Here is a 72,089-nt window from a genome sequence, read left to right as displayed (position 1 = left end):
GGAGAAGATGACATTTGATTTATCACTAAACTTGTTTAGTTTTTGTCTTGTGGTTTTATAACAGAGTAGCTAACTCATCCATGTGCCTTTAAAAAAAAAAATCTCATGAATGAATCTACAGTGGAGTTTTCCTTCTTTAAATATTTTCATATGTACAAATATATGATTTGCATAGAGGGGAATATGGAAGGGTTAACATGAAACAAGTAAGAAAAAAAGAAGACAGGTCTGTTTTACGTTACTTCATTTTAAGAAAATAATGCTAAGTGAGCTGCTGCGAAGGAACTGTGTCTTAATAGCATCAATTGTATTAAGGAGGTTGTGATGTTCTCAGTGTGTAACTCTACCAGGAATAGCTGTGTTAAATTTTTTTGAGCTATTCCATATGAGGTCTACCTGATTTGGATTTTGTCATTTGTAGAAAGTGTATTACAAATTGCTTTCCTTTCTGCTAGAAGCATAGATTTTAAGAGGGTACTTACAACTAGTCTAGGATTTGATATGACAGATATTTATATTTAATGCAGAGCAAAACACAAAATACACTTAACCTTTATTCAGTTGCATTGTAAATGTATTCCACTTTCTTTCAACTGAAGTGAATTATATTAATAACTTGTTATTGTTAAAATGTCAAGAGTATTTTCTTTCTCTTTGAATTATCATTTCTCTGCTCAGGGTATTGGGTTTTGCTTATCGCTCCTGACATGGAAAGGAAGAAATGTAATCTTAAGTGAAATGTTCAGACTTCTCCTGAATAGGTAGGTTATTTCTTTTAGATTAGCTCAAGTAATAGTCAGAGCTGACACACAGAATGTGGAAGGAGACAGGAACCTGACAATGCACTGAAACACACTTTTGTTTAAAGATAAAGTCTTCCTGCGACTAATAGAGTGATGTGCACGACATGTCAGGCATGGCTGGATGTGGCACTTCCTTTAATTTTCACGAAGCTGATTTCACGCGTGTAACTTTTATTTCATTATAACCTTATCACAATAATTTACATTCACTTTGCAAAAGTGAAATACGCTTGTTTGGGGATGAAGTTTGAGATGTTCATGAAGAAAAAGAGCATGATAAGGAATTTTGGATTTCATCCATCTTGTTAGCTGACGAAATATATTCCCTGTAAAGCATCTGGTTAATCAGATATACCTTAAATGGTTCTCCCCTCTTACCACTGCAGAAACAGATCATGCTGACTCTTTATGGACAGTGGTGCTGTGGGAAATACATTAATTCCCTGTCAGTCTGCGAAGTAAAGAATGAGGACTATGTCAGTTTTATAGTCGAGAAGTTTCCACCTTAGCTTACAAAGCAAACAGAAATGTGAACTCAGACATGTTTGTACCGTGTTTATTGTTCATAACCAGAAATTCAAAAGAACTTCCTTCTAATAATTTTATTGCAGCAGCAAAATAAAATGCAATTTTGTACTTTCATCAGAAAGTTGGTTTATTTAAAAAATGGATGAAATGTTTCACTTTAAATTAGGATCCTTTCTTGCAGCTTCATAAATAATAACACTGCTTTGTATTCCATTGGCAAGGTAAATCTGGTTTCAAGGCTAACGAGGTTTTTCTCCCTGTTCTGAAGTGAAAAAGCCTAATTGGTTGGAGCCAAGATGTATTTGTAAATCCTTATTTTCAAATTAACTACTTCTTTTCACCAGCACCTATCAATGAATTTATAACACCGTTGGTGAAATAGCAAGGTCCAGGGTAACACAATGATCCCTATGCTTAAATATCAGCATTGAGGCTTACTAGTATTTGTAACGATATTGTTTTCCAGATGGAGTGTTTTGTTTAACAAATGAAGAGGATGTAAAACTGGGCCTTACAATTGTGTCAGAGATTTTTATAAGATGTCCTGTTTTAAAGAAGCCTGCATATAGTTTAATGCTGTTGGTGTGATTACTTTCATGACTTTAATGTCATTGTCCTGTCCAATGTCAATCTTAACTTAAATTTGTCCATTTTTAGACCTCATAGATTCAGCAATTCAAACTATAACTATGAATGACATCAAGGACTGGGGAAAAGAAGGCTCAAACCTCATTCCCACTTACCCAAAGAAGCAGACAAACAAGTAAACAAAAAAAAAGATGTCTTTTATTTTAAAAATCACTGTCATGTTTTGTTGCATTGCAGACAAGGAGGTGAGAATAAAGCTTGGAGTCTGGGTGAAGTTCTGAGGGTAATCTCATCTGTGAACTTCAAAGCATGTTTCCCATTTCTTTAAGAGAAAAGCTAAAATATGAAATTAATTTATCCTGGGGAAATTTTCTGCTGGGCATCTGACATTTACAAATTATGCTGGATTCCTTTGGGATTCAGCACATGTTACAGAGAGATATTGTTTTAAATTATTATCTGTTTTCAAGGAGAGATTTTTTTTAAAGTGTATTCAAGAATTCTCTCTCTAACCCAGCCCCAGGAAAGGAAAGAACTGAGCAGGTTTTGGAGAGCTTTGTTCTTAGTAAGATACTAAAAAGCATTTAGCCAGTTCTGAAGCTATATGGCAGAGAACAATTAATCAATTACTCTTCATTGCATGCAGCTGGAAGGGAAAGCAGATGGAAGCAGCAACTGGATCCATCATGTTGTCTTGTAATACTAAAGGTAGCTACAGTATCTCACTTGAGCTGTGAGCCTGTGTGAACTGGCAAACTATTCTTCCTTTTCTGTGTTTCCCCAAGAGTCTTCCAAATCAACGGATCAAGAGTTTATTAGGAGTGTACTTATACTGTATTTAAGTATTCTTCATCATGGAATGCTTTGAAGTTAAGCTTTGTTAATGAGTTGTTGTTTTGGGTTTTTTTTAAGAGCAAATCCTGCCATGGCCGTAAAGACGGAAAGACTTGTACTCTTTTTCCCCTCCACAATGAAAAGCAGCTTTATTTTATCCTGAAAAAGAATAAGAAAGGAAAAAAAACCCCAGAGCAATATATTCTTAGTATGGCTTTGCAAATAAACGATGTATCTCATTTATTTCTAAGGTATTTCTAAGATTTTCCCTTTTTTTTTTTAATGAGGTCTACTCTTTTTTTATGTCTTGGAATAAACAGGTTGCTCGTGAGATAAAACTGCTGGAGAAGAATTCTTCCATCTCACAAAAAAAGTCTCAGTGAGTGCTTAGACAGTTAAAGACAAACATAATTTTTCTTTTTTCTTTTAGAAATGTATTTATTTTGTAGAAATCAGTTTGGGAATGAACTGCTGCTTAGGACTTTTCACATACTAAATAATAAAGAATTGAAGTCCTGGATTTATTTAATGAAACTCCTTGAGTGGAAAGTCTTGTGGATTATATATGAGGCCATGAGCCATAAAACCTTGGACTCCGGTCCCCCTTTTGATACTGAGCGACCTTAATAATTTTTTGCACTTACATCGCACTTGGCAAACATTAGTAATTTAAGCTTCGCAGAGTCCCTGTGAGGTACAGAGGTGTAATTATCTCATTTTTTCAAGTGGGAGAATTTAGACTTATAGAGGTTATGCTCTGCAATAAAACAAGTTCAGAAAGAGGGTGGGAATCCAGGTCACTTGGCATTTATTCCCGCTCCTACTTTGCAGGAGTACTGCATCAAGCCCCGTCTCCTTCGCCTGGTGTGTAGGTTTAATGCTGTTTTCCAGTCTGTAGCTGTTAGAGCTGAACCATGTGCCAGAGCATTAAGGGGATACCCACCCATGGGACCTGTCTCCAGTAGAAGGTACGATCAATCCGCTTTGAATGACTTAGGAAACTACGTGGAGAAAAAAAATGGGCAATTACAATCCAGCAGAACACAATGGAATGATATCTCATTTTGTTAGACCCTGAAACTAAGAGACGTTGCCACGAACACAGTGAAGAGGTTGCAGAGTGGGGCACTAGGTTGGCTCTGGCACAAGAAGGACCTGAGGATCTGTTGTTTATTTGCTGCACGAGTCCAGGGTGGATATTTGAACTTTTAGGGACCCAGATTTCTTCTTGCACTTTCTTCATTTACTTTTGAGTCATTCCCAGAGATATTTAAAACGTGTACATGTGGCAGTTAGGGGCACGGTTTAGTGGCGAACTTGGCAGTGATAAGTTTATGGTTGGACTTAATGATCTTAATGGTCTTTTCTAACCAAATGATTCAATGATTCCGTGATTCTGTGCTGCCAACCCATGGCAGTCCAGCCTAAGAACTCCTGTATTTTAGTGTAGAATTTTGTGGTTTTCAGTTTAATCCGAGTTAATTTCTTGTGCAGAAGATTCTTCAAACTAAGGCTTTCAGTTATTTGCTGGTTGTTCCTGCCAAGCTGCTGGAATCAGAAGGCAAGGTGATGTGATATGAATAATCAGTCAATTTTTACTGCCAGCACCTCACCTGGTGGAGGTGGCGTGTGGGTAGCTAGTGTTTAGGAGACACAGCATCTGAGACCTGTTTGAGCATAGAGACTCACACATTGTGAAGTTTTCCATTCCTGTGCTTGGTTCAAAGACACTGTGGAGCATGAAGAAGTAAGCAACTTTAATTTATCTTTCTGACAGGTGCTGAGTGCAGCTATGGAGCAGGTGTAATCTTATCTCTAATCTATACATCTGCGCTGTCCTGAGGAAATGCCCAGAGTGCTGCACGCTAAAGCCGTGTGTCTTTCTCCTCCCGATGTACATGGGGCACTCCTGGATCATGATCTTGACCCTCGATCCTCAAACAGCACTTTGCTTTCTGTGGAGAAATGGTACGTTACCAAAACACATCATCCCTCTCCAAGATTCCATAAAGCACTTGTATCTCTTTTTTTTGTTTTGCACCTAAGAGGATTTCATCTTTAAACACTAGTTTTACTTACAACACATCCCAACACTATTTATATGTCACCTATTCATAACAATTTTTGATACAGTGAATTATCTTTTAAATAAGTTATTTTCCTTTGTACTTTTCAGAACCTGCTGTTCTTTCAGTTTTCTAGTAAATTATTATTTTCTCTGTATTACTTTACATGTTGTAATTTCTTTGTTATCTATAAAAGAAAGGTAGGCTCCGTTTACTCCTTTCATCACTGCCAAAACCTCAGTGAATGAACTGTAGTTCTTCTCATTACCATAGCTTTGTTCTGCTCTGTTTTAATGATAATTGCCCTTGTCATCTTCTTCTAATGTTTTTCTGTGAAACCTTGTGGTTAAAAACAGGGAAAGCAAAAGGTGATGGCGGGGAGAGACTAATTAGGCAGAATATTTTGCAAAATGAGTTGATAAAGAAATGTTTGTATTTCACATCATTAAATAACTGAGTCAGAACTGGTTATATAAAACTCGCAGCACACATGGAGGAAAGGCTAAGCTGCTTTTCTGCAAGAGATACATTAAAAGTATAGCTGAGACAATTTGCATAGTTCAGTCCTCGTGTCATTTTGTTCAAATTAAGACAAATGAAAATTTCTGGGTGTCTATCTTCCTTTAAGCATTTCTTTGATGTTTTCATGGTTACCAGCTGATCCTTTTAAGGTGGATGTACCTTTTTTAAAACCATATTTTCATAAACCTTTCCCAAAGCTATGAAAAAGGCATGTTAGGCATGTTTTGCTAAGAGTGACGAAGTGAGTAAACATGATTGAAATGAAGGGTTGTGTTGTGATGCTGCGCACTCACTAATGCTGACAAAAATAGGTTCTAAGATCTTGAGGCCACCTAATTTTAGCCAGGCCAGTTAACTTTTGAAATATACTCCTCGCTGCTGCAAGCAAAAAGTGTGACGTGACCAAGTGAAAATGGAATTAATAAAAAGTTACCAGGAGAAAATTAAAGATATTGTTACTAAATAACAGAACCAGTGATGGAGGAATTCCAATGCAGTGAAGTCAGCCTGGAAAATGCCTGAGACAGTAGAGAACTAGCTCCACGGGCGGCAGATGTGTGTTGCTCTGGTCCTACGTCTCCAGTTAGCATTGTGATGGAGCTGCTCTGCGTTTGAGACTTAACATTGACCTTTAATGCGTGAATGTATCTTCTTGGCAATTTTTAGCACTACACAGCTTAGTAGGTTTTTTTTAGGGTATTTGATTGCTGAAGTTTAGTTCTCATTTTAACAGCTATGGATGTACTGGAACTGAAGCAGGTGTTTGGTGTGAGCTCTAGTGCAAAGGAAATGTAAAATTGATGTGTTCTTGGAGGGTCAGGGCACGGCAACAGATTTTTGAAAGTCTTGTAATAGGCCTCTGGCGGAGCATGGGAATGTGCTTCTGAAGATTTAAAAAGTCTAGTGACCACAGACGTAGTCCTGTTTCCTAAGAATTTTTCCAAGCCTATATCCGCAAAAGCAGAGCAGCAGCGGCTGCCACCACAGGGTGCGTGCTCCGTTCATTTGGAGAGGCATGGGGACCCACGGCACATTCTTTCAACTTGCTCCTTCCGATGGAAGGTGTGCTTAAATGGAGAGAAGTGTTTGGTGGTTGTATTCATGTGTTGAATCTTGGTGATTACGTATTCATTGTGTATCATCCAGCTTTGCAAAACTCAAGCTGAAAACTCAACTCATTGGTTTTACAGGCAGTTTACACGCCCGGTATAAAACGTAGGGGAGGAAGGAAAGTGCTCGTTGCTGACACACAGCTGGTGATTTGCAGTCGTGGTCACTGGCCTGTGACCTCTTTGCCATGAATAAGATGAATACATCCCATTGTATTCATGATTTTAAAAGGCGTATTGTTAAGATGACAAAGTTCCGCAAAAGCACAGAAACAGGAATGGACACCTGCCATTAAAAATTTGCTGAATGGGTAACTTAAATTTAACTCACTGTGTCGAAGTGACACATTTAACACCAAATGTGTATTTAAAATATTCCAAATTAAATTAGAGCGCTTGTTAAAATATGCACAAAACCTGTTAGTAGTATAGGGGAAAATATCAAAGAAGTCAAATGGTTTCTCTGTATATACCTGTGCTTTAAGGCCAAACTTGGCTACAACTAACTGATGTATCCACTGAAAAGGAAGTGTTTTCTTCAGCCGCTTCTAAAACCAATTCAGTCATTTTTAATATATCATATACCCATGTATTGGCCATGGCAAAGACAAGTGGTTCAACTGAGAAGCATCTGAAACCTGTTCATTAGGCCTGTAGAGGCAGGCGGGATACAGCCTTGAGTTTCTGCTCGTAATCTGTCACAAAGAGGTTAACAGCATTCTCTCTGCAGATGAAGTTCAAGACAAGTTAACAGTGTTTGTCTTCCCAGACGTTTCTATTTGCCCAGTCTGCTTCTGTTCCTCGGTACTTACCAAAGAGCTGTTTGAATTGTTGACCCAATACTCATATTATAGGGGCTTTTTTTCGCCCTGTGTTTAAGTGTTACATCTTGATTCTGTGTTTGGGTGGGGTTTGTTTTTTTTTTCTTTTCCAGGGAGGTAACTGGTTTTCCTGAAGGAATCACTATATCCAGTAGGAATTCTTCACACCCATCAGGACTTCATGGATCACTTCTGGAAAACCTGTGCAGGAAGCCTACTGGATGTTTGTGAGAGGACAGGTTTTCTGCTGATTTAGCTTGAAGTGTGTTTCCCTCCTTATTCTTTTATTTCCATTATTTTTCTCCATGAAAATTTCTTTTTTTTTAACTAGCACACATTTAATTTTTAAAGACAAAAGAATTCATTTAAAGCAAAGAAAGGTTATTTAATTATATAGGCAGGAAAAATGCTTTGATGCCTCTGATTTTGCTAGTAGTCTATGCGACTTTCCTCATCTACAAGACTTTCCTCATCTCTGATCTACAAGAAATTCCTGCCTATAGGACTATTTCTTAACATAAAATGCAACGTTTTCTATGACATTACTATGAAAGGTAATGGGTATATCTGTCTTACATTTTTGGTCCCTTTTATAAGCACATTTCTTACTTGAGAGGGCCTAATTATTGCAGAATTTCTCTTGAAGTGTTTAAGAATGCAAGCAGAAGAGCACAGCAAGCAGCCTTCTGACCGGCAGGGAATCAGTCCGAGCTCTGCTATAGTAACAACAGGTTTGAGACTCTTCTGAGAAAAAGGAGAGTATAAACTATATAAAAAATTGTTCAGCTTCACAATGCAACAAGTGGGACAGTGCAGTTTGAACAAGGAATCTTTCTGATTTCCAAGCAAGTAACTAGCCTGTCACAATCAAGAAAAAGCATCATAAGATAAGTTATTCCTTCTCTAGGAATGGGAAAAGCTCTGCTCAATTCAAACATTAATTATATTGTTCATAGCTGGAATGTAAGAAGAAGCTGAAATGTTAGAAAGAAACTTATGTTAAAAATTCAAGTCTGTGAAAAAAAACCCGTGCAGTTGTTAGCGATGTGAGAATGCAAGTGCAGATAATCTGCTGGGAAGAGCTACTGTAGTTTGTTGACATCAGGCAACAATTTATGTCTGCCAAGGCTCCCTTCTGGTGCTTGTTAAGTTTCCCATATTTATTTTCATGTGTCTATTGTAGATCTTTCATGTTTTTAATTTTTTTTGTGGTCTTGTTGATGGTGGAAGACATTTCTAAATTGACTTTGGAGAAGTAATTGTTTTTGCGTTTTAGGATGCCTTTCCTTATGCATTATTTGTAATATCCTTTTTAAATCTCCTATCTTTCATTTGTGATTTGATCATAAATATAACCTGTTTGTTCCTTCAAGTCATCAAAGATATTTGAATATGTGATGCAGCATAAATATGTAGCGGAATGATCTCTTTCCATATAATTTAATTTAATGTCAGTAATTTTGCATGAGTCTGCTTCTATACCATTGCTGATATTGTATACTTATGTCATTTTGTAGCTTTCATTTTGAAAATAGCTGGGCCCAGGTCATTAACATTTAAGCTCTTTTTTTTAATAGTGTTAGAAAATATTTTCTTTATACGTCTATTTTTACAGCCTGGGGAAATAAAGTACTTCTGTCTTCAGCTTTATAGAAGAGCATTTTGAGTTACTATCGTTTAAAAGCTCATTTTCACTTCTCTCTCTAGGGCTTAGTATTTTAAGGAAACACTTCAGGTTTTGCACCGAAATAAATCCCTTCATGCTCATCCCTATGCTTCTGTGCAGGAGTTCTTGATGCTTTTGCTTGATACTCTGAAGAGATATCTGATGTATCCTCATGAGTCTTTTTACTGATTATGAAAGCAATACCGCCAGGCAAGAGTGTTTTAGTTTTCAGTTCATGCAAATATCTCAGTACATACGTTAGAAGTTCCTTCCCTGATGGCTCCATACTACCCATGATGTCTTCCAAAGGGCAACGTATGTTGTAGCTGTATTTTTAAAGTCCAGAACTACTAAAGAACAATAGCTTCACTGGTGAGTGGCGGGTGGATGGCTAGTGCTTAGAAATCAGTAAATCAGTTGAGAAAGAAAAGATATAAAACTCTTCAGATGAGCAGGATGGAATTTTATATCTAAGCAAATTCATTGGTTAGAAGAAGGCTTAAGAAAATAAAAGGGGAATAAAGGAAAAAAGGTGGGAAAGAGGAATCACCCTAATACTTAGGAGACTGCTAGTGGGTTTGTTCTGTCTCCTCCATTGTAGTATTCGGGAAATATTTCTGAAAACACTGGGGAAATGATACCACAGATTATAGTTATTTGCTAAAGTCAGCATCAGTATCCAAGAAATTATCTGTTAGGAAGCTATTGTGAGAGGTATTTTCTGAACTAGATCAACAAAAAAACCCACTCACAGTAATTTCTGCACTGTTAATTCAATGTTCATAATAATAAAAAGGGAATCTTTACCTGTAGGTAGTGCTCCATCTGAGTGAGACAGTGAAGTCGATAAAATTCTGGCAGCAGAAATGAATGAAATAACTGAAACCTGTATTAACTATTACTGATAACTTTAAATATCTGGAGACGTCAGTGTCTGGAATTACTGGCAAGTCTCTTCTAAAATCTGCACATAAAATCTGTCTCAGATGGGAAGAACTGGAGAGATTTCTAAAGTGCTTGGAAAGGTTAAACAAAAGGGTATGTAAGTGGTTTTATTCTGTTATGTCTATCTTGACAATTGATTCTCCTGTGAAATTATTTGTTCCCTGAAGTCCTTTGGCCTTGTTGACCTTCAAGTAGTAAAATATTTTCCTCACCGGCTTCTCATGGTTGTGGTCTGAATATTAATAGTATGTGTAAGTCAGGCAGTTTCGCTTGCTCGTGTAAGCAAATGCTACGTTCTTCAGCTGTTCCTCGATTGGGTACGGATGCAGTGCTCCAAAGTCCTGGAGCTTCACAGTTGTAGTAGAAGTGACATAAAATCACTGATGAAGGACTTGGCTGAGAGACTTGGGTGCTTCTGAAGAGGCTAAAGATTCTGTGACTTCCATGACTTAGGCCTGAGAAGATTTGAATAATTTTCTCCGACTGTCAGTGTTGTTTTCTGTTTTTTTTTTTTTGCAGAATGCAATACAGTAACACAGGGTTTTAAGGAAAAAGGCCTTTTTATATAGCACATACTGATGGTGCTAGTAAAACATCATATACAGATATTGCCAACCACTCTGCCTGGAAAAGATTTATGTCAGAAGCGATAGGGGTTGCTAAGAAATTTCGGAAAGATCAGGAAGGGATCACTTTCTTGGAAAACACCTTTGAGATCACTGCATCCAACCACATCTGTCCACTACTAAACCATATCCCCAAGCACTTCATCTACCCATCTTTTAAATACCTCCAGGGATAGGGACTCAACCACCTTCCTGGGCAGCCTGTTCCAATTCTTGATAACTCTTCTGGTGAAGAAATTTTTCCTGTTGTCTAAGCTGAGCCTCCTCTGTTGCAGTTTGAAGCCATTTTTCTCTTATTCTATCACTTGTTACTTGAGTAAAGAGACCAGCACCCACCTAGCTACAACCCCTTTTCAGGGAATCGCAGACAATGATAAGGTTTCCCTTCAGCCTTTTCTCCAGGCTAAACAACCCCAGTTCTCTCAGCTGTTCCTCATAAGAGTTGTTCTCCAGCCCCTTCACCAGTTTAATTGCACTTCTCTAGATGCGCTCCAGCACCTCAACATCCTTCTTGTCACGAGGGGTCCAAAACTGAACATAGTATTCGAGATGTGGTCTCACCAGTGCTGAGTACAGGGTCACAGTCATTCCCCGGTGGAACAAAATACAGTTTGAGTACAGGGCTTCGTTCTGTGGTGCCTGGTTCAATGAAAAGAGGAGATCATAGGATCATAGAATCATAGAATCATAGAATCATAGAATAGTTTGGGTTGGAAGGAACCTTAAAAATCATCCAGTTCCAACGCCCCTGCCATGGGCAGGGACATCCCACTGGATCAGGGGCTGCCCAAGACCCATCCAACCTGGCCTGGAACACCTCCAGGGATGGGGCAGCCACAATCTCCATCTGCAACCTGCTCCAGGGTCTCACCACTCTCATAGTGAAGAAGTTCTTCCTTATGTCCAGTCTAAATCTGCCCCTCTCCACAAGCCTTTATGAACAGTCCCTCTCCAGCTTTCCTGTAGCCCCTTCAGGTACTGGAAGGTCACTATAAGATCTCCTCTGAGCCTTCTCTTCTTCAGCTGAACAATCCCAACTCTCTCAGCCTGTCCTCGTAGGGAAGGTGCTCCAGCCCTCTGATCATCGTAGCCTCCTCTGGATCTGTTCCTACAGCTCCATCTCCTTCTTAGGCTGAGGATTCCAGAACTGGACACAGTACTCCAGATGAGGTCTCCCAAGAGAGGAACAGAGGGACAGGATCCCCTCCCTCGCCCTGCTGGCCACGCTGCTTTGGATGCAGCCCAGGACACGGTTGGCCTTCTGGGCTGTGAGCGCACATTGCCGGCTCATGTTGAGCTTCTCATCCTCAGCACCCCCAAGGCCTTCTCTGCAGGGCTGCTCTCATTCACATCATCCCCCATCCTGTACTGAACCCGGGGACTGTCCCGACACAGGTGCAGGACCTTGCACTTGGCCTTGTTGAACCTCATGATGTTCTCACATCCCCATTTCTCCAGTCTGTCCAGGTCCCTCTGGATGACATCCCGTCCTTCCGGTGTGGCAACTACACCACTCAGCTTGGCGAGATGCAGGAACAAGCTCTGCTCCCCGACTCCTCACCCACAGATGGGCTCCTTGTCCTGGGCAACTGCTACAGACTTCCTGCTTCCCTGACTGTTTGGGAACCCCAGATGTCCCAGAAGGAGCTTCTGCACATGCACAACAAGACACCCCTCAAATGCTAATGGGGCATGAACTTGCCTTATAAATAGAATGTGCCAAGAAGGCATAGTGCGCACACCCACCACCCCAATAGAACCGGCCTTGGAGACCTACAAGAACAAGTGTTCCTGAGGAATTGCTGTGCCAACTGGTGTTATAACTCTTTTTTTTTTACCTTTTCCCCTTGCTACCTTCCTTTTACTTTCTCTCTCTTTCTCACTTATCTTTCTGTGCCTTCTTTTTCTTTCCCGGCATTGTGATGTCTGTCAGATCAAACCTAGTTGTGTTTTATGACCTTGGCTGTGTTCAGGGTATATCAGACTGTCATCTGACCAGATTGAGATTTGGTTTTGCAGCTTTGGGAAGCTGCCACACAGAGTGCACTCCAGTATGTTGTTTGTTATTTTGGCTGTGTCCAAATAAACACTGCATCTTATTTAACCCTGTGAGATTTGTCAGTCTCTGATTTGCCACGCAGATATCAACTGACCCTCCCTCTTTGACAGTGCAGGTCAGGGAGGGCCTGGAGGCTACTGGTTGTCAGGAGGGGGGCCAAGATGCCATTGGCCTTCTTGTCCACCTGGCCCACTGCTGGCTCATGTTCAACCACTGTCGACCAGGTCCTTCTCCTCTGTGCAGCTCTCCAGCCACTCTTCCCCTGGTCTGTAGCTGCACAGGGTTGTTGCACCCCAAGTGCAGGACCCAGCATTTGGCCTCATGGAACCTCATGCAATTGGCCTCAGCCCAGCAGTCCAGCCTGTTCGGATCCCTTTGGAGCCTCCCTACCCTCCAGTGGATCCGGACATTTCCTCCCAGTCAATGTCATCTGCAAACTTACTAAGTGTACATTCAATCTTCTCATCCAGATCATTGAAAAAGATATTGAACAGGACTGGACCCAGTACTGAGCCCTGGGGGACACCACTTGTGACCAATCTTCAGCTGGATTTAATTCCATTTACTGCAACTCTTTGTGACCAGCCACTCAGCCAGTTTTTCACCCAGCAGAGGATGCGCCTGTCCAGGACAGAGGCAGCCAGTTTGTCAAGTAGGATACTGTGAGAAACTGTGTCAAAGTCTTTACTAAACTCCAGGTACATCATGTACCTCATCCAGTGGGCAGGTCACCTTGTCATAGGAGGAGATCAGATTAGTTTGGCAGGACCTGCCTTTCATGAACCATCTTGAATAGTCCTGATCACTCGGTTATCTTGTACATGCTGAGTGATAGCACTCAGGATGACCTGCTCCATGACCTTCCCTGGCATGAGGTCAGACTGACAGGCCTGTAGTTCTCTGGATCCTCCCTCTGACCCTTCTTGTAAATAGATGTCACATTTGCCAACCTTCAGGCTAGCAGAACTTCTCCAGTAAGCCAGGACTGCTGGTAGGTGATGGAAAGAGGTGTGTTCAGTGAGCACCTCTACCAGCTCTGTAATACCCTTCTGTGGATCCCTTCTGGCCCCACAGACTTGTGAATGTCTAACTGGCTGAGCAGATTTCTAACCATTTCCTCTTGGGTCACTGTGGCTTTGTTCTGCTCTCCCTCCCTGTTTTCTGGCTCAGGAGGCTGAGTACCCACAGAACATCCTACCTTACTGTTAAAGACTGAGGCAAAGAAGGCATGACCTGCCTCAGCCTTATCCTTATCCTTTGTCACTATTGTTCCCTCTGCACCCAGAAAAGGATGGAGATTCTACTTGGCCCTCCTTTTGTTGTTGTTATATTTGTAGAAACATTTTTAATCATCCTTTACACAATTGGTTAATTTAAGTTCTAGTTGGGCTTTCGTCTTTCTGATTTTCTCTCTGCATGACCTCACTTCATCCTTATAGTCCTCCTAAGATGCTTGCCCCTTCTTCCAAAGCTCATATACTTTTCTCTTTTCTTCTGAGATCGACCCAAAGCTCTCTGCTAAGCTAAGCCAGTTTTATTCCCAGCCGGCTCATTTTTCAGCACACGGGGATGGCCTGCTTTTGCGCCGCCAGGATTTCCTTCTTGAAGAGCAGCCAGTCCTCTTGGGTTCATTTGCCCTTTAGGACTGCCCCCCAAGGGATTTTGTCAACCAGCCTTCTGAACAGTCCAAAGTCTGCCCTCTGGAACTCCAAGGTGGCCGTTCTGCTGAACCCCCTCCTTGCTTCCTAGAACTGAGGATTCTCTTATCTCATGATCGCTTTGCCCCAGGTGTCCTCCAGCTGTCACATCTCCCTCAAGGCCTTCTCTGTCCAAGAACAACTGGTCCCATGGGGTACCTTCCCTAGTTGGTTCACTAACCAATTCTGTCGGGGAGTTGATTTCCATGCACTCCAGGAGGTTCCTTTCTGCTCTATTGTACCTCCAGGAGATATCTGGTAAGTTGAATTCTGCCACAAGGCTGGACATAGCAGACTCCCACCAGAATATCTGCTTTATTTGGTGATTCCCTGGTTCTTACCCATTGACACTCAACCCTATTATCACCATCACTGAGCTCAAGGGTCTCAAAATGCTCTCTAACGCACCGCACTACCCCACCGCCTCTCCCACCTTGCCTATCCCACCTGAAGACCTTATAGCCAACCGTGGCAGCACTCCGGTTATATGAGTCGTCCCACCACATTTCCATGGTGGCAATTATATCACAGATACAATGACTTCCAGTTCTTACTGTTTGTTTGCCATGCTGCATGTTGGGCTGTCGATCCCACCACGCTCCTGAGGGGAATAAACTTAATTGCTAAACGGCTACTTGCTGTAGTTTTGAGCCCGTTGATTACCTTTGCATCTTTGCTGCTACTTGGAGGGTTATCCCCCCGCTTCTCTGAGGTGGCAGACTGAAGCGTTTTGCTAGTACACCATCCCTCAGACTGCAGAGGGCCATTCTCGGGCATCTTCTGTCAAGCCTGGTTTTGTCCCCCTCCTCTTCACAACTAGTTTAAATCTTTGTTGATGAGACCTGCTAGCTTCTTGGTAAGCGTCCTTCTGCCCCTTGTTCCCATGCATGCCAGAAAAACACTTTTTAATGACGCGAGGATATCATTTGAACAATGTCTATCTAGCCTGATTGATTTTTATGTTGGCAGCTGTTATGCAGCTTACTTTGGCAGCTTCACCTGCAACATTCCTGCGTTCTCCTGCTTTTTGTAGTGTTACCAGTGTTATGGCAGCATTTTTCCTTTTGCTGTGTGTATACAGCTCCCTCCTGGTTAGATGGGTTGGTGGCAAGGTGTAAATGCTATCTCTAGACATGTGCCAAGGAATGCTGTTCTGTCACCGTGATCTTCCTACTGCCTTTTGCTCTATGTTCATGTATGTTCTATCTTACGCTAGCCCAGTCTTTCACGTTTGTGGGTTTTATATTTATAGCTGTGAATTTATTTACCTTTATTGGTACAGACTCGGTCTTTAGTCTGACCTGAAGAATAGTAGCTTTGACTGTTGCAGGAAAAGACTGCTATGTTAAAACAATGTATTAAAGTAATAATTCATCAAATATACATACACGTATTCTGGTTCTGTTTTCATTTAACTCATATCTGTTTAGTTGGAGAGTGAGTACAGAGAAATAAAAGGTTTCTGAAGAAGAAAAATATTTTTCAGAAAAATATTATGAAAATACAGATGAAGATTTTTGAAGAATACAGCAGTTTGGTGTAAAACAACAACAGCAAATCCTTATCCTATTTGAATTCTTTTTAATGTCATAATTTGTGGTAGTAAATTGCATAAAGGTTGAAGGGGAGCAGACAGGTGGATAGAGAGTATATAAATGCCATAGTGAGGGAGAATTATTCAGAGGTGATGGGAGTAGCTCTTGGTTTCGTCTAGCAGCCCACTCTAGGTCTGGAAATAAGAGACAGAAGTTCAAATAATTCGTTTGTGTGAGGCCGTTCAGATTTATATCTCTCTCTTTAAAACTCATCACAGAGTATTGAGGAGCGCAATGATTACATTTCCAGGGACTTAAGAATATAAATGGCCCCATATCAGAGTCACTTCCTGAGGAGTCACAGACTTCAAATGCACTTTCTACCTGACTTTGAGTAGGGGCAGCAACCCCCCTGTCACAGTTTATTGGGAAATAAGAAGGACATATATTCCTTCTTCCTCATAATTTCCAGGCTCTAGTTTTGAATCTATTTCACTGAAGCAAAATAAGGAAGGCAAAAATGAGTGATAGATTATGTTGATTGAGGTGATTCAAAGCAGATGCTCGGTAATAGAAACAGGAATGAATGGAAGGCTTGTAGAAAAGCTTTCCTACAAGAACTTGCTCTTAACAGCCATTGAGCCCCAGGCCAAGTTCCTATTGTGTTTTTCCAGAAGCTGAGATGATGGTGACTTTGTGAAATGCTGCATGTGAAGCAGCTTCAGTTTCAATAAATGTATTTAAAGCTCTATTACATATATTATTTTTATATCTCCTGGTAGAAGCATGTAGGAAAATGAAGACGGATGGACTCTGCCTGGGTTTATTCTACTGGTAAACTGCAGTAGGTCATCCAGAGTGCAGAGGAAAAGTTGTCCAAGCAAATTTGCACTTAGAAAGATGAACATCTACTGACACAGGTTTGTAAATATGATCATTGTGCTGCTGAATGGTCTTCCTTCCTTCCTTCCTTCCTTCCTTCCTTCCTTCCTTCCTTCCTTCCTTCCTTCCTTCCTTCCTTCCTTCCTTCCTTCCTTCCTTCCTTCCTTCCTTCCTTTTGAAGGTAAAGAAAAAAGCTGCTCTGAGATATTGCTTTTTATAAATATAGAAGAATTTCTGTTAGGAATAATGATATCCTTTCATGTTCCAGACACATATGTGGCACTTTTGGGGGTATATTTTTTCTATTTAAAAAATAATTATCTATGTGAATGAGCAGTTTGGCTCACAGAAGTGGTTGTCAGTGTTGGGAAAAGTGTCTCAAATTTTGAAGAGGGAGTGTATTTTGTTTTGGAAGGTTAAAGTCATTAACTGTAAGTCTTTTTCAAATGATCCCAATTGAAGAACTGCCAAAATGTAAAGAAGCATATGTTCACATGAATGAGGAAAGTAGAAGATAAAAGTGCACGACGTACATGCTCTGCAGGATTTCAAATAAGATATGAGGGAATATTAGAGCATGGAGCTTAATATGAAATATGCCTTAAGGCAAATACAAAGATTAACAGAAGTCACATGATTTTTTTCACCTGCAGAAATCCCTTTACATGCATCGACATTAGTCTTTGTTGTTGGTTTTTATCATACTTAATAATAGGAAATGGTGAAAATGATAACCCTACCTATCTTGCCTTTTGTGAAAAGGATGGAAGTGACTCCATCCGTTCTGTTTTTTTTGGAACCGTTTTGCATTTAAGGGAGATACTAATGTGGGGAATCTGGCCTAGAGGTGTATTCATGGGTGGGGACTGATGGTGAAAGTGATTTAATATTTAGAGTGATTCATTAAGATGAATGTCCAAATACTTTGGTGGTTTACAATCTGAAGACAAACATTTCATGAAGATAGTAAGGATATTCCGGTGTCAGAGGTAACTCTGTTCAGGGGTTTTTTATCCTTCTGCACCCACCCTAGTTAAAATTTCCTGCCTGTTGCTCCGTTCTTGGATTATAAATATATACTATCCCCAAACCATTTCTTCTAATACTTCTCACTGCTGTTACACCTGCACCACAAACCATGGGACTGCACACTGGTCCCAGCTGGGCGGCTTGGTCCCACTTCAAAATCTAATCACAGTCATGTGGACGTTTGTCCGCTACTTCACTCAGTGAGTCCTTTTTTTGTGCTGCATTTCATCGAGTAGAAATTCCAACAAGCGTTATAAATATTCTTAAGCTCCCTCCCATGAGTATTTCTTGAGAAGCGGGATAAATTGTCTATTCCCTAGGCCAAATGACAACTTTATTTTATCCTTTATTAGCCCAACTGCAAATAATTTTTAAAGTGTCTGTTGCTGTCTTACAGATAGTTGGAAGTATTAAGTTAAATCTCAGTCTTCCAGTTCACTAGTGAACCTGTAGAGGAGAGAGGGATACCTGTATCTTGTGAAATGCTGCTGAGAAAACCAGTGAATGACTGCTTTGCAAGCCAAGACCAGAAGTTACTGTGTTCTCATGCACCATTTGAAATGCTAATAAGAGCCAATGGAACAATCACTAGATAGAACAGGCGTGTATACTCATTCTTTTATGCTTTTCTTCTTGATTATAGTAAGCATTTAAATTCTCCAGTTGCTTGATTCTTGATCATGTAAAAACATAAGATAATTTTCCTTAATAACGATTTATTCGGAGGTCGTGTGTTAGCATGCGGGACTGAATGCCAAAGTAACGCACATGATAAAGTGGCCCAAAGACTTATTTATGAACCTAAAATAACACATTAATACATCTTCATGCAAAGAAATGTGGACCTAACTTTTCTCTTTTTTCCACTTCCCCTTCCTCTTCCCTATCTTCTTCCTCTTCCATTTTTGGGGTTTGTTTTTTCTGTTTAAATGATGTTTTGTGAGCTGTGGTGGTACATTCTGGTACACTCTCTTTGTGAATCCTTGCGTGTGCCCTAGTTGTATTTGCTAAGAATTAGACGGCAGATGTAGCTCCGCTTTTTCTGATATATTTGAGCTCTAGTCAACTCATAGGCAATCTCTTTCTGGGATTAGAGTCTCCAGTACATGAAAATAAAGGACATATGCTGTTCAGTGCCTCAGCCAACCCACATCTATTTTTCTGTTGAGGAGAAAATATCTATGCAAAGTGCTGAAAATCTGTATTCAGTGATATGTGGTGATTTGTATCAGTGATCTGTTTGATATAAAGCTGAATCATTTTCTGCACAGCCTGTTCAGGCAAATAAAAATCAGTGATATTTCATTTATACTGGAAATTAAGGAGTATGTAATTCAGCTGCCAATTTATAAGTGCCTGTTAAGTATTGCCCAAGTAGTGAGTGGACCGATGCTTGATAAATATCAGTTTATACAAAAAAAAGTATAAGATGTGATGACCGGTGTAAATATTTAGCTTTTGTCTTCCTGAACAGTGAATGAAACCTTGCCCTTATGCCCGTCAACATTACTTAAACAACTTCTTGTCTTGCTGTCAAATATTGATTTCACCTAAATAGAAGAGTAGCTCAATAATAAATAGGTAAGTGTCTTGCTGTATGTGTGTATCTGCTTTTCTCAGAACTAAGATTGACAAGTGGCACAAATATAATTTTAAAAATCCGTGTTTACATAGATGGCAATTTAGAAGTGTGAAACAAAATTAAGAGTATAATCTTATGTCAGAGAAGGCTCTGTGTGTAACTACTGAAATACCAAAGATATTTACTGTCATTTTTAATTATTTCTATCTTCCGTCACTTGAATTTGCTCTGTCATTTCTCTATATTTTTAATTTCTAGGGTTTTTTTTCTTGATTACTTTGGTAATCAGAATTTTAAATGGGCTAAATAAACCTTGGACATTAGTCCTTTTTAATATGGAACAACTGTAGTTATTCTTATTTAAAAATGAGGTTACAACAGTTGCAAATGCAAGTGTTTTGGAGTCTGACATTTTAATGTCCTGTTTATACAGCTATCAGTATTTGTCAGACAGATGAGCTGACCGATGCTGTGACTATTCAGGGGAGAAAAATCATTGAATTCATCTACTAATTTTTTCCTGAATATTCCAAGTCTGGGAAAAGTTGAGGAATGCTTCCTAAACCAACTGGCCTATACACATACTTGCAGTTTAGGTTTCTATTGTCAGATCTTCTAGCTCATTCAGATCTAGTGGTTTAGCACATTTTTGTGGAATCTCTCTGAAAGTGTGGGTTTTCCAAGACACAGATCCGCACCTACTCTGTTCTACTAAAGCATAGCGAACAAAGGTATAAATTTTTACCTAATCTTTCTCTAGCCATGCTTTAAAACCAGAATATATACATATATATTTATGTAAAAAAGTAGTTTGACCGTGATAAATCTTTTCATGCTTGCACCTCTGCTTCCAAGCATTTGGGTTTGAGTCATGATCTCTTGAGCAGCTCATATCATCCACTTGAAAGATCACCACTGATCATAGAATCATAGAGTCATAGTATAGTTTGGGTTGGAAGGGACCTTAAAGATCATCTAGTTCCAACCCCTGCCTGAGCAGTGTTCCCAGATTTCTTATATATTTGACCTAGTCGGACATCTGAGTCTTTTTCCATCTCCAGCCATCATATCACTGGACCAAATAATCCATTGCACTTAACTATATCTCTGTCACTCTATGCCTATCCTCGTTGATATTTTCCAATCAATGACAGATTTGACATTTGTGTGTGCCTAGAAAGTTTACAATATGGTCTCAGTTCTTTATTAGAGGGAATCAAATTGATATTATTTATATCTTGGTTTTCTTTTACCAATTTTTGTCTCTTGTAATGTTGATAAAATTCATCTTATAAGTTGGAATACAAGAGAAAAACAGCAAAGTGTCAAGGAATCTCCTTGGAGGAAGGCAAACACAAGACAATTATGACTTGCTTGTGCTGGCTTATCGTGTTGTGCTTTCCCAAAGATTTCACTTGAATTGTTGCTGTGGTGCATTATCCTTTATTCTGGCTTCTGCTCTGGCTTTGTATATAAAGACTGTACTCTTGTTATTGGTAGTGGTGCTGGTTTTCAAGATGCAGACATCTGTCCTCTGAGAATGGGTTTAGACTTTGAGCCACTAAACAGCTGCCAGCTGAGAATTATTTCAGTCACAAAATTTCCTTTCCTACAGAGAGACCTTTAAAAAAAAAAATGTAAGCCTGGGTCCTTGAAATTCAATTTCCAATATAGTAAGATGGCCCCATAAATACAAATCATGTGTAATCTTGTTTTAGTTACAGATATACCCACAATTGAGAAGCATTTACAGCAAGAAAAATGCCTTTTAACCAACATAATTGAATTGAGGGAGTGTGGTATTGTGAATTGCTGGAAAACAGAGAAAACCCATCAATTTATGGCTGGCAAAATGTTTCTGGAACTTTATTGTCTGGCCTTTCACTAATTTAAAAAATATTTACTCACATCAATCTGTCAGAAGGTTTTTTTAAGCAAAGATATCCAAACCAAAGATGGGTTTGTAGAGTCTCAATTGAGTTTGGTTCTTTAAAAGATGATTCATGTCTTGGCCCCGATTTATCAGAGTCCCTTAAATGAGACTGAGGGATAAATTTATGAATCTGCTTTTCTCTTGTCTGTTTTTTCAACACCGCTTTTTACAGAGGTAAAAAAGAAAAAGTGGGATTGAATCTTACAGAATAATTCAGGATTTTAAATCATCTTTCGGCATGACTTACAATAGGTGCTTCTCTGCCCTTCACCTCCTATAAATTACTGACCTCTCAACCTTCAATATTTCTGCCTGTAAAAAAATAATTGTAATTGGATGAAATGTGGGCTGTGTGAAATAGCAGCAGAATAATTCTACACCACAGAACAGCTACAGTCTTCTGGTAGGAAAACCAAGCGTTATATTAGCTGAAGAGCATAAACATGAATTTTCTAGATAGATTTTTGAATGGAAACATCTCTAAAATGTCTAGAAGACACTGGTTTTCCTTCTCCCACACCCCATGCCCAGGTTCTATCAGCTGAACAGAATATTTTCTGCAGAGTATTTAGGAGAAATGTTCTTTGTGAACGATCAACAGCCTACTCGTGAAGGGCAAAGAACCAGAGTCACCTAGAAGGATGGGAGTCAGAAGGGATGGTGTATTAAAATTAATTTCACAGAGAAAATGGAACTCTCTGTGTTGAGCATAGTGAAGCTGAACAGATTACTTTTGTCTTCCTTTCATCAGTTATGAACTGTCCTCCAACACAAACATTAAAACAAAATATTAACAATAGACATTCACAGTAAATATCAATGAAATTGTAGGTCCTGACTTCATAGAATGATAGAGTAATTAGGATTGGAAGGGAACTTAAAGCCCATCCAGTTACAACTCCCTGCCACGGGCAGGGACATCTCCCACTGGATAATGTTGCCCAGGGCACCATCCAACCTTCCTTGAAACTAACCTCCCTTTATTCTAATATTTCCTGTTTGGTGTCTGCTCTAACCAAATATTGCACTGTAAATCAAGATATCTGTGAAAAAAACACCTTTAATTAAATAGCTACTAAGTCTGAAACATGTCTGTGCTGCAATGGGAGGGCAGAAAAAGCAGAAAAGATAAGGAAATTAACAAGATGGCAAATAAAGTAGACTCAATATAGAGAAGGAAAAATACAGCAATTTCTTAACTTCCCTTAATGAATAAAAACTGTTGAATATATTTTCAACACTAGGCTTGAATGAAGGCATTTTGCCATGCACAATGACCAGGAATTTCACACCGTGTCAAAGATGTTTGGTGTTCAAATCACCCCAGGTTGTGGATTTGTCAACTTTTGAATGCTACAAGTTCAATTATATTCTTTTTTTTTGTCTGGGTAATTATATAATCTTCTTCATTGTACAGTATGAAGTTCCTGCTCTGTAGTCCACACCATAAGGTTGGGAATTAACCTTTTCCTATTTTACACACAGAATTTGTTGCACCAAGATGTTTAGCAATGTACTCGGTTTACTCAAAGTCACACAGTGTATCTCTGTAATTGGTGGAAGTGTGTTTAAGGGCTGAGACTCCCGGAGCACGTGTTAAGCAGAAGCCCTTATTCTTCATTCCCACATTCTCTAGTTTTTCTTGACTGGTTTCTCTACTAAAGAGAAGAAAATACTGGAAGATAATTATTTTTGCTAGTCTGCTGACAATTTTGTGTTCTTGAAGTGGAATGTATTTGATTAGTTTGGGGTTGGTTTTTTTTTCCTGTTTCTGCACTTCCGTGAAGATAAGATTGGCCTGGAGATAAATAAGAAATAACCACATAGTAGTGTTTCAATCAATTAGAAAGAAAGAAGCAGGAAAAAATGGTTTCCAGGACACACATATCCATTAGCCCACAAGCGTGACAGTTCAAACGCTAGGAAAAAAATATTCTTTGAGACTAGATGAAAATAATACACATTTCTTGCTATTAGCAATTTACACAAACTGATTCAGTACGTAGCATGAGATGAAGAACTGATAGTTGTTGACTTTCCGTGTCAGCAAGTACAGGACCCTCACTAATAAATGAGGAGAGAGTGTCAACTCTGTTGGCAGGAAATGGCCAGCCATACAGCTGACAGCCAGTCTTGGCAAGGAATATATGTCATGGTTTGGTACTGCAAGCTGTTTGTAGTTAGCATTACCAAAGCTGCCAGCCAAGTGCTTCATAAGGTCTGCTGACAGGCAGTAATCTAATCTGGTCTCTCATTTGTTCTTTCTTTTTATCTGCTAAAACCAACTTCATCTTTCCTATGGTGAGTTATGTTACACCTGAAATCTGAACATTGCACTCAATCTTGCGGACGCGAGAACAGCAGAGGTGTTATAACTAAAATCATGTAGAGCTAGGCAAAAACTCTTCAGGAAGATGTGTTCAGGTTTCAAAATAAACCTACTATAAAATGGAAAAAAAATAGTTGCATTATGTTTCTCATAAATGTCCTGAAAGTTTCAAGCAGAAGCGAAGTTTGGGAAGTTTTCCTTCATACCAACAGGCATCAGGAATAGACTGGAGGAGAAAGTTTTGACCTGATAATTGCAAGTGCAAAAACAGGCTTGATGTTATTTGCTCGATCAAAGAACAGAGATGGGTCATATGAATTGTGCTTAAAAAAGTAACTTGTATAGAAAATAATCTTAAGAAGGATTCTACAAGGTATGTTCAGATTTACTTGGTTTAGTTCAAGTTAATTGTTGAAGATCTGTTGGCTTAAGTTTCACCAGCAAAGACTCAACAAGTTCTCATGGCTTTGGTTTACTTGAAAATGATTATTTCTGGCAAAAATAAAAAGCAGTATTAATCTTCTAGGTCTTCATTCATACAAAATGGAGGGTGCTAAATTAGCTTAATTTCTTTGCTTCTCCAGAATCTTCATGTGTGTTGGTGGCCTATTTGGTTAGGACTAGCTTAAGAAAAGTATCGTGCATCGAAAGTGTTTCTAACAAATTTTAGCTGCCTATGCTTAGCCGTTCAGTTCACAAAGCGTCTATCTGGGTAGAGCCAAGCCTTGTAACTGCCAGTTTTTCCAGATGTCAGTTTTCTTCGCCACAACACTTCTGGCCCTGCATACATGCCCAGATTTGACTTGCTCCTGGTAGGATGTAGTGCTAATCATGCCACCACCCTGCTGACACCCCAGACGAGGCGTTGTAGAACTATTCCATTGAAAACTAATTAGGCTTAACTGATTTCTTGTGCTTGTCTTTCTCCAAATCATCTTAGTGGAGAAGACATCGTCGCAGGAGGTAGGAGATGCAGGGTCATTTTTGTCAGGTGATGAAGGCAAGTGAAGGTGAGTTTTCTTTGATGGCTTCATTTCCCTTCAGCACAGTGATATGAGAGCCACACTGAAGCACTGTTTGAATACTTTGCTTGAGATTGTGCCTTTCTTCCTTCAGCCCTGTGGTCCCCTCAGACCTGCACACTCTTATCCTCATCATCGTCCTGCATTTCTTTCATAATGACCCAAAATCCAGGGATAGAAAAATTCTGTATTAGCTGAGGTGTTGTGATAACAACAGTAGTGAAAAATTCATGTCTTTGACAGTAGACACCTGTCTGTCAAAACGTAAATTTGTTCTCATTTGTCTGCTTTTCTCAAGGCTGGCAGCACATGTTTTCTTTTCTTGCATGATCACAGCTGATAAAGGAGTTCAAACTTGGGAAGCACTTTTCAGTTAGTGTAGGGGCTGCTAAGAAATCTGAATCTCTTATGCACAACTGGCAATGTTTAAATCACTGCTGGTAACACAGCTTCCAGCAGCATTGTTCTTCTTGACCTGGAAATATCAAGAATCAGTTCAGTGAAGCCTCTGGGCATCAAGTAAAAAAAAAACCCTTTTTTTTCTGACAGCACAATTCCTCAGGGAATTTAAATATATTTGTCCAAACTCTCTTAATATATAAAACCAGAATGTTCTGAAGTTCAGCTTATGAACAATTTATTTATAAACATCAGAACCTGTATTATTTAATAAAATAATAAATAAAACAAAGAATGAAACTGCCTATAACCAGTGCTATTCCTATTTCTTTCCAAGCTACTGCTATTGACTAACTTAGTAGGAACATATGCAACAATTTTAATGAAAATTACAAACCAACGCCCAAGTTTTTTCCTTTAATTATTTAGTGTCAGGTATTACACGGACTTGTAAGGATTTAAACAGCCATTCCCACTGAAGAACTGAGGAAGAAAATGCAGTCAGTGCTAGATAAAAAGAAAGATTTTTATGCTTTGATGGGGAAAAAAAGGTGTTATTTGATGCTTGGGAGAAGGGAGAGAAAATGTGGCTGGCTAGGGGTGTTTTACTCTTGTGGATTTACTAACGTAATGTATTGTGAAATATGGACTAGGACAGTCTCATCCATGAGAAGAATGCAGCATTTATACAAACTCCCAAGGAATTCTCCTGTTTTGCACCTTCCTGCAGTACTGGCAGGTTAATTAGATAGGCAGTTGACACAGTGCTGTTTGATCTATTTATATTATTTCCTTACTTTTGCTACTGCTTTTCTGTTTTCATTACTAATGCAGGTGGTGTTTGCACCTTCTTAAAAGGACAAGACACGTTTCTTCTCTTCAATGGAATGTCTGCAACTTTCGCCTCTTTTTTCGCACTTGCTGAACTATTCCCTTGCATGTCTCCTTTTACCGCAAGATCTAGAGGAAGTCAGCAACCGCTAGCTCTCCATTTTTAGCAGTCTCTTAAGATAAATAGATTAAACCTCCCTTTGTCTAATCCAAAACATGTTTCCATATAGGAATTATTTCTTTTCAGATTTTATCCTTCTTTTCTTGGGTTAAAGAGAAAAGCAAATGTCACCCAACACCAAAACAACTTGCTCACATCACAGATCTATCATTGAAAGCACATCAGAACTTCTCAATGATAAAATGCCAGAAATGAAGGCACAAAGATGAAATATGGATATGTGAGTGTGTTTTTGTCCCTTCGTGCCTGTAGATTTTTTTTCTAATCAATAAAACTGTCAACAACAAAAAAGGTATGTGTTTGATTGGAGAAATGTGTTCTTTCCAAACTCTTAAAGAAGCAATAGTGAATTGTAAGATTCTGTCAGTTTTCCTGGCGAGAAAGAAATTCCAAGTCAACACAGCTGTTCTGGCTTAATATTTGTAATCATAAATCTTTCTGAGAAATGCCAGTATTTTGCCTTAAACTTGATGTGTTCGTGCATGGCAACCGGAATGGGAATAATACATGGAAAACAGGAGATAGTGAGATGGGGCAGGGAGGGAGGAGGGAAAAGTCTACGAAAACAGAATTGTATGTTCTTTACTGATTAGTGGTATCTCATTCGAGCTTATAGAGTGTGATCTACGACAGCTACAAAACTGAGATGGTGTGAAACCCTGAGGGGAAAGACATTTTTGATATGAAAGCTTTCCAACAAATAGACTTGGAAAAGTAACTTAACCATTTTGTTCATCTCATACTTTATGCTTGGAGGAAAAAATCAGACCACAAATCAGTCAAAGTCTAATATCTCGTGAAAAATAAATTATAAATTTTGGTACGGAGTGTTTCTATTCACCATTACATGAAAACCAGAATTCATTGGATTTCAAAAGTGTTGAGTAGTTCTTCCAAGTAGCGCAGGATAATTGACAGTGTTTGGACCTTGACTGCAGTAAAGCATTATCTGTGATTTTGGTAAGGTTTTTATTATTATGATGCAATCATTTCCCAGACTGCCAGTACCAACTTATTTTCCTGCAGAAGACAAGAGAACAACAGCAGTTACTTAAATTAGAAATGTGTTGAATACAATTATTCTCTCTGTCGACTACTCTAGGAACAGCAGAATTAACACCAGGGGTCACAGCCCATAATGATCAACCTAGGCTTTCGAATTATTCTTTACATGGTATCAATGCCAGTAATTTATTTTTAATTTCCATAAAGTGAATTTACTGATAAACTTAACATACTTGTAGTAAAACAAATCTGTGGAGAGATACGTCTGGATTTTGCTTTAAAAGTGATCAAAATACACTTATGTCCAACTTTAAAGTGAAGAATTGAATGCTTACAGTTTTTAGGCTTCTTAATTTCACTTGAAAATGGCTAATCATTTAGAGAAAAAAAGAAGGGAGGTGGAAGTGGGATGTTTTCAAAACAATTCAAACCATAAACTGTGTTGTGACAGATTATGATGAGTTTCAGAAAGTAGTACAAACCATTCTCTGCTCATCCTATGGTTTCGACCTTGAATTTATCTCTCACCTCGTCCAATATTTGTTGCTAGTTCACCCACCAAGAGGACAACTCAGGTTGTTACAAGCTAATCTGCTGGACTGAATCTGATGCGGTAGACTACTTTTTTCTTAGAAAAGACAACAGTGTCTCTTCTGAAACATGAGTGGAACCTTGTGCTTCAACTCGGCCAGCCCAGAACTGGTTAAGCAGTTGGACCAGATGATCATTACAAATCCTATCTTAAACAAGCGTTTGAGTGGTGTAAGGAAGTAAGTTCTGGAGAACAGGTACTTCCCAACTCACAATGGGAAGCAGTAACATTTTAACACATTATAAATTGATATGAATAGAAAAAACCTGATCAATATGCATCATGCCTTCCTTTTTTTTTTTATTTTTCCCTGACTTAGGCACCTTCATTCCACCAGCTTTGTGACATGGTCACCTCTGTCAAGATTTACATTATGTTTATGTTGTCTTAACGCCATCCTGATGCAGATGAATATATTAGAGATGTTAATAAAAACACAATACTCAGCAGAACGGACATGTGAAGTATTCATGGTGGTCTGTATGTAGCTGGAGTTGAAGGTATCCAAAGGAGAAGGCAGGAGTTTAATATCTTCCACTGGGAGTGTGTTTCTTTTACACAGCAATAAATTTATTTATTATATTCATTAGATTAGTGACTCTTGTACAGCTGCCATGGGATAATGAACATTCGCTTATGACTTTTTTCCTGTTACTGGAAGGAAAATTGAGAGAACTTTAATTGTTGATAAGGTAATTCAGACTGGAACTGCATTGCACAGAACTGGTATCTACAAACAATTTCAATGTTTCTAATAGGAGGGTGGCTTCACTGTTATTTTCTGCAGTATATCACATAAAGTAATCATGGTTGAACACTACATATATTTCCATCATTAGCTAGGAGTTTTGTTCTTTTATGAGTTGATGGTTTGCATGAGAGAGAGTGAGCAATTGCAGAATAGAAGGATTTTTCCTTAGTTTGCAAATATTTGAAGGCAGTTCGGGATTAGTTCTGGATCCTTTTGAACCTCCATCATTTGAAACAGCTCAGATGTTTAATTCAACCATTTGTCATACTCGATGGAACATCAAACAATCAAATGAAAATACACGAAAAACACATGTTTAAAAAAGCACCCACATGTGCAAAAAACTCCTTTAATGATGCTCATCATCTCTTCTCTAAATCCAAATGAAACTTCCAGGTTTTATGTCCTTCCTGTGCAACATCATATTCAAATTTATGGTAACAAATTTATAAACTAAAGATTTAAAAATGCACTATGTTGGACATGGTAGACTATTAATTTAAAAATTCGGATTTTATTGACTTCAATTGTCTACTTCCTTTTTTGCCCTATTTGAACTTCGAAAAGAGCAGTTTTGACCTTTTATTTGTGCCCATTTAACACTTCTGTGTAAATTAATCGCATATGTACATGTCTACATGCTTTCTGTGTGGAGATGATGGGATGTAAATGTGGGAGAGCTCATTTGTGTTTCCATGAGGATGGGATTTTAGAAATTCCGTCTCCATGCAGGAAATGCATTTGACTGCAAGCTGTAGTTTGTTTCCATGCAACCTGGTGGTAATGCTTTTAAAAAGTGGCATTGATTCTGCATGGAAAGAGTGTGCAATATGTATTTATAACATGTTCCTCCCAAATTAATTTGCAGAGATTTCCTTATTTGTATTATTTTTCTTTTATTGTCAGATTGTGATCAGGTAAGGGTGAAACTTTGTATAATTTGCAAAGGTAGAACCTGCATTTTGAAAATTCTTTGCCTTGTTTCTCTCCTTTTCTTCCTACAGCTCATTAAAAATATCCCAGGTAACTGAAATTTACAGCTATAATCCTCTGCAATTTGGACTCCTTTTTCCGGGATGTGGAAGAGGTGCAGTAGCTGCATTATAGCGTCATTCTCTCCCTCTGCCATTCCCCCTCACAAAGTTTGGAGAGCAGAGAATTCCAAGAACTGAAGGCTTACTGTGATTTTGGAAATTCCAAACACTATGGAAGTTCATATGGAAATGCATTGTATCATTATTAGATTATGTGCTATAATATTGTTTTCCACCTTAGCCTACTCAAAATAAGACACATTTTTTTAACGACAAATTACTGTGGTCATGTGTTAGGAAGCATTAGTGCGAAGGTCACTTAAAATATACATTTTTATGTATGTTCAAACTTTTTGTGCTTTATAACAACATTCTTTACATTCATCTGAACAAGCGTTGTTTCCTACCACTGAACCATTTCAAGTGTAGCTGTTAAAGTCTGACAAAATACGCAAATGAAAACAAAATGTGTCAGTGGAAATTGCAAAATAGAAGAGCCAAGTAAAGTTGTTTGAATTAAATTAATTTATAGATGCAAAAGGCATCACGGATGCACACTGTAGGTCTTTGTGTGTTTAAATCCATGCCAGTTAGTGTTCTGTGTGTTCCCTGATGGCAGTGGAATGTTAACGTTTTCTGAATTTGTCTGATTTATGTGAATCTGATTGCCAGAGAGCAGGACAAAGCTTGTGAGCTCCTGACAAAAGAAATGGGTATTTCAGACTAAATACAGAAACAGGATGTCTGTTGTGTGTTAAAAAGAATGTAAAAAATTAAAGTATATGCAAAACTTCAAAACACAGAAAGAAAACAGCAGTTGAAGAAAGGTTGACCACATTTTATAGCAATTTATTACTTTGTTTGATCACAAATCTTTTTTGCCAAGTCCAAATTACATTTATCATTAAAGGAGGATATATTTTGATTTGCAGCACATTTTGTGCCTTACATGAAACTGGAGATTTAGTCAGGGTTTGAAGTAGAATTTACTCCCTTTCTCAGAGGAACTAGATGCATTTTGTTATTAGGTAAAAAAAAAAGAGATATTTTAATAAGTTCAAAACAGGCTCTCTTTTTTTTGAAAAAATAAAAGAAGATTAAACAAAGACTTTTTACTTCTTTTGCATCTGTTAATTCATCACACCTTATCTTTGCACACAAGCTTTGGCTATAAAAATAGTCATTTCCTTTCTCCATCATGTCATATTTCAGGACAAGCTAAAAATAACACAATGCAAGGCAGGATATTGCCACAGTGAAAACATATTGCATTTCCAACATTTGGGATATATTAATCTTGCAGTTTCCTTTCCTTGCAAAGGTGTCGTGTTGGTATTCCTTAACCTCAGAGCTGTGCTGGAAGAACTGCATCCAAGCTTAGTTACCAGAATAATATAAGTACTACTTCATGCTCTTGGAATTTCTTATTGCAATTGCTGTAACTTCAGATGTTTCCTGATTATTTTTTTCACAATACCAAGTGCTGATTGGCTTTGTTCTAGAAATGGCACTGTATTCCACTCTGAACTCTCTGTTGTTACGCTAGTTTCATAAAGCTGGCTTAAATTATTCTAAAAAATATATGTACACGTGACAGCAAAAGCTTTACGACAGCCATATATAAACACCCTGAGACTAAGTGTGTTATTACAAACCAACCTTGGAGCAGGAATATTTTGTAGAAAGAAAAAACTTCAGAGAAGGAAGATTTCTTACTTCTTAGCTGCATTCTGAAATCTTGTACTGAAGTAATGTTCCTTGGGAGAGTCCGTATCTGCTAGAGGGGAAGATCTTCTCACACTCTTAGTCTTTTGGATTTTACTAACAGTTGCCTCGCAGAAGTCGCTCACTAAGTGCTATGTGTTGGCTGTCCACTGCACACATCTGAAAGGCAATCAAGGATTTTTTGCAGCTTAATTAGACTGAATGAAACTTCTCTGTTCTTATGATTTCATCCCTGAATTTCAAGGAGTGTTAAGACCTTCCTGTGTGTCCACTTATAAAACAATATTCATGTGTGTTAATTTTATATGATGATGTAAGTGAAAAAATACTTCCATGAATTTGAATATTTTGTTGCAGTGCATCACTAGTATGGGGTAAATTTATACCTTCTCTGTGAGAACATTTGCAAATAGGTTCTCCATGATAATCTTCATCATGCATCCAGGATTTTATTGTTCTATTGATAATATGTTCTTTTCTGGGGAACTTGGGGAAAGCAGAGAAGAAATCCTATCCTCTAAACTTCTATAAAGCATATGCTCTCCAATTCTGTTGTATTGTAGCTATGCTTTACAAACTATGCATTTCAAAGGACTTTCTGTTGAGGCCAATGCAGCTTACTTTGTAGCTCCTCATTTCATGCTGATCTTTCACAGCCAGGCCCTAACTTATTTACACCGTATTTAATGACATGCAATACTTCATTTCTGAATAGATGCAAACAGGCAGCAAATTGGAAATACAAGCTAAAGAGATACAGGTGGGTCTTATCATATAAACAGAATTTGGTTTTCTGAAATTACAACTATGACACCCCTGGATGATCTCTGATCTTGCCTTATTATGATACGACAGATGCATATTGCAATGATTCCTCTAGTGATGTTCACTGTTGCTTCCTTGTCAGCTTCAATAACAAAGCAACTGGACAGATTATATTGAAATGATTTATCCTTTATGAATGTCATAGTCAAAACACACTGTCAAAGTAATGAGTTAGGCTTTCTCCTGAATGAAGTTAGCATGTACAACAGGATTTTTCTGCTTAGAACCATGTCATGTTTCATGGAGTCACTGATACTAATATGCTTCAGAGTGACTTGCGTGAGGCCGCTCCCTGTTCCCTGCTCTATTCCTTCTGCTTCCTTCTTTCTTCTGTTAATCAAGGACAAATATTATTCTATAATGTCTCATCCCTTTATTGCTAAAAGGATCTTTTTTTTCACAAGTCAAGTAAATAATTTAAGTCAACTGATTTTATCTTTCTTTGTCCCTAAAATGTTTTTTCTGGGGGAGAAAAGACTGTTCTCTGTGTTCCATGAAAGTGGCCATAGGGCAGAAAGATATGACTGATGGATGGAGAGGAACATGCAGAATGTGAGAAAAAACCATTTCATCTTATTCTTCAGTTTTGAATTCTAGCCATATTAACTGCCGCTGGAGTTTGGGGGATTTATTTTCTTAAATCAATGCATATGTTTATCAGATGTGTTACACAGAAGTAATTTTCTGTGATGACTTCTTCCTTCAGCATTCATATAAATATATTCCTCTCTTGCTGCTAGAAAAACAGACTCATTCAGGAATGTTTGAATTATTTACGTTGTAAGCTTAGGACACTATATCAGAAGGTGAGAAAAAGATTACAATGACTCCCCTGAGGTCAGTATTTAACATGTTTATTCTTTAGCAAGGAATTATTTTTAAAACAGTGCAATTTAAAGAAGATACTGGAAAAGAAAACAAATACATTAGCAGATCAAGACCAAACGGGGAGATGTGAGGTATATACACAATGTACTTGTAGTGGCTTGGTTGAATTTGCTTACTTGGTAATGAAAATAGCAATCAAGTGCAGTAGCATATTGCAACTCCGCAGTATTTGGTGACGGTTCTAGCCACTTGGCACCATCTCAGAACATAAGATACTCACTGACAGTGTATGAATGCCTCCTTATCTCCTAATGAATCTATCTGGATCATTGAGTCACTGCGTAAACACACCCATTTCCTCTTGGCTGTAATGCAGATGGTTGTCTAACGGGAAGCATATTTGTTACTGTGAATCTAAGGTAGAGTACTGAAAAGCTGCAAGGGATGCATTTCAGACGCAGCTCTGCCATTCCATGGGGCTTCACTGTGGTTATCTCAGTCCAGACCCTGCTGGGGATGCTGCTTTTCAGGGGTTCCAGCTTTAGTAATTACCAAACATTTTTATGACGAGTCATAGAGACGGTGTTTGCCACATCCAAAATCAGAACACTTAGGACTTTGGCACCTCAGTGCTCAGCACGACATAGTACTGCTTCTTCTGCGTGTTTCAGCTGCGAGCATTGCTGAAACAGAATATCTGTACGATTACCTTTCAAGATCAGGTGGCTAAGTGGCAAAAAGAAGCATTTTGATCATGATAAGCATAATATTGCAGTGCAAAACAATTCTATATCTGAACCCGTTTAAACCAATCAACATACTTCTGTGTTAATGTTCTTGAAAGATGATGACCCCGTTAAGTTTAATTTGTTTTCAATCCAGCCGCATATTTCTGCTCATAGACAGAAGATATTTTGCTCTGTATTTATGCTTTCATCTTTAATAGCATCCATTTACCAATTTCAAATAAGTTTACCTAGAATTGTGCCTAGAGGGAAAAAAACTTACCTAATTGCTACAAACGTTTTCAAAGCCTGATTATCTTATAAAAACATACTAGTAACACCAACATTTAATATTAGGATTGACAAAAAGAAGGAAGAATGAGTGACATAATTTTAATGAAAGACTAATATTTGCAAATGGAACACGAGTCCACTGTGAATAGTATTTCTTCATTGTCTTCTGCAAGAAGAGACTAAATTCTAATTCTTTTTCTATTGTGTAGTTTCATTTATCTCTGAACTAAACTGTATGGTTTGAGTACAAATGGCTTACAACTTTGACTTGTTGTAGAAAAGAGAATGACGATGTAAATCACCCCTTCTGTGAAGAATTTTTTTCTGATATCCAGCCTGAACCTGCCCTGGTGGAACTTGAGGCCATTCCCCCTTGTCCTGTCCTCTGTCACCTGGGAGAAGAGCCCAGCTCCCTCCTCTCCACAACCTCCTTTCAGGCAGTTGTAGAGAGCAATAAGGTCTCCCCTCAGCCTCCTCTTCTCCAGGCTAAACACCCCCAGCTCTCTCAGCCGCTCCTCGTAACCCTTGTTCTCCAGCCCCTCACCAGCTTCGTTACTCTTCTCTGGACACACTCCAGAGCCTCAACATCCTTCTTGTGGTGAGGGGTCCAGAACTGAACACAGTATTCGAGGTGCGGTCTCACCAGTGCCGAGTACAGAGGGAGAATCCCCTCCCTGGACCTGCTGGCCACACCGTTTCTGATCCAAGCCAAGATGCCGTTGGCCTTCTTGGCCCCCTGGGCACACTGCTGGCTCATGTTCAGTCGGCTGTCAACCATTACCCCCGGTCCTTCTCTTCCGTGCAGCTCTCCAGCCACTCTTCCCCCAGTCTGTAGCGCTGCATAGGGTTGTTGTGCCCCAAGTGCAGGACCCGGCATTTGGCCTTGTTAAACCTCATGCCATTGGTCTCGGCCCAGCGGTCCAGCCTGTTCAGATCCCTTTGGAGCCTCCCTACCCTCCAGCAGATCCACACTTCCTCCCAGCTTAGTGTCATCTGCAAACTTGCTGAGGGTGCACTCAATGCCTTCATCCAGGTCATTGATAAAGACATTGAACAGAGCTGGACCCAGTACTGAGCCCTGAGGAACCCCACTTGTGACCGACCTCCAGCTGGAGTGAACTCCATTGACCACCACTCTCTGGGCCATCCAACCAGTTTTCAACCCAGGAGAGTGTGCGCCTGTCCAGGCCAGAGGCTGACAGTTTCCTAAGCAGAATGCTGTGAGAAACTGTGTCAAAGGCTTTACTGAAGTCCAAGAAGACTCCATCCACAGACTTTCCCTCATCCCGTAGTCGAGTCACTTTGTCATAGAAGGTGATCAGGTTGGTTTGGCAAGATCTGCCCTTTGTAAACCCCTGTTGACTGGGCCTGATCACCCGGTTCTCTTGCATGTGCTTCATGATAGTACCCAAGATCAGCCGTTCCGTGACTTTCCCTGGCACTGAGGTCAGACTGACAGGCCTGTAGTATGTCATGGTGCCCAAGTAATTTTTTTTGCATGTTTATGTCAATAAAACATAATTATTCATCTGTAGACATTTACTGGTAGTACTGCATTTATGTACTGGTAGCATAATGGAATCGTTAAGCACTTTAACTAAACTCAAATTTACTAAGTTGAAACAATTATGAAGGACAAAGTACAAAAATCTTGTAACTGTATCTAATACACAGCAACATATTTAAAGCAAAAGCTGTGCATTCGGTGAGATAATTACAATTTAGTATTTTATTTGAAACAAGATGCTACAGCATTGTGGAGTATATGTAGTGTATGTTTTTTTGCAACAGAGATAAAACACAATGCCTTTTCCTTACAAAGTGGAAAATTTTGTGAATCATGAAGCAATGCATGAAAGTTGTAGCAATGAGGAGTACACTGGCATTTAAATAATCAATACAAACCTTTTGTCCACCTGGAAATAAAAGCTCTTCTAAACAACATCCATCACCCACTGAGTATTGTTTGTATTATATGGGCATTGTGATAACTAATTACATTTTTTTTCTTAGATTTAGTAAAATAGTTTATGTTGGAAAAATGCAACCTAGTAAGTGCCGATGCACTGCAGGTTTGTATAAATCATTAAGTAGTCTGATAAAGAATATTTTGTATGAGTTTTCTTAACAAGTAAGAGTCTGAAGACTTGCTAGTAATTGTTCTCCTAAATTTTGTAAAGCCTCACACTGTGCCTAGTCAAAGCAACCTTCCTAGAAATAATTATTTGTGTTCTATGAAAATAAATCAGTACTGCACTTTCAGTCAGCGTCACTTGCAATGAATCCTGCATCTAGAAAAAAGTTGAAAGCTAGTAAACAGTGAACAAAAAATCCCCCTACTGACTAGGCGTCCTGACAGAAATAGTCACAAAAAAAATCTGCTTTCTAAAAAAAAAGAATTTGCTGTGAAATTTTGGTAGGTACAATTCTATAAGCCAGGGGTATCCATAGGTGTTCCTTATGGTTATAAATCAGAGCAGCTTACCTGAAGTCAGTATATCTATGTCAATTTATGTTCTAATATCAAAACTCTGATTTTTTTAATTATACATTTGTTTTAACTTTACTTGCAAAAATTAAAAAACTTTTTCTTTAAGCTATTCTGACTAAAATTAGGTTAATGACCTTTTTCAGTCATTTCTTACTTTGAATAATGTATTACTTCCATGGAAGAAAGCGTTCCACTCAACATGAATAAAATTAGTATGTATTTCATGTAATTTCTGTGTTTTTTTCTAATAAGTTAAAGTAACAGTTAAAAATGTTTGCTAGAATCAGTTTCTAGAACTTCATTTTTCAGGAAGTAAGAAATAAAACTATCAGTTTTGGAGTTGCCAATCCAAAGCATGCATTCATGTCAGCAAGTGTCTATCTTCTGACTTCCTACTGAATTTCAGAGATAAATCACTCCATATCAAATGCACAACTAGAGTCAAAGTTGCTGTAGCACTTTTTGCCTTTCATTCTTGAAATATTTTACATATAAAGTTAATCCTCATTGCTCCGTTTTACAGATAGTGATAAGAAGACGGATTAGTTATGTCTCCAAGTCCATGTATCAGCAGCAAAATCTAGAAGAGAGCTCAAGTTTCTCAACTCTTCATTCTGCCTGATGCCCATAAGGCAAAAGTTCTCCTTCTTGTGATGGTGTGCTTCGCTGCCCTGCTGCCCAGCCTGACCTTTTCCCATCCTTCTGATCCAGAAATAACCACCAGTAGCAGTCATGGTGCTCTTATCTGGTCTGATGGCTGCATCCAGCTCAAGGAAGATTCAGGAGTGACAGATAACAATTGATAACCAATGGCTAAAATATGGCGAAGTGTCCACGTGGCAGAGCTGGTCAATGTCCAACTCAAACCATATCTGGAAGAAACTGATATCTGCTATCCATATGCAAATATGACTCTGAGTCAATCATCTTTCTCCATATATAATGAGTAGCCCAAGATTCCCTTGAGTTCTCCAGAAATGACAACAGACTCGTAAGCTGGGATGGAGCAGGGATGTCTCTCAAGGTTACTATTTGAGGTTGAGAGAATGCTTGCAGCGACAAGTCCTCAGTAACTAAACTAGGAATAAGTGCACTGAAACTTCAAAATCTTACCTAAGTGATAATAAAAGATTAATTACATGTGTATAATCTTTTAGACATAAATGTTGACCAATACTGAGGCTATGTCTAGATCCAGCTGCACCTCTCTAAGCAGGAGTTTAGAAAGCAAGGAGGTTATTTCTGAATGTCGTGATTCAATGGAAAGGTCTACAAGGTGAATTTGTCTGACGCTGTGCTCTATGCAGTAACTCAGTGTACCTTGCTACTGAATCTTGTTAAAAACTCTCACACCTACTATCAAACTTTCTTAAACTGCTGTTTTATATCAACAAATATAGTGCTGCTTCTCCGTTATGACTGAACTGCATCACTCTATGCAACCATGACATCTTTCAATAGTTAATATAACATGACCTATTTATATAAATTATTGAATGAATACCTGCACTTCACTTGGATATTTTAGTCTAAGCCTGGATCATAGTTCTTGGGAATATCAACACTGAATGCTAAGTTTCTTCTTTGTTTTCTTCATATAGAAAAAGACTGCCAAATAGAGGAGCTGAGGAAGATGCCAATGCGCGTACAAAATAATGGAAGATTTGATTTATGTGAGAGTACATAACAACATGGGCAAGAGGAGTACTTGTATGAGTTCTTATTGTTTTTCTTTGACTATATACCTTAGAGCAATTTTATGGGCCTGTAGTTACATTTTTATAATTCTCTATGAACAAAAATTGATTCCTTAGTGCATTAATAATATTATTAGTGTTTACTCAGTTAAAAAAAAATGCTCAGATATTTGCAGAGCCATAGTAGTTACACTGATGATTAAAGTCCTCAACATACACATATCTCTTACTTCATCATCATCATCTGACCCACTTAACTAGAAAAGTGTGTATCCTGAAGCTCAGTACGAGTTATAATATTTATACTTGCTTTTCCACGGAAGAAATATTTTAATTTAAATTACTTTTGTTAAAACACCTACTTAAGGAAAGATCAACATTCTGCTTTCCTTGAGCCATTAATAATTTGTAACTCTTATATTTTCTCTCTAGGTGTTGGTGGTGAGGTACTGAAGGTGACTATAAGGTCTCCTTGGAGATTTCTCTTCCCCAGGCTGGACAACCACAACTCTCTCATCCTGTCCCTGTATGGGAGGTGCCTCCAGACCTCTGATCGTCTCTGTGGCCCTCATCTGGACCTGTTCCAACAGTTCCATATCCTTCTTATGTTGAGGATTCCAGAACTGGAAGCAATACTCAGGGTGGAGTCTCACAGGAGTTGAGAAGAGGGGCAGAATCATTCACCTCCCTTGACCTGTTGGACATGCTTCATTTGACGCAGCCCAGTGGACGGTTGGCCTTCTGGGCTGTGAGCACACACTGCTGGCTCATGTCGAGCTTCTATGCAGGGCTGCTCTCAATCACATCATCCCCCATCCTGGATTGAAAGTAGGAATTGCCCTGACCCAGGTGTAGGACTTGGCCTTGTTGAACCTCATGAGGTTCTCACAGCCCCACTTTTCCGGCCTATCCAGGTCCCTCTGGATGACATTCTGTCCTTCTGATGTGACAACTGCACCACTCAGCTTGGTGTCATCCACAAGCTTGTTGAGGGTGCACTCAATCCCTCTGTCAATATCATTGATAAAGACATTGAACAGCACAGGTCCCAGTATGGACCCCTGAGGGACACCACTCGTCACAGATCTCCATCTGGACATCAAGCCACTGACCACTACTCTCTGAATACAACCATCCAACCAATTTCTTGTCCACTGAACAATCAACTCGCCAAATCCGTATTTCTCCAATTTAGAGAGAAGAATGTTGCGAGGAACCATGTCAAAGTTGATAATTCATCTTCTAGATCCAAGGAATCATTCTGCAGAGTGATACGCCCTCAGTGATGAACTTGCTGGCAGCTGCAGCCTAGAAGGCAAATATTAAGGAAGGAATCAGGGTGAGCACTTTATTAAGGAAGGAATCAGGGTGAGCACTTGTTCTGACAGATGATTCCTTCACTTCTGGTTCGATACGTGTTGACACGGAAGAGTGCAGAGGTTGGTAGTACACCTTTGCACTGTGTAAGTAACAGAGAACACGTAATGCTCTTTCAGGCTACTCTCTTTCTTGGGTTAAAACTGTGGTGACATTCGCCTAAGCAAACAGGTCTGTGTGAGCAAGTGTGTTGGTAACGTGCAGCTCACTGCAGAGGTCTCAACAGACAGTTTGTGCCTTTGATATTGGACAGAAATCACCAAGTATGATGGTCAGTGTTTCATGAACCTTCTGTTACACTGTGAAGAATCTGCAATCCCTTGCCCTACGCTTGCCTCACAGTTTACGAAGAAACACTTCAAAACATAATAGTCAGATGATCTCAGGATGCAACAATCCTTCAGATGTTGTCAGGGTCCTGTTGAAACAAACTTCCATCTGACAAAAGCAGGAAATATTAATTTTCAGCCCTTTTATAAAGACAGGAATTCTCTGCAAGGGGAATTCTTTTGCCCAAGCAAATGCACACTCGAGCAATTCAGACACAGTTAGTGGTTTGTATGGTTCACTTAAAATTCACTTAAAATATATTTGCCATAGCGCAACTGGAAAATAACTTTTTGGGTTCAGGGGCTAAATGAGTCCACCTTTTTTCTTCCCCAAGGTGTTTCTGATTCCAACTTTTTCATATCAATTTCATATGAAATTTAGGAAGCATGCATCCATTTTCTATGTTCCCTTCAGACTCTTTCTTTTTTTTTCTTTCTTTCTCTTTTTGCTACCCGGGGATATAAAACTCAAATATGAGGCTCTGGCTCGTACAATTTTCTTTTTAGTGGTAGAAAGATTTCTTCTGGTGAATCAAGCAAGAAAAAACACTGTGCATTTTGGAGTATCTTCTTTGTTTAAAGTACTTAAAGGAATACAACTGCATCTTCTCAGGGACGTTATTCCTCTCTGCTACACTGTGTTTTTCAGGCTGCTTGCTGTATCAAAGGACATGTGTTAGCAATGCTAGTAGTCTGCGCTTTGTTTCAAGAAAACTGAAAACAAATGTGAGAGAGATGACTTAGCGTTCTGTAGCTTCTGTAGGGAAGAAAACGGTGTCACTTTGTGCGTGAGTGTAGTACAAAAGTTAGTTTATGTATTCCTTTTATAGCAAGGAAATAGTTACTAAATATTTTTCATATCAGCACAATAGAGTAATGTGTACTCTGTTTAATTGACTGAAAATCATTAACAGTGCTTCCCTGTTGGTAGGAAGCTGCATTCCTGATTCAGCAGTTCCCTCAAGAAGTCCATTGTTAAGGACACAATAATATACTTTAATTCCGTAGCCTGGAGTTATGTGCCTAAATCCAGTGCCCTCAGAAGTAAAGTGAATGACTTTGGATTTCAGTGGGAGGGCAAATAAAGTCTTAAACTTTTCTCAGAACTTCTGTCATGAATGTGAAAAGATGAAAGATTCTTTTGACAACTGCAGACTGGTGGAATGTTTTCACGTACAGAACAAACTACGTATTTTTAGGAACAAATTAGGGCCAGATTCTCCAGAGAATATATGCAGACTGAGTTCAAAAAACCTTTGTGGTTTCTACGTCTTTTTTAATATTTTTCCATTCTCTAATATCTATGCACATTTACAGTGAGTAGTGACTAATAATATTTGAAAAAACAGAAAGTGTTTGTGAGGAAAGGGAAGAGTATAAGTGATTGTTGTCAGAGGTTGTCAAAATTGAAAATAGTTTTGCTCAAACTAAAAAAGTTTTCCTACTAAAAAAAGCAATAAGATAACATTTTTAAACTTTGATTTTTCTTCTGCTTTAAGATCTGCACTATATATTGCACAGACTTTCTGGTTTCCTAAATAACTTTGAATGTTTAAATGAAAATTTCCATTATTATTACATAAATTTGGAATTTGGAGCTTCTGCTAGTAGTTTTTAAACACAGATTCCTCCCTCCACAGATGTAGTGTTACTTCTTTGCCCCATAGATTTGTGTTTTATCAGTAACCTTATGATATCTGACCTATTGCTATTTCTTCTTTTACATATGTTCTAGGAAATAACAAGTCCTATTTCCTGTTACCAAAAACCCACATTTTAATGTCTTTAGGATATGCCCCTGAGATCCATTTAGAAAACCACAACCAACAAACAATGAACACTTCCCTTCTCCTCAGACTAACTCTATAACCCAAATTACATCAATGCCTTGGCTATCTCCATTTTCTGGGTTGGTTTTGTATACGCTCAATTAAACTACACTGTCATTGCAGCAATGATGTCTTTGCTCAGTAAATTCAGTTCCTCGTCTAATGTATATTATTCTTCTGATTGACAGTGTCTTAATCTGCTTTTACTCAGACTACCTCAAGGCAGTATGCATCTGCGGCAGTAAGGGGTGGAGAACCTTCGTTCCTCCAGCTGTGCTCCTCAATTGTAGGTTTGCCAGTAGGGGGGAAAGTGTATGCAATTACAATTGCGACGAACCCAGGAAACCAAGTCTTTCTGCTTCCATTAAAAAAGCATTGTTTGTAGTCTGGGAAATTAGAGTTCTGAATTACCATTTGAATTCTTCTGCTGGCTGCCTTGTATAGATGGAGAAGTCCCCTGACCTCGAATCATTAAAAAGCCTATTAGCAGTGCACACTTAGTTGATTTTCATTACTTTCATTTTCTCAGAGTATCAGGTACCTTGAACAAATGGTTCGCTTCTCCTGACTACTGACTGGTGAATTCTTAGGCAGGTTTCCTACAACAGCTGTGCTGCAGGCTTAAAAATGTACCAGAGTTCTGTGCTCTGCCTTTTACAGTGCTGGCAAGTAGGATTACTCTGAACAATATTTTTCCCCTGTAGTAGCTTGGACGATTTTGTACAAGCAGCCTTACAAAAATCTATGTTAAGTTGACTCTGAGGAGTAAACATGAGAATCTTTTGAGGAACAAAGCTGCTCTTAAAGACTTTGGTTCATATTTGGCTCTGAGACAAAATATGGAAAGGAAGATTATCTGCACTCAGAAATTGTGGCAGTATGTATTGTATTAAAACAAAAAAAAAAAGAAGCTGCTATGTTATCATTAAAAGAAAACTGAAAAATATGGTTCTGGGAAAAACAGAAAAACCATTTTAACAACAATGTTGTATTTTCAATTTTATGTGGTACAACGCCAAAAATTCCTGTGTCTGAATGACGTGTTCTGAAAAGTTTTCATTGATGTTATAGTGTAACTGATACTCATTTCTCTATTTTGTGAGGACAAGACAGTTGGTTGGATGGTTTTGTGCAGCACCTGGGCTCACAGGCTGCCTCACTGCCAGATCTGTGGCGCTCATGAAGAAGCTGCTTCCCTACACGCTGTTCAACATCTGTACAAAATTTTTGATGTGACCTCTGCCACTGAGATGCCCGGCTGTCAGATTCACTGTATAATCAAAGTTTGGTTCAGATTTGTTCCTTACTTCTTGTTATTTTGTTAGTAAGGCTGAGATGGTGTTTGGGTTTGTGCTACAGTTTCTAAATTTTCTGCCAAGTCTCGTCTAAGTAACTTCATTTTATGAAAGTTAACTGGGTGTTTTTCAGACAGTGTTTCTATCTAGAAATGACAACACGGGACATTGGTATGCAGGGACACCATTGCTTATGGTTATTCCTATAGAAATCAAGGTCATCGTTGGTGGAACACAGTAAGTGACAGTGGCGAAAAGCAGGGAGAGGCTGACAGGATGGGTGACACAAAACTGATCAACAGAGTATTCCATTCCATATATGTCATACTTAGCGTTACTCTGAGTGATCATGAGAGTTAAACTTTCTTCTTCAATGGCCAGCATCCAATACAGACACTGTCTGTTTGCCCCTAGCCCAGATCCATTAATTGCTCAATCCAGTTACTGAATTCAGCTCTCTCCCACCACTAAGTCCTGCCTGGGACCTTTTCCCTCTGCCCGCTCACAGCATCTGTGTTGATGCAGTCGTGAGGGCTGGGAGGGGTGGGAATTTTGTATATTTGTATATATATATTATTATTTTCTTATTGATAGTACATTTCGTATCATTATTGTTGTCTTTATGAGGCTTTTTCTGTCCTTTCCATTTCCCCTTTTCCTGGGAAGGGAAAAAGAAATCAGTTGCAGAGCTTCTGCATTTTGCTGCCAGTTCAATCTAGGTTGGAGCTAAACTATGACAACTCTTGGTACCCAAAGTAGGGCCATGAATTGCTCTGAATCTAATCAAACCAACCCTCTCCAAACTGCTCCGGAACATTTGCACACCTGCCCTAAACCAGTAGCTGAGTGGTTGACAAACCCCAACACTATGAAGTCTTTCTTGGCCTTTACAGGACTGTGTCTGAGCTCTCGAAAAATTGTATGAAAAAGCATTAGAAAGATTTGACAGAGCTGAAGAAAGAGCAGAATCTTATTTTGATCAACTGTTTGATAAACTGTCTCACACTGAGAATAGATTCTACTTTTCATAGGCCTGCATATCAGCTGCTGAGAAAAGGTGTCTTCTTACCAAACCAATCCAAGAGAGCCAGCAAACTCCATGACATATCCTGTGGCTTTGTCTGCACAGTCATGGGGAAAACATGAGGAGGTGGGATGGAAAACCTGCCTCTGCTCCAGAATCATGAGTTCATGAGTTAAAAGGAAAATCACATAGTTTGTTTCAGGATAGATGTACTCCAGTTTCCAACAGGTGAGATTTTAGTTGCTGTCTACAAGGTTTGGGTCAGCAGGGTTGGTTTTGTGCCCCTGTGATCCAAACAAACCCATACATTGATGGGTACAATATTCCAAATAAGAGGGGCCTTGCATCCATCCAGGTGGATGAGAGGGATAAATGAGTATAAACTGTGTGGATTTGGTGGCCTGGCACAAGAGAACCATGAAAGCATAAAGCCCTTGCAGATACTTGTGGGCAGTGTGCCCTGTTGGCATAGAATCGTGAGGGACAGAATTCACTACAGTTCCCGGAGTGACAAAGGAATCTCAAGAACTGACTGTAGTGGTGGCCAAAGTGAGACTAATGGGGAATAACTGGGAAAAGCACCCTATTGTAACTGGACCTGACGCACTGTGCATTCTTGATATTGTTGCTGTGGAGCGTGTCCAGAGAAGAGCAACGAAGCTGGTGAGGGGCTGGAGAACAAGTCTGACGAGGAGCGGCTGAGAGAGCTGGGGGTGTTTAGCCTGGAGAAGAGGAGGCTGAGGGGAGACCTCACTGCTCTCTACAACTGCCTGAAAGGAGGTTGTGGAGAGGAGGGAGCTGGGCTCTTCTCCCAAGGAACAGGGGACAGGACAAGAGGGAATGGCCTAAAGCTCCGTCAGGGGAGGTTCAGGTTGGATATCAGATAAAATTTCTTCACAGTAAGAGTCATTGGGCACTGGAACAGCTGCCCAGGGAGGGGGTGGAGTCGCCTTCCCTGGAGATGCTTAAGGGACGGGTGGATGAAGTGCTTAGGGACATGGTTTAAGGGAGTGTTAGAAATCATGGAATCATAGAATAGAATCATAGAATCACCAGGTTGGAAAGAACCCACTGGATCATCGAATCCAACCATTCCATGACTCGATGATCCAGTGGGTTCTTTCCAACCTGGTGATTCTATGATTCTATGATTCTATGACTGTCTTAAAAGAGGGTACTTTAAAGATGCAAAAGGGCGTAAGTGGGCTTTTGGTATCACAGCTGTAGAGACTGAGGTGAGCAAATAGCTGTCTTCCTTGCCTGGTCTTACAGAGTAGCCTTCTGCTATTGGATTGCCAAAGGCTGAAGACCAACAAATGCCAACTGCTAACTCCACGGTGTACTGACATCAGCATTGTGCCAACGGAAACTCAGTAATTTCCACACAAGAGCTGATCCGTGAACTGGAAAATCAAGGAGTAATCAGCAAATTTCATTCACCTTTTAGAAGTCCTTTATGGCTATGCAAAAGTCAATTAATGAATGGAGATTAAGAATGGACTGTTGTAGCCTGAATGAGGTTACACCATCACTTAGTGCTGCTGTACGAGAACAGATAGAAGCAAACTGTTTGTAGTGAGGTTTTGAAGGGAGTCACCATGTTGCAGTGTTTTAGTTGGCAGAATGATTTGGTCCATGGTCACTCTAGATTTCTCTGGGACAGCTAAACTGGGAGCTCCGGGTCATACACTGAGGGCATCTCAACCTCTAGTAGGTTTCAAAATCTGTAATTGACCCTTTGCACAGCTTTGGAGCGAGTGTGATAAATTGCCTATTTAGGGGGCCAGAGTAATAAAAACCTCAAAGCCCATATAGTAGAGATGCTGGGGGCTTAGCACCAGCTCCTGTACCCACTCAAGTGGATCAGAAAAGCTGGGGTAGATGTTGTAAGGGAAAAGCAAAAGATAACTCTAAAGAACTTAGCTGATTTTTAATAATATAGTTTGAAATATGCAGTTTTAGCTAGGCTTTATTTTCCTGGGATTCGCAGGGCCTTATAACAGCTTAGAAGAAACTGTCTCAGAGTCATATGGAGACAGAATGTGGCTGTAATCAGACTACACGTATGAAAGTAGGAGGATTAAGTCAAGGAGAAATGAGATGAAGTCACACAGGATGGAAAGATAGCCAAATAGATTTGTTCATATCTGAAATTTGAAGCAGACTTGGGAGAAAATGAGTAAAGCAGAGATGACTGAACTCAAAGTGAACCAAAATAAATGAGATTCTTCTGGTTCCAAAAGCCAGGTGATGAAATATATAAATACATGAATGTTCTTTTAAATGTAAGTGCATCTCTGCCTGCTTAGGAGCATGTGGGTTTGCTAGCTAGCAAGAATTTGTGCAATGATTGATCTCTACAAATTAATTTACTAAGAGAAACAAATAATGGAATGAGTGTTTACATTTCTCAGGACACCACCAGTAACTCCCAACTGGCTGCTGTCTGAATCCGTTTCCAACGAATCAACACAAGACTAATGTTAGTGATATAATCAGGTGATTACAGTCTTTGGCTCTTTAATTAAATATGACTTTGTGCAAGTATTTTGTCACCAGGCTGTTGCAATGTGCCAGGTACACAATTTTGGAAGTAGCATGTAAACTTGGGAAAAAACAGTCTTTGATCTTTGAGGTTTACTGTTCTTTGAAGTTTTTTTTCTATAGTCACTGCAATACAAGTCTTAATGTGATACAGTGGAGTGGAAAAATTAATCTTAAATCAGGGCCTATTAACACACAAAACATCCTTGCTTTTCATGTGTCTCTTAAATCTTGTAATCCTCCCTCTTAAAGCGGTTCTAACAATTTTCTGTTTGCTGAACTATTAGGAACCCCACAATAAGTATTTTTTTGTGTGTGCTTTCAGCTTGGTCTCATGGTTTTCATTCTCCTTTTGTTTCTAACATTTTAATACCTTTTGAACGGTAAGGTTTTTTTCCTGTGCTCAGCATAATTATTGCCAGTGTTAAAAAATTCTTATGTCTCCGCTTACCACTCCTCTCTTTCCATAACTTCCCTTTGAGATTTCGATTACCACGATGCTTGAGCTTCTCACAGGATTTTCAATAACCATTTTCAAAAATACTGTTGTGATATTAGCAAGTATTATTTTCGTATGTGAAATGTGGAAGCAAGACGTCTGCATGCAGAGTCTTCAAAGTCCCAAGTTAGGAACTTTGCTTTAGAGGTGTTTTACTTTCTTTTACCTCTCCACTTCTATTATCTCTAAAGGTTTATGTACATATTTGATTTTTCTGGGATTATCCATGATCTTCTCTAAACCAGATACACGGTAAGGCTGAAATATTGGGGTACCTTTAAAGCATGGAAAGCTTGCTTTCAAGAGATCTTTATTTAAACAGGATTTTGAATGGACCCAAGCACTCGGGAGAAGAATTAGACTGGTTGTTTTTCTCCTTCCTTTCTATTGAGTAAAGGAAATACTACTGAATGTCGTTCATAACAGAATTCTCTTAGGAACAGGGTTATTTCTAGAGTTATTTTCTCTAATTAGGAAGTTAAAGGTTAATTTGTAATGTGGGGAAATGTTTAGAAGAGAGTTCAGCAAACATCTTGTTTGGAGTGCAGGGAAACTCAAGAATGAATCGTTTCTCTTTCAAGGAGGTGTAAAAGACATTTTTTCTTCCTACATAATGCTAAATGGGTCTCACATTTTCAAACTATGTTTTGCTGGAGCAAAAAAACTGCCTGCCCATAGCTTAGAACAAATAAATGACTGCTGTCTAATGTCATTCAGTGGGCTGCAGTGCCAAAATAGATGCTCTTGCAGTTCTCTGTTGCTCGCTTTCCAGCAGACAAATCTGCCTTTGTGGTACAAGTCATCATGCTTTGGTTTCTGGGGAAAATCTACATCGCTGTTGTGGGCAGCAATGAAATGCTTTCATAGACATGTTTATCAAACTGTACCCAAGTAGCTGCATTATAAAGGCTGTGGCCCTCTCAAAACCATGGCAGCTATTGTTCATTGAGAGTAAGTTTTCTGAAGGAGCTGTGGTATGTTCTTTTCTGCTTTAGAAAAGTAGTGTTCAAGTTTCAATGCAACTACAGCAGAGCTATTGCAAACCAGGGATAGGCTGCTTCTTTTGTAGGAAGTTCTCTGTTTTTGCTTGCTGAGTTTTTCATTTAGAAGTGGGGCTTTTTTTAATATGCAGCCAAAATAACTCAAGTTTGTGCAACTTTTACCAAATTCTTGTTATTTTTTGAGACTCTCGTTCATGGAAGTTGAGTGGTGGTGAACCGCGTAATCACTCTGTCTTGTAAATTGTTTTCCATCCATGAATCAAAACCATCTATACATTTGCTACTTGAATACATATATCTACCTTCCAAAAACTCTCGCCATACTAAATATTCTCTTAAAGGAATGGAGATTAATGAATTGACAGTTCTTTTAGGAGAAACATACTTTTAAATCTGATCAGGCTCCAGTGTGTTTTGCTATCGATGTAATGCTAAAAGGATCACATTTTCTGAGTGGGTGTACCAGTATTAAAAGCTATCATTATGCTCTTTCCACATATTTTCCTAAGAAGGTGTTATAAATTCTGAGGGACTGAGAAAACTGAGGTGTTGGAAATAAAAAGCTGTGTAAGTTAAGAGAGAAATAGAAGATGAATGTCAAATTCACCAGTTGTTGATATATTTATATGTTGATATGATGATTAGAAATGCATGAAGCAACTGTAGGAATAGCTGTCCTGATAGCAAAGCCATTCCTTTCTTGAGATGCTCGATCCCTCTGTTGTGGTGAAATGCCATCTTGCAGCTAAATTAATTTTTCCCAATGGGAACTCACTCCCAGCTGGAGACTTTCACAAAAAAAATTGTTTTAGACAAAGCAATGTGTTTCCAAGGTGTGAAATTACATGACCATTTCCTGAACAACTTTATTAACCTGCATTTAAAAGCAGCTGACCTGGAGCATACACATTTTTCCTCATGTTGGTGCCTGAGTATAGAGAAGGGAAAATTGTATTGACATTTAATGATCCATCGCAACGTCTTTCAGTCTTCTGACATTTAGTATATGTGGATAGACTAAATGGCTATTGATTACTGCTTGGTCAATTAGGAAGCAGTGGAATTCTGATAAATTAGTATTTCAGGTTTGTGTATGTCTCTGCTTTAGACCGGTTGATGTCTAGGAGTGCAGCTCACAGGACATGACGGACTAATACCGTTATGTGAGGTAGGTATTTTTATTGCATGATACCTAATGTTTATACTTTTTAATTTAAGATATAAATATTTGTGTAATATCAAGACTGTAGTCATAACAATGAGCATATCTTATTTTCCTGCGACTTACCATGCCTCCACCTTTTCTGTTTCATCCATTCTTGGGCAGTTCACTTCTGCCTGGTGCTAGAGGGGAAGTTCTCCATGATTCCCTTGTAGCTTATATAACGTAGCCACTCTGCATAGCAGCGTTTAAGTGTTTCAGACAGCTTTAATTTTAGCTCATCTACTTTTATTTAAAACCTTTAATGGACTGAAGTACTGAATATTTTAAGAATTGCAGGGATTTAATATAAAAGTCCAAACATACTGGTGGCAGGGAAAGGTGATGGATTGGGTAGAGGCAGCCAATTGAAATTTATTTGACTGCTCTTCTACTGTTTTGCAATAATATTTTAGTAAAGTTCAAAAGGCAAAGTAAAGAATGCACTTTTATTTATAAACTAAGGGTTTTCTTTTTTCAGTGATCATCATTTCCCCACAGTTTCGAAAAGAAATAGACATATATTGAGGAAAAAAAAAAAAAGAACACAAATTGACTCAGACAGGAGTTTTCCGGACTCTAGAGTAGAAATACAAAGTTTTATTGAAGTGCCCCTGTGTAAATAATGCCCTCAGCATGCATATAATGTCTCACAGCACGTAAGCATGATCAGTTTTGGAAAATGATAGTCTGACATGCTGAATTCTGTTTTAATGCTTATTTGCAGATGCCTACTACTGTTTGAGATGTCTACAGTCCAGGGATACTGGACCTACAGAGAAGCACGATATTCTGATTGGCAGCTGAAGGCAGAAAAAAATTATATCGATTCACCTGAAATGGCACTGAACAGCTATATTTTTGATTTAAAAGGGTCTTCACAGCGAAGTTTTTATTTGCTTAGCTTCTTGCCCATGTATTGTAATGTTTTAATTGAAAGAAGACCTAGAAGTTTAGATGACAGTTAATATTTTGACATTCTTTTTTTATCCTTCAAGAGCTCACTGTGCTGCTCTGGAGCTCTTTGCAGGAATTGAAATGCCTGTGTCACAGGGTTACACCACAAATCTCCTGACTCCTACCCATATACAATCTTCTTTTCAAGAGTGACCTGCAGCATTCGTATTGTATTGGAGAGGAAGGTGTCTTTCCTTTGACGTCAATCTCTTTGCAGAGGTACTTTTTTGAAAGCTGCCTATTGGAGACTGATTTTTCTTTAGTGCAGAAAAAATATTAAAATACTTTTTATTCTTTCTATAGAACAATGTATATGCATTTTGAGTAAACGTGGAATGATAAGGGCCGAAAGCATCACCTGACTTTAACTGAGCAGCAGTTTGATGTTCAACAGAGAGTGCTGGTCTCCTGGGATCCATCGTAGTCAAAAATGGAAAGGGTAGGAATAGCTAAAGTGCTAATGTACTTCTAAATTAGATCCACTAAAATCTCTTGCATGTCAGTCGGAGAGTTTGCTGATTACTTTGGGCTTGACATCACATCAATGTAGTAATTTGGCTTTTTTCCTCCAGCCTGCACCTAGGCAGATCAAGCCTGTTTCTGCCTGGCATTTGAGCAAGAACAGGATTGTATTGGCTTGCAACATACACTGCAAACGTAATGTTTGCTGGGAATGACAAGGCTATTTTTCTAGAGATATTCTTGTTAGCTTTGCTTATCTGAATGCATTAGTAGCTGACTCGTGAAGAAAAAATTATTGTCAGATGCTAAGTAGTTCTAGAAACTGAAAACATAACTACTAAGGAATTTCTGCTTGAAGGCAAATGCAAAAAGGCCTGTGAGGCCTGAAATCTCTTTTTCCTGCCTCAAAACAGGAAGTCATTGGAATGTTGATCTTGGATTTTCAATCAGATTTCAGTCTCCACAGAACTAAATTTCATTCCCATTCTGAATCTCTCTATGATGTTACAGCATAATCATGAAAGTAAATTAATAATAAAAATAATGGATTTGATTATTGCTGATATTGTTGACCCTTTAGGTAGTGTTAAGTCATCTAACAGAGAGACAGGTAGGAAAAATCTTGAAGGTGCCTTAGAACGGAAACCTGCAAAAGCATCTTGATTTATAACAGACAAAGACACTTCCTCTGGCAATTTAATTTAAGACGCAACAATAGGCTGCATAGTGTGGACAGAAACCGTGTCTCCATATCTCCAAGGAGCTAATTTCAGCATAGTGTATATCTGCTTGCCCTTTCATTCCCTTCTGAACAAATGTTGCACTCTTCTGCAAATACTCCAAAGTACCGTTTTCTTGAGTGAGTTTGATTTATCAGTGACTGATTTATTTTTAAGAGTTTTTGTGATTCTCTGTCTATGTGTCCCAGTCTGTGTACTGAATTCAACAGAAACTGTGAATTTTCAATACTGAAATACAATCCGAGAGAGTAGAGCTTCACTTACTACTCGCTTTGGCAATCTTTAATTTAGTAAGTAAACCAGTATCTTCCTGCAATGCCATGTGTTATCCAGTACTAAGTACTTAAGATAGTTCCTCTTCCACATGAATGAATCTTGACGGTATCCTATGTGAGAAAATATGCTCTAAGCTGACTGAATAGGGCAGTTGGAGCTGCATTCAGTGAACACAGGATTTCACTATTTTCTTCTCAATAGGCTTATGAATGGTGTCAGCTAAATGTCTTCTGATATACAAGGTCTGATCATGAATGGAAAATCTCAGAAGAGGGAGATTTTCTAATACTTCGTCTATATACTCAGAGTGTTTTATGTTTAATAAAAAATAATAAAAATTAAAAATAATTAAAATATTCCTCCTTTCTTGCCACCATGTCAGATTAACCAGACCTGGTTTGTAGCCTAGGATCACTAAGGAAGTAAACACAGATATATACACACCCAGGTATCATGCTGCTAGTAAGACTTCTTTTTATATTTTATCTGATGAAATAACTGTTCAGGTACCCCACAGAGCTCAAAACAAGGACCTGTGGCGCAGTAAGTCCTTTGAAGGTGCAAAACTCCTTCCAGAACTGAACCTTTGGCTCCTGTCTCATTTGATAGCTTTCCTCCCTTTATTCTGCTCCTGCACACTGAACTAGTCTGAGTTCTGGAGGGGTTTCCTAATGAAAACTTTTCATTTGGGTATTGTCTTATTTCCCTCATTTTTGACTGACGCGTGTTTGCTGAAATGTATCATATTTTTTAAAAAAAGCCTTTGTTTGTTCTTTTGTGATCCATTTTGTCACAAAAGGAAAAACTGCAACTGCAAAACTCATTCTTGCCACAGATTATTCTGTGTTTCTTTTCTTAACACCTTAGGACCTCTGAGGAACGTACAGTTGTGTAAATCCCTTACTCATCTTAATATAAAATATGTTTCCATGTTTTCTTTGCTTTTTACGTCAACAGTCAAATCTCTGGGTTCTTTGTGCTTTAGGGTCTCAATCATTGGATAACACAATCAGAACAATATTTTCCTTACCAAAATTAGACTAAAAATCCAGACTGTGCTTTGATTTCAAATTATTCTTGCCTGAATATATTTTTCATAACTTGCTTCTCAGGATGTGTTTTTCTACTATAGGGCTTTGTATTCTTGGATACGTTTTTTCAAGTATATCCATACTTAAATGTAGAGAGGGCGTCTCAGGAGTTCTTAGGTGTTGTTTAAAAAGAACTGGAATTAGGCATTTATAACAATAACTCTGTAACGGTGCAGTAGGCTAAGGAGAAACATAAAGGAAAATGCTAGGAAGAAGAGGGATAAACTTGTGTATTTCTTTATTGATGTTGATAAAAAGTGGCTATAAAAACCATGTTCCAAGCCTCATGAAGAGCAATACTTATACGAAATCCATGGGGTGAAATTTACTTAGCGGAGACCACAGTATAAGCTACAGTTGTGCTGGTTTTTGGAAGTAAGTTTCCAATTCTTGCTAATTAACAGCAAATTGTGAAATAAAGGTTTGAAATAAAAAAATCCTTTGAACAAGGATTTGTTCAGTTACTTCTGTGTTTCGTAAGAGCTTCAGCAGTGCTCTTACAGATGAAAGAAGGTAGTACCTGGTAGCAACTGCAAATGAAATGCTGAGTTCATCCTACCTGACTTGAAAATTATTCGCTAAGGCTCCCAAACTAAGAGCAGGTCTGCCTGAGTCTTTTTTCAGCAGACAGTAGAAAAGACTCTGCTTTCTAGGATGAAAAGTGCCATCTAGAGATACTTTCTCATCTCAGTGAGCTGTACGTGGAGGTTAGGACAAATCAAATTGAGACACTGAATCAAAAAGCCGTATCTGGTTGAGCTGCATCTATGCAAATGGTGAAATGGACGCATTCCTTCATGTACCTGTCACATATCAGCTCGAGCCCTAGTGCATTTACCTCTGCAGACTGAGAACCAGTGATGTTTACTATGTAAGGATCCATGACATGAGATGTATTTAAGCTAAAAAACTGCTGTCTGGGTCTGAAATATATTCCTTGAAGACTATGTAGACCATAACTCCAGGATACGGAAAAAAAAGGGAAATGGGAAGACTTTCTCAGCTTTTTTATTTTCTCTGACCTATGTATTTCTTCCTATTATTCAGCTATGAAACTAGCTTTGTATGTGAAACTGTTCATGTTTCATTTTTTCAAGACTCTGCTTCTTGTCACTTTTAAGAATACTTTCTTATTTCATTGTGGAAATCACTCAGAAATAGGTGACCGATTTAGGTGAAGGATAACAAATTCTATGTCTCCAAATACATTTCTGTACAGTAATTGCAGGTCAATTCAGCTTCCCTGATTTGAGTTTTTATACAGCTAATAGATAACATAAATAATACATTACTTTGGATCACTTCCATGAATTGACTCTTATGTATATATGTGAGTGTGGCTTTTGTCAAAACAAGGATAATAAGAGTATGTCTATCACCTGGCATGTCTATAAATTAAACAAGCTGAAGACACATGGTCAAATGGCTCAGTAGAACATAAGCTTTTTTTTGAGTCAGCACAGTACTTCACTGTCTATTGTGAACTTTGTATAAATAACGAGCCCGCATCAACGTCACAGAGTGTATAAAACCTACCAATACATTTCACTGTGCATTCTTGACACTTTTTTCCTGATAATTCCTATTATATGTGCCTAAGTCAGTGCTGCGCTTCTTGGGCTGCATTAGTGAGGGGCACAATTCTTGTTGCCATACCTGATTAGCATGTGTTTATTACGTTTTCTGTGTAATTGCTTTGACAGAACAGTACAAAATGACATTAGATGTTACACTTCTAAAAGGTGTCAAGGTGAAGACTACAGCCTATTTCTGTTCTTCCACATTGGCTGACATTTTGATTGCCTGTCATCTGGATCTGCTGGATAAAAAGTAGGAATAAGGCTCCCTATGGTGTGTCCAAGGCTCTTTTCAAGATCTGAACAAAAAGAAAGGATCTTTCTCCATTCTATCACATTTGTGTGCTTTGTACATTTAAATTCTGACCATAAATGTGTTTATGGACAAATTAATTTCACTTTGGAAATTCTCAAGCTTGTATCTGACTTTGGTTAAAGTACAGCTTGAATATGTGTTTATCTCCCTTCGGAAAATGGGCAGACATTTAAATCTTATAAATTTATTAGGTTGGATAACCCTATAAACATTTGTAAATTGCTTACATTATTTGAAAAAAACAGTTATGTTTTAACCTAATGTTGGAGGACTGTTTGTGTTTCAGTCATGATCTCATTATACTGACTTTATACTGTCATTGTGGTAGCAGTAGATAAAGTGGTTATAAAAAGTGAAAAATCTTTCAGAATATTGAAAATTGTGTCCACAGACAATGGGAAGAAAATAAATTATCATAAGTTAAATTTGAAATCCTATCTAAACAGACTGGCAATGAAGATTTTTGAAGACGAAATGGTTTTAAACATAAAAGTAAGTAATAAAAATTATTTCGAACACATGAAAAATTGGAAACCTTTACTTGATTCCATAGGGCTAATAGATGGCTAATAGATATAAAAATGAATGCTTAAGACAACAGAGGTAAAAATCTAAATTATTTATTTTTACACATGTTCATTATTCGTAAATAAGTGCACCACTGGGAAATATTTTAGAGCAAAATATCAGTAATGAATTTTCAAAGCAAAGTATTCCAGACAAGAGCTCTACAGTGAACCGCTTCCAACTATATGAGGTAAGACCTGTTGCTTGATTCCAGAAAAGAATAAGAAAGTAAATAAGAGCAAGTCTTCAAAAAGATCTCCAAAAGATATCTGGGGATCTATGGGCCTCTACATTTTAATTCTATATAATTCATATTGTTGGAAACCATAAGAGAGAATAGAGTTAGTTATTCAACTGGGAAATAAATAAGTGATCTTGTGATCCCGCTGGAGTGCTCGAGGTCATGCGAGCAGATACAGACGAAGGCAGCTGGCTGACACACTATTAGATTTGCAGAAAAATGGTCATTAATTACCAATTAAAGTAAGGAAAACTGGTATATATTCACAATAAATGTACATTCACAGTGGCATTCTATCATTGCATTCCTCGATTGCCTTTGCAGGCAACGATCCTGTTTGATGCTAATCTTCAGAGAACATCTAGAAAAGGGGTGGACAGTGAGACGATGAAGCTTTGACAATGGAAAACTATTTGAGGTAAGAAAGTGTTACAGAAAGTTGTCAACGAGTGAGTAATGAAGTGACAGCTAATAGTTAATGTCAGTAAATATGAAGAAATGCAGGCTGGCAAGACCGTCATGACGCTGTGCAAAAAAATTGGCTCAAAATTAGTGATGCCTCATTCCTGAGTCAATATTTGAATTCATTGTGAACATTCATTTCAGTCCTTAAAAGTAGTGAAAAAAGGTAAATAAGGTGTTAAACAGCAGAACAGAAAATGAGGAAAAAACATCTTGGCACTACACAACTAGACTGTAGTCTGAGGACATTTTAAGATGTTCGTGATCGCAAGAAATTCCATTGTACATAGGGTTTAACAGAACTAGGGACAGCACAGAGAAGGAAAAGTGGATGATCAAAGATAATCAGATAGGTACTTTTCAGAGAAGGAAAGATAGTCTAGGTATTCTGGCTATAGAAAAGAGATGGTTGAAGGTGATTTTAATGTCTGTGTAATTGCACAAGCTATGCTTAGAGTGAATGGGGAATTATTGTTCACCGCTTTTCACATTAAGGCAACTGTACAACATCCAGTGAAGCTGCTCTGCAGGAGATACAGAACAAACCAACGTAACTCCTTTTTCACTTCATTTGTTACTGGAATTCTAAGTAAAGCTATATAAACAGATTTAAAAGGTCATTACAAAAAATTGTGAAAGAAGGGCCCATTCAAAGGATTGAAACTGGCTGACCTGTGGCCTATGATGTTTCAAACAGATGACTGCTGGAAGTGAAGAGGCTTCTGTCAACTTGAGACAAGCATCGCCTACATTTCCCGTCATTTATTCTTACGCACTGCAATTATGAGACACAAATGGAATTAGTATTTTTAGTACTTTTCAACTGTTTGAAAACATTATTTTGTATTTCTATTATGATTGTTATAACAAGCTGTCCTGAGACCATGTCAGTCTCAGAAAATCATTAGTTCAAGCCCTGTATTATTTTGTACAATATTTATCTCTGTGTTGAGCAGTCAAACAACACAGCTCAGAGCTGTTGTCGTATCTGTACGTTGGAGGCTTATTATTCTGTAAACATTTACCAAAGTCACCAAGCTTCAGCAAAGGAGGATTTCTGCAGAACTTGTTAAATGTTGCTCAATACTATATCGTGGTGAGACTCCTTGAAGTGTGAGGAAGTTATACTTCTCCTCTCTCAACTCTCTCAGGGGAACAGCCTTATTCTACATTTGAAGAAAGTTTTTTGTGTGATCTGAGATTTGTAGATTTCTGAATGTGACTACTGTTAAGTGCTAAACTTTAGCATAAATAATTCCTGCTGTTGTCACCGGATAGCAATGCGTGCAGTGGCTTTCTGAACAGAGAGAGCAAAGACTGCTTTTGTAGGGGTTTAGGCATATTTTTTCTGTCTGAAAACCACTCTAGAATTTTACAGCATGGGCCAGGTTATGAAATACCCAATGAAAGTGTACTCTGAAATCATAGACTTTTCAGCAACTGGGAAATCTTGTAACAAATTGAAATGTCTTCGAAATAACTCCTAGAACTGAACAGAAGGTTATAATTTTATTTACAGCTGCACAGATGAATGAGTGAACAGTCAATTTAGATCAATAACACACCAAGGAATTTAAGGGCAGCACTGCAAAACAGCAGTCAATAGGAGTGAAGTATAATGTTTTATAACAAGTTACCTCATTAAATTCATTTAATAGACATATTGCAAATATACCTTAAAAAATCCCGCAAGTAAGATATTTTTTGTTTCCATAATGAGATTACTTACATGCTTCTAGTTATACATTCGCATCATCTGTCATTGTGTTGCATGTGGTGCATTACAATATGTATTCAAATCTCCATAACACGTTCACATTGTAGGCCTACAAGTTCTCTGTGAAACGAATCCGTGTTTGCACTTCTGTGGCCGCATGAGATAGTCTCTAAGATTCATCTCTGTCATGATCTCCAAACAGCAAGGCCACATTTTCCTTTTATGAACAATATATAGTTCAATGACCTGAAAAGAAATGCTTGATGTTGATAACAGAAATGAGTTTGCTGTGTTAAAAAGGTGGGTGTTCTTGGAAGAAGAGTGAGAAATATGTCAGTTTGAGTCTCTCCTGAGTCCCCTGGAAAAGTCTGAATGATAAAATTTGGTGCATTTTTTTTCCCAAGCAGATCTAAGATGCCTCTTTTTTTCTGTTCTTCCACAACTCGTGAACAGCTGTACAGGTCTATGACAAATGAAGGTCCGTTTATCTAGCTGCTGTCTTACTTATCAAAGTAACTTAGGCAAAAATAGTAAATCAAAGACAAATAAGATGAGACAAAGTTGCTTAAAGTGATGTGACTATTGGAAAGTACTGCAAGAAGCCTGTAACAGCTTTTATGAAACTTTCAAACTTGCACGCTTTTATTTTTATTTCTTGGATAAAACTGAAGGAATACTTTCCTACATTTGTTACAGCTTCTGTATTTCTTCTACATAAAATATTTTGGAAGAAAAGCAGCCTTATTTTCCCTAGGATTTTTCCCAAAACAACAGTATTACCTATCTGTATTACAGTCCTCCTGTTCACTTTCTGACGAAGCAGTCAATAATTTTAATGAATTTAGGAACCTTTCACACACAGGTACGAAAAGAGGAAAACCTTATCTGGAATATGCAGTCATCATTATTCTTTGTAACGAAAGCTTAGGTACATCTGGAGTGCAATGAATATTTTTTGCGGCCCCAAGCACCTATTCTTGGGTCAAAGGATCACCATATAGTCAATGGAGAGAGGTAGTCTCTTCAGATGAATGCCCGGTGTACCTAGATCTAGAATTATGTATGTCAGCTTCTGAGTTGCCTTTGGACATATTGTTTTCTCCTCATCAAAGCTGAAGGACCCATGATCCTAGGTTAGGTTCATGAATCTAGTGATATAGTTACAGATTCTAGTAAAAATGTAATAATGAGCAGAAAGAAAATTGATCTGATCTATGGGAGGGACCATAGCTGCTACTGAAATTTCTGGGGTGGTGCAATTAAATATGATGTGAGCGGCCAGATTCATGAGAAGGCTGAGGACAATTCTGCTGCCCACAAGTGTGGCAACATGGGAAGCGGTTTATGTCTATAAGTTTACCGTGCTGTCTTTCAAACAGGCTGATAAAATGCAGAGGAGTCATTGCTGAACTAAAAAACTCATTGCTCGTTTAATCTAATTATCTTTGTGTAGTTAAGAAGACAGGAAAAAGTTGAATTTTCAATTAATATTATCTAACTATCAATCTACAAGCTTAACTTCTGTTTACTCAAAATACTGATGCAGCATTTATTTATTTCCTGCAAACTCAGGCAAAATTCAAGTATTTCAATCTATTTTGCCCTAGTGCTTTCAACAAAGGTGGCAGCTCAAGTTCTTAAGAATTTACAGACAGATCAGATAGATAAAAGTGTTGAGAGGAATCTCATTTTAAGAAGCGTAGTACTAAGGCACGAAAGAATGAAACTGTTTCCTTAAGTTTTCACAATCTTTGTCCCAGAATTTCACCAAAGTATCCATTTGGTGAGAATTTACAAGTTTGAACTTTGTTCTAATACCTGAAACTCTTCTTCCTTGGCCTACCAGACTTGAAATGAAATGAATAAATGAACAGATATAGCTCTCAAACCAAGATAATTCTCTGTCTGTGAAAACCTACAATCTTCAACCTCTCTGAGAACCTTTACTGTGTGTAACCTGTCTCTGACTTTTAGAGAAATCACCTAAGTGTTGGTCCTAACAATATTCAGAAAATGGTTGCAGATCTTAAATTACTGGAAATGGACTAAAACCAGAGAAAAGACAAAGAAAAAAATGATGAAATGTGGAAAGATACGCAGGAAGAAAATCTTGTTTGTGATGTTTCTGCTGGTGCATTTACACGGATGGTGCTAGACCTGCTAGTTTTATGACTGCAGTTAATTTTTCTTCTAGCATTTTCAAATCCAAAAATAATTTCTCTGGCAGAGGGAAGTTGGTCCAAAATTTTGCTGCAAGCATGGAATACATGAGTACTTTGGAACAAGATAAGTTCCTTGCAAGTGTTGTTTGAAAGCAAGCTTTAACTGGGGTTTCATCTCCAGGAATTTGGCATGCAAACCTTTACTGTGATCACCACTGCCTTTCAGAAAAAGCTCCTTCAAGAGGCCAGTATAAACGTTTTGAAGAAATAATATAATTTCATATAATTGTTGGAAAAGATGCTGAATGTGAAATCCACTAGGGAGATTTCTGGTGGTTGGATTTTTTTGTTTGTTTGTTTGGAGGGTTTTGTTTGGATTTTTCTTGGTGGGTTTTTATTTTAGTTGGTTGGTTTTGTTTTGTTTTGTTCTTAACAACCTTTTAGTGAAAACAAGAATGTTTGAAACAATTACAGTGTCTGTTTGGAGTTCTCTGTGAAGAACACTGTCAGAGTAATTTTGTCCAGATGATTTATTACGAAATACAACTTCAGTGTTTCTGCAAGTGGATGACTGATTGTTTTTCTCTCCAACTCATGTGTTGTAACAAAATGTTTAATGGTGCTATTTAATTTAGGGTTATTGTGCTACTCAAGCTTAACAAGCCCACTTGCTTGTGGCAGGCAGAACACTGCTTTCATCATATCCCTAAAATATACATTGTGTCAAAGAACTGTAATTAATCTCCATTATTGGTTCTGGATCACCAGAAGCCTGCTTCAGGTCTATGTGTTACAAAGGAAGTCTAGTTTCAGCGTACAGAGGTCAGTTAAAATTAATCCTTTTCCAATGCTCTGTTAGCCCCAGGAAATTGTCCAGTCAATTTAGTCAGGAATGAAAAGTCAGACTTACGTGAGCTCTAGGAGAATCTGGTCCATCTCCTTTGTGTTGTTTTTTTTTTTTGTTTTGTTTTGGGTTTTTTTTTCCTTGCCTTTTGGATATTTTATTTATGGCTAATTACAGCAATCTTGTAAGGGAGGATTCCAATCAGCTATGTAAGTTGGGTGTTAGAAGTGATGGGTTCCAGTCTTGTTTTATGTACTGGTTGCATGAATATAATGGAGGGTCAGGTGGGAATCTTATCGTCGTTTTGTTCTCAGACCTTACCAGAGAACACATCAATAAACAGTAGCAAACCTGAAACCAGAAAGGTAGAAAACTTCTGATAGCACAGCGAAGATAGGAGTGGAAAGACAAGGTAAGCCAGTCTATGTCTTGCATCCGTCTCACGCCTGCTGGGTAGATCTTTGTATTAGTCAAGGAACAGGGAAAAAAGAGCATTGATTGCCCCTACCTCTGAAAGAAAAAGAGGGAGAAGAAAGGGTTGGGGAATAAGAAGGATGGACAGTGATATAGGCAATCCAGGCTCACTTATAGAATTAGAGTTTGCACATTGAATGCTGCAGCAATTACATTTAAATACTCACTGTATCTCTTTAAATTAGAACTACAAATGTGTTTATGAAATCTTCCATTAGAAGGTGTGAAATATACGCCTTTCAAGGTCTGCATAAATTATGCAATTAGTCATAATGTATATATTGGAAGAAAAATAAGAATATGTTTTAATATGAGGTGAGAATGATGAATCTCCACATTTCGATATTTTGATTTACAAAATATATTATCTTTAATCCCAGACTCATGTAAATTACATTGTGACGATGTTTCTAAGTATTTGTTTAGCTGCAATATTCTTTGTTTGTATTTTATGTCATTCAGTATAAACCTCCTAACTGCTAGCTAATAAGATTTTTGTGACAACTTTCTTCACTCTTGCAAGATGAGTTGGAGTCCTGACATTAGAAGTAGAAAGGGTAAAAAATAGGCTTTTGCAAAATGTACAGCTTTCCAAGCAACAACTTTCAACTGTTCCCTGTGAAGTCAGTCCTTGTAAAAAAAGCACCTGAAGAACATGTATGCAGTATGTAACTCTCCAGTATGAGGAATTCCTGTATTTTACAAAATTATTTTTAAGTATCTAGAAAAATGTTGTGTTTTGGTATGATTCCATACTTCAAATACCAAATTTTGCAAGGGAAAAAGGATTCTGAGAGGGAGAACAACTTGGTGTTATCAATTATTGAATAATACAGCCTACAAAGCAGACAAGTGAAAAATGTTATGTATTTAAGGCTCTGCCATGCAGCTATTACACCAACTGGGATTTACACCTTAAGGACCTTTGTTGGTGCAGCAGAGGGGAAGATTTCTTTACTTCCCAGTTTTTCATTCCCAGCTGTCTGTTGGAGCTGATCGATGTGTAAGTCTTCAATAACGTGTTAGAGGTGATAGCAGCACATATGAAGATATTTTTAAATTTCACTTTCAGATCCTTTCGTTTGTCAGTGATATTTCATTCTTTTTTTTTTGTCTGTGGGAAACATCATTGTGATTTTTATTTATGTATCCTACCGATTAATTCCACCATAACAGAAACTTTTATTGCCGAAGTACAAATATATCAATAATTGAATGCCAAAAATTGAAAAAATTTATAATTTCAGACATTATTATCAGGATCAGGTGTGTTGCATAAAGTAGTATAAATTATTGTATATCTATTTTACATGTGTCTGTGACAACCACAGTTCTAAAACTGAGACTTGACAACTTTTATCAATACTGACATGAATTAGCTGAGTATCAAATTGAGACAGCAGTAAATGAAACTGTGAAACTGCAATCCTTTTGTGCCCTAGCTAGTTTTCCCTCTAGACTATAGCTCACTTGGTTGTGTTAGCTGCACCCTATGCTTCTCTCTTCCCAAAGTACTTCTTTCGGGGGATTGAGTAATATGGCTCTCCTTCTCCAGGTCTGTGCATTTTGATTTTTTTTTTTTGTAGTCAAAATTTCAGCTTTGTTGCACTGAGAGCACTTTTCATTAAATTTGGCAGAAACCACTGATCTTGGATTCCTAAAGGGTTCTTCAGAATTATGAATCCTACGAGCCTCAAGTGTCTTCTTACCTGAGGATAACGTACTAAAATGTCATGTGGCTCATCCCTTTCCCTTTACTGAAAGAAGGCAATATTGCTGTTCTTCCTCATCCTCATACATTGTGAAAGTTTTGTTTCTTGCACTATGACATGCAGTTTGTCTGAGTTTTTAGAAAGTCTCCAGGTAGACTGTTGCTTTACTCACAAAGCCACTGCACTGCACTTACAAAAGCTGTCATTATCTGCTTTTAGTAGAAATACACGTGTCTCTTCTTAACAAAGCCACATTGTTTTAGACATACACTATCTAAGAAGCAACGTGGATAAATTTGGATTTACCTTGCCAGTGCCTGTAGAGAATAAAATTACTGTGACCCTGAGTGCTTTTGTGTTTATCCATGACACCACAGCGCTTCTGAAATTAAATAATGACACACAGATGTATACAAGCAGAAATTAACGAGAAACAGGCGACAGCAAATAGAGTGTGGTGTTTTAACAAGGCTCAGTGATACACCCAAGTACTACCCTCTTTTTATTGCTTACTTTGTTTATTATCTTACTGCCCACATTCCCTTTAACTTAAACACCTGATTCCTATGGAAAAGGAAGAACATATTATTTAGATTATTAAGAGTCTGTGCTTTGATTTTTTTTTGTATGTCTGTATTAAGGACAGCAGTACTCAGGCAAATGCTTATGAATCACTTTTGTTTCGTTATTTGGACCTTGATCTGTCTTTCTTTATCACATGCACCTGTTCTCGTTCCTGCAGTCTGGAGTCAATGGTGATGAAATCCAACTATTCATCGGTACCAACTATCTCACTTGTCAAGCTTACATCACACCATCTGAGATGCCACTCTGTAAAGGCGTGGTGAAAAGAAAAACCTACACCATCCTAATGAGAGTTTTCTATAAGCGTCTTTAGACAGATTTGCTTGTATGCAGATGTACAACCATACTGAAGTAACAGACAAAGTAAGCACAAACCTCAAGCACGATTAAATGCTTATGCACCAGGAAATGGCATATGGGGCTTATCAGTTGTGTAAAACTAAAAAGAAATAGCCTGGAGTGTTTTCCAATTCCAGATGTCATTCTTTTAATTCCTTATAAACCAGAAACTTTACTAACAGAGACTGACGTTCTTGCTGATGTTCATGTTCTTGACCTCTTAAGGTCTTGTCCATGTACAAGATTCAGATGATCACTGCATCAAATTATGGTGTGATTTTCATTCTGTGGGCAGGTTAAGTATTTTGTGGGATGATTTACAAAGAAATGGCCATGTAAGAATGTTTAGCAGTCTGATAAACACACAACCAAGTCTTCAGCAAAGGATAAGAGACTGAAACAGAAAATGCCCTCTTAAAACCCATCCAGAGTTGTTTCCCTTTTACCCGTTTTGGGGCCATTTTGTACATCAGCTGCATTTCAACAACTAAAAGTATCAGCAAAATTTTGGATGGAGACTTAAATGGCAGATCCTCTGTGGTGAACCAGAGTCTAAAATTAAGTATACTCATCATGCACAAAATTACAGATAAAATATGATTTCCAAATATCAATAAGCATGTACAGAAATGTTTTCTTGCCGCTTCCTGGAAAAGGCTGTAGTATTAATATGCCAAAGGATCCTTATAGTACCCATTAAATAATCTTTCTCTCTCTACTGTGCTGTAGTTATAAGTAGGTTTGCAATGAGTTCTCAATTCTGCACACGTAAATCATACCACATTCCGTTATCTGATAGCCTTCAGTGCGGTACGCGTGGCTGCTGGGGTGCTAACGGACCGGGTGAGGCAGTCAATAACTGCTGTGCCTTACAGGATAACAGCCAGGCAATAAACTGCAATTTCAAGTTTTCTCTGAAACTAGGAGTAATGCCAGCGATGAATAATGGTATGCCTGAAGCTGCATAGTATAAAACAGCGTGAAAAAATCTCAATAAAGGAGAAAAATACCCAGCTAATTGTGGGCAAAATGAGTATATGGCCGACTAGTATGTTTGCCCCTTTCTCTTGTCCCTGCCTTTAATGTTAGTCTTCTCCATTACTCTCCCAGATACTCTTTTTAAGAAGATGAATTTTTAAAGGGAAAATTCAGAATGTTTTATCATTGGAGTAAATATGTTTTATCACTAGACTAGTAATAGCTAATGGGATTCATCCTTCCTGTGACAGAAGACTCTTATTGTCTTCTTCAGGGGAAGCACCTGGTCCGATCAGTACCAGGTGTCCCTTGTGGTCAGAGCGCACACACTCGCTCTGTGCTTGTCAGCAGTGAGGGCTGTTTTACATTAGTATTTTATTTTAAATTGAAATAAATGTACTGCTCAGTAGAAAGGCTGTGGAGAGAAGTAGAACTTTATTGGCGCATGCTTTTTCATTCATTATGAGTTAAAAAACAACAAAACCAAACCTCCGTGATACCCTGCTGTGAGAGTAATTTTCTTCTTCCCTAGCACTCCAAAAATATACGAGCAAAGCAGCTGCATTAATGTTCCTTTAATGAGAAGGAAAAGCAGACTGACTGGAGTTTATCGGAAAATAATTTTCATTTCATTTGACTGTTGCTTTTTATGCCCAAATTGTGTTTTAATTAACTGTGACACAGACATTTAGCTGGTAAAATTTATTCAGATGAGCTGCAACAAACAATGGAAATGGCAGGATTGAATGTAACATCTTGCTTTTCTCTTTTTCCCCTCCCCCAGCTTTCCCCTAACTATTGTGTTCTTCTATGAAACCAATCTTAGGAAGAAAATCAAGACAGAAGAAGCGAGCTTTTCCACAATGATAAAAATATTGTTGATTTTGCTGGCAAAGTAATTCACCAGTGGCTCATTTCCATCAGCTTTTATTTCGCAGCAATTGTAAAATAAACCACTCGTAGCACATGCTGTTAATCTCTCGTCCCTGGGGTGTAACTGCTGTTACACAGTATGGGTCATGTGCTAGCTAAAGTGTGCATTAAAAAGGTAGAAATTAATAGCACTAGCACTGATTCCAGGCTAAATGATATTCAATGGGCAAGGTAATTCCTCTAAGGGCTGCCACCAATAGATTGTCGTGTATGTTTCTTTTTAATTTCTAATTTCCTCCATTAGAAGAGGAAAAAGGAAAATGAATCCCAACATCACAGCAAAGTCTAAAGAAAAGCCACTTAAGGCAGAGCTTTGTGTGCTTAGTGTGCTGTTATCTGGCCTCAACTTCCTTCATCCACAACTAATTTCATGCAAATGCAAAAATTTAGCATTAGTGTTGATACGTCAGTGTTACATATACTGTGTATTTACATATAATGCGTATTTGGGCTTTGTCTACTTACTTTCTCCTTCTGCACCAAAAATGAAATACCTTGAAAGACTGAATAGTTGCTGCTGTATGACATATCCCTCCCTCCCTTGAAGCTGCTGCTTTGCTGAGACACCGGGTGGAGGGGAGCCAGACGGAGGTCTGGTGGCCACTCCACATCAGCGGTCACATCAAAGCCCACGTGTGCCGCAAGGATGAGTCAGGGAGAATAAGCCACCTCTCATTTGCCTACCAGGATGACCAAAGTGACCCCTGGTCACCCCCTCCCACGTATCAACACAGGTATGAAGAGTTCCAGCATATCCACAGAACAAAGAATCAGAGGTGATCGTGAAAACAGACGTATTAGTAAGATTTATGAATAGGAGCCAATATATATTGTACTTAGATGACTTATGGGTGTGGGAGAGTTTTGCTTGTTGGAAATGGCTTGATGTATGACCCTGGAGTTTTTTGGATCCCTACGCGCTGGTGGAGGTTGCACTGGCAGGGCGGCCAAAGCAACCACTGTGTCGCTTACCAGTGGCACCACTGGCCAAATGTAAAGAAGATAAGAGGCTGAACCAACTGATACCCCAGCTGTTATCGTTCCAGGACAGACTGTAAGAGGATGAAAGGAGCGGGTCACAATCGGAGCTCCCTCTCAGCTGGTATGAGACCCCCATCGATGTCACCATAACATCATGGATCCAATCCAGGGAGCATCTGCAAAACTTCACCTACAGCAACCTCATGGAAACATCTAAAAAGGTTTTATCACCAAACACCAGAGAGGTTGTATAGTCGCTGACAAACCCTTATAGGATGCTAATATTGGTCTAGGCTTAAGCTTATACTCTTAGAATTGTGACATTATAGAAAATAACCTAAATGTTTAAGTGTAGTTCTGGGCCCTACTCTGTCTCCCCCGTTGTGTGACAGATGTACTAGGTGTCCTTTAATACAAGCAATGCAGCACACTCTCTCTTTTCTCTAGCAAATAATCATTATAAGATAGCTGCTTTTGAGCTATTTTTTAAAAATATAAAATAATGGAAATTTAGCATCTTAAATTTTATCACCATAACAGTATTCTTCATGTTAGTTCTGAATTCCTATAGGAAAAAGATTTAGGATATTATTATTACATACATCTACTGCTATTAAACACTTGTGTAAACAATAAGAATATGACTTGGGGGAAAAGCTGTACTTTGTATTCTACTCTATAATGAATTAGTTACAAGTTTCTGAAACACTGACTGTTTTCAGCAAGTTGGGGGCCTATAATTTTATTGTTGGTGTGTTGGACAACTCACTATTGTTTTCAGTTTGACTGCTTTATTTAAAGGGGACTCCAACAACTTTATAGCTGTGTAGTATAAATCTGAAGATGATTTATTTCTCATAAGAAAATTCATTTGCCCTCTACACCTATTCTGAATAGGGCTTTTTCTTTAATATAGAGGGATTATTTTCTGTTTCACTGTGAGAAATGTCACAGTTTCTTGACCTGAGAGATGAATTCTAGAATTATTTGTCCTTTTACGGCAGTTGTGCTACTAAGAATTCGCAGAGCTGATGCTTTTGCAGGATTGCATCAGATCAAGGTTGTAGAGACTTGGTTGTGTTTGGATAGCACATAAACAAGTCTTTAGAAATCTTGATTATCATGAGTTTGTATGTTGAACTGTGGTCCTTCACACCATCTGGGTGGTCTCTTCATGTCAGGGATTAAGTGAAGTACTGCAGGATGTGGGAGGGTTACTGGGTGAGTTATGGAAAGGAAATACTTCTGCTGTCCCACCAGGAGGATTTTTCTTGGTTTAAATACTGAGTTGTACAAGCAGCTCCAAATCCTTGAGAGTTGAATTGATTTTAACTGGAGTTCCAAGCGTTGGTCTTATCACAGGACCCTTTTAATAAATACTTTTTTTTAAAGAAGATGTGTATGGAGAGGGCAGAGGAAAGCAATAGCGCTAAAGAGTCACTTGGAGAGGTTTAATATTGAAATCTAATATTTGAAATCTGTCTCTTCAGCGCTATAGATGCTTCACCTAAAAAGTCCCTTGTTCCAAGGTTTCGGTCTCAAGTTATTCACACGATGAGAACGTGTCAGTTGGCACCAATCCAGGGGCAAAACATTCACCGCAGGAAAGAGTTCAAAAGGCCATTCCTGCCTTCATCCTGTGGTGTGATGCATTTCTATGTGTCTCTTTGCTTTAAGACAGCAGTGATTTCAAGATCAGATATCAGTAGTGGAAGAGAATAAAATATACTTTCTGTCCTGAACACATCTTGTGTTTTTCAAGAAATGCTGTACATGAAATGTTTAGATATCTAATTTCAGTACTAATTATTTAAAGAAAAGTTGCTGTTTGAGCAGCAGGTAGGGTCATAAGAAATTGGCCATGGTGATGAAGAATACAGAAGTTGATGAAAAAGTGGCATATTTGTCATTCAGAAATTTCTAGTATACTTCTTGAACTATACTTGTTCTGTTATTGATTGGTAGGTGCATGTACCTCTGTACAAAGAACTGATTCTTCCATAGATACCCTCTACCATGAATAAAAAAGTATTGAAGGTATTCATGAATCCGTATTTGACAAAACCCTTGGCATTATACTTTCTGATTAAAATATTACTTTACAAAAAGCTTTATTTTGTGCAAGTTCTACTCAAACATTGACAGTGTAGTAACAGCTTTCTAGACCTATCAAATAAAAAATAAAAGTAGATTTTGGTGTAAAGTTTCCCATACTTTTTGAGCATAACTTCATTCATGTTTTTGCTACCTTGATTGATTTTTCTAATTTCTTAGCATATATATATTTTTAAAAATTCAGAAGTAATATTTCTGTGGTTTTATTACCTTGAAAAATATGCGTGGAAAATGGGAAAGTATTTGCAGGATTTTCCTATCATGACCTAGAAGAAAACTGGAGATCACACCAAAACCAAACCATTCTGAAATATCAAACGCGCAAGGTATGTATCTCTCTGATGGACTAAAAAGACTAAGGCAGACTTTTTAAACTTTGGAGTTTTTTTAATTCTGTATTCTTGGATGTTCTTATGTTCTGCTGACCATTAGTATACATAAGACTTTAACCTATTTCTTCTTTAGGCACATATTTGCTTTTCTCATATGAAGTTCATATCTAGTTAGCAAGTAATCAGTGATAGGTGCACTGGTAAGGACTAATTCAGAATCTGCTTTGGTCTTGTATGACGTTTATGTGCATACACTTCACTTTCAGGTACCATCCTTGCTACACTAAGGTAACCGTGTGTACATTATCTTTTCTAGAAGACATACTCCTCGAAAAGAAAAAAATCATTTGCTTGCTTGTACACTTTATTCATCAAACAAACCAGTGTTCCCTTTCTCTTTTGTACTACAAGCAGTCCATCCCAAACGGTGTTCCATTGATTGCAATGTTCAGACTGTAGAAGTATTGATTTTTTTCTGCTAAACCCTATTGTAGTCTACAATAATAGTAATAATAATAAAGAAAAAGCTCGGTTGTATATAAATAATGCATACTGTACATACTTCAGAGGCAGCATCACTTTAAGTCGTTATGTCAGCTGAACACACCTGACACAAATATGTTTAAAGTATTATAATAGAACGTGCCTTATGTTATTGATCCTTTCTCTTTCTCTGCCAACTCCCTTAACAAAAAGCTGCTGTTTCCAAGTATCTTTGAAATTGGTAGTATCACATACTAAGACAAGCGGTGCCTAAGAACATCAGATGGTAAATCCAAGCATATTAATTACATCATTAAAGTAACATTTGGTATACCACTGAGATACATTACAATAACAATAACCTCGTATAATGCACAGCCAGCATGTAATGTGGGAGCAGTGCTCAACTGAGAGATTCTATACTGTCCTTGCATGGGGTAATTGAATTGACTCAGGAAGAAAAAAGAACAGATACTGTCTTAAAGCTGACATTAACCTGTTTTTTATATGTGTCCCTACATTTATAAAGGGGTGGGTGTGCGTGTATCTGAATATTTTCACACTCTGAAAGCCTGAAAAACTATTACAGAGAAGGCAGAGTTGCTTGGTTACATCTGCTGAAAACAATCTGTGCTGTGTTTGAGAGCTCATGTCAGTATAGTAATTACCACAACTGAGATAAAGCCTGTGCTAAATGTCATCTGCAGCTGACAAACACACGAAGCCAAGCACTGCTAAATGATTCAGTTATTCTGAGAGTGCTTAGCTCTACGGCTGGGATAAAATCATTTGTCCTGACTGTAAAACAAACAAACAAATGTGAAAGAAGAACAGAAAGAAGCAGCTCAGAGCAGAGTGTGGAAAAAGGGCATTTAATGGAACTAATCAAGTTGAGAGAGAGATTTGAGAAAGACCTAATAGCAATTTCTAACAATTATACTAAACACTTTGTCTTTCACTACAAATTGCTTAATAGTTACCAGAATGCAAATTCCCATGATTTTAGCTGGTACCCAGGAGAGTGTTGTTCCTTGAATTGATAGCAACCAAAATATGCTAAATGCAGCATTTTCAAACAGATTGCCAAAAGATGAGGCATGCACAGATTACAGAATGGCATGTTAAAAAGCTATACATCATTGCTCATGAATTCCTCACTGGAGAAAAGTCAAGAAAGACGTAATTTCCAAAGCCACTCGTGTTAACATTGGTCAGTTTTTAAGATCCTTAGGGAGGGAGGGAGGAGAGGGAGAAAGGAAAAACAAGGCAAAAAAAATTTCCTTTTTCTACAAAAATCAGTTTTGGTTTTGAATACGTGATGTAAAGTTTCTTGCACTGGAGAACAGTAAGGGATATTTTTTTCTCGCTGGAAAAATTTTGGACAATTCCTGTTGAGCTGGGAAAGGGCTTATTGACTTCAAAAGGTCACTGATGTCAGGGAACATTTATTAAATGTTTTATGTTGCACAGTGGAGTGTGGTATAGCTGAACTACAGCTGCAAGCTGAGAAGTTACACTCGTGCATGACATGGTGTGTTATGATGCAGAGAACTGAGCTTGGCTTCCAAAACCAGCGCAAGGGGACTAAATGTGGTACCACGCTAGAGGTAAAACGCCCTTCCTCTCCACTGCTGCTGCCATGTTCTTGATGTAGATGTGATCCACAGTGATCAAAGATGGGAAAGGTGATGCAGGACTTCCTGTATCGCACTTCCAGACCCAACTGCAGAGGTCTTGGCTGGAAGCCTGGCAGAAGCCTAAGCTCAGCATCCATTGTGTTTTATTTAATGTCTTTGGAATTCAGGCTTTAGTAATTTTCTATTTCAGCTTTCTTTATTGTAGAAGGGAGAAGAGAGTGCTGCTATTCTTCCATCTTTCTCTTAATAGGCAGGAGAGTAGGTATTCTCCCTATCTGAAGAGTTTACTGTCTATTTCTTTCTATCACCTGGACATCTGCCGTTCCTGAGTGCTGGCTGTCATGTGAACAATTTGTAATACCTTTACTCTTCTGTCAAAAAACTGGTGCTGAATGGTGTGTTATTTGTTCCAGGAGAACTTCAGCAAGGAAGGAACGGGGAGAAAAAGACATGCAGGAAGGGCAGTGCCAGAAATCATTATCATCTAAGAGAGAGCTACCAGAAACCTCTTTCTAAAAAACTCCCTTTTGTATTTCTAATCATTCTGCCTGTTGATGAATGCCAAAACGTCATTGTCCTTTGTGTTACTCAGGTTTCCTATTAGTGATATATTTTATTTGTGGTGTATTAGGATTGAATAACTTAATAAAAATCGCTCTCAAATTTTACCAGGTATGAAAATCAAAGAGTAGTATGGAGGGTATCAAGAAAACAAAGCACAAAATACACAAGAGATTACAGGATAGGCTTTTACAGCAGTTTGAAAGAACAAAAGTGACAAGGCTGTGTTGTTATTTGTAAGAAAGTGTTGCTTTTGTCAAACATAACATATATGAACAGCAGCAAAATAATGGGTCTGCTGTGATTTTTTTTGCATTGTAGGAAATCTCTTGCTTCTCAAGCAAACTATATTACTTATGTTATTGTTAAATCAAAAAAAATTAGCTTTTTTTGGAGAAAAGGAGAATACATCAAGTAGCAATGTGTTAACATCAAAAGGAAGAAAATGTTCAGGTTTTTTTCAAATATATAACTAAAATTTTGACTACATAGGG

The sequence above is a fragment of the Cuculus canorus genome, chromosome Z, assembly GCF_017976375.1.
Source record: "Cuculus canorus isolate bCucCan1 chromosome Z, bCucCan1.pri, whole genome shotgun sequence".
NCBI lineage: Eukaryota > Metazoa > Chordata > Aves > Cuculiformes > Cuculidae > Cuculus > Cuculus canorus.
This window is presented reverse-complemented; position numbering follows the sequence as displayed.